The following is a 72,089-nucleotide window of genomic DNA, read 5'->3' on the forward strand; positions in this document are numbered from 1 at the left end:
CAATTCCGCATTTTGATTTCTAATTCTTCATGATCCAATCACCATCATATGAATTGTTGATTCCAGACAAGTTCACTCCCCTTTAATTGCTTATAATCTTCCAAGTTAATTTGCTTTTCTGGCACTTCCATAACACATGTTCCTCAGTTTCCATCTCCTGCTCACAGAAGACACACTCCCTTGCAGGCCCAATATTTAATCTATATAAATAAGCAAAGGTAGGGGTCCAGCCATGAAGCATCCTCCATATGAAAATGTTTAACTCTAGGGAGAGTATTAAGTTTCCAAAGTATTTCCCACCCCTCCCAAGAATTGTCTATCTCAACAGACCCAAGGTTGAGACAATTATAGACCGAGCGAGCTAATGAAGAGGTGGGTCCAGTTGGAGTCCAAACCTAGTAATTACTATTGTCCCTGTTTATATGCAAATTGTTCATGAGGGACCAGTCAAATTTGTCCCCAAATATCAAGCTGCAAACTTCAAAGTTAACTGAATTATTAATCACACAGTCCTTGACAAAGATACCTTCCAATTGCAAACTCATATTTATCAAAGTAGGCTTTGCTGCAATTGGAATATTGAAGAACCAAGGATCACTCAAGAAATCAGTTTGACTTGGATTACACTCCTTGATCCAATAGTTCGATTTGATTTTGGAGGCAGTAGAATATAAATTTCGAGTAAAACAAGTAAAAATCCTGCTAGCTTTGCTATGCCAACTGTGAAAGCCTCCATACTTAAGTTTGAAAATATGCGCCCAAATTCTCTCTTCAGCATTTAAAAGCAAGAAAACATTTTTGGACATTAAAGCAATTTTAGCATTCCTAAGGTTCCTGACACCTACGCCCCCATCAGTTTCAGGTAGTGTAGTAGTGCTCCATCCCATAGTATGGAAGCCACTACAATTGCAACTCCCACCCAATAAAAAATTCCTAGCTCTTTTGGAGATTTGATCAATAACTGAATCAGGAATAGTGACACAAGAGAGTTGATAAGTAGTAATAGGCATCAGCACACTGTTAATCAAGGCAGTATGACCTGCTAAAGAGATAGAATTTTGATTCCAGGCCTTAACACAGTCTTGGGCCTTTCTAATCAAAGGTTGGAAAAAAATTTTGTTAATTCTCTTTGGACCAATCATGCTCCCCAAATACTTGAAGGGAAAAGAACTCACCTTTACACTCAAGATATTTATAACAACTTTACACACTTTTTTATTAGCCCAGTTAGGGAAATGCACAGTAGACTTAGCCACATTAGGTGTTTGACCTGTTAACTCCTTGTAAATAGATAAACAGAGATTGCAAGACTTCGCCATAGACCTCGACCGTCTCGACACAATGATCAAGTCATCAACAAACATAAGGTGATTGAAGTTTGTAGATAATCTATGATCAAAGCCTGGGATCCAGTTATGATTTAAAGCATGATTTAACATAGCAGAGAGATTTTGAGACATCGACAAGAAGAGGTAAGGAGACAAAGGATCTCCTTGTCTTGAACCCTACCACTAGAGAACCAATCAGTAATATGCCCATTGATCAAGATAGCAAAACTCGCACTAGAAATGCAAGCCCTGACCCAATTGATCCAAACTGAAGGGAATTTCATAAGGTACAGAGTTGCAAGAGCAGCTCCCCACTCAACCATATCATAAGCCTTGGCAATATCAATCTTTAATAACATCATAGGGGGCCTACTAGAGTCAGTTTCAATAGAATACACTAACTCTTACATAGCGATAATGTTATCAAAGCAAGATTTCCCAACTAAGAAAGCACATTACTCATGCCCAACTAACTTATGCATTACATGCTTCAAACGAGTGGTTAAAATTTTAGAAATGATTTTGTAAGAAACATCACATAACGAGATAGGACAAAAATCCATCATTGATCTGGGGTTGTCAGTTTTCCAGATAAGCACTATATAAGTTTTGCCCTACGAACTTGGCAGATTGACAGTTTGGAAAAAATGAGAAATGGCTCTAAAAAGAGGCTCTTTGATGAGATTCCAATAAAAGAGGTAAAATTCCACATTTAGATATCCGGACTAGGGCTTTTGCCCTTTGCCATTGATTTGATAGTGGTGAGGATCTCCGTATAAGTGACAGGTTTAATCAAGTAAGAGCTATCCTCGGCTGAGATTGTTTTGTGGTCGGGAGGAAGGGCTTTGGAGAGCCTTTCCAAGGACCAACGTCCTTGAGAAGTCTAAAGGTCATGAAAAAAACAATAAAGCAATTCTCAATTTCAGCTTGACTAGACAGGGTATTCCCAAGATGATCAACAATGATAGATATCTTGTTCTTGTGGTTATGAATATGGGCCATGTTATGAAAGAACTTAGAGTTAAGATCACCTTACATAATCCATAACATGCGAGCTCATTGAGCCCACAGGATATTATTTTACCTGAGCAGGACTGAATGTCTATTATTTAAAGCTGTAAGACATCTATCATTAAGAGAGTTTGGGTTTGCTGAGTTTTCTAGATTTTCAATAAATATGATGTTATGATCCATTTTTTGGATGTCTACTTCAAAGGAGAAAGGCCCGAGGCTCTCCAAGAAATCAATTGAGTTTTGGTAGGAGCAAGAAGGTAAGAAAAATGCATGAAGAGGAGATGTTCTAGGGTCAAAGCGCTAAGATTTTATCACCGAATCATGACAACCCTTATACTCCAACCAATAATTTTCAAACCGAAAAAATTTATTTTTTTAAACCAGAATGAAGATGAGTTTTCAAAATAATAGGAGTATGGTCCGACGAAATGCGCTGCAAATGTAAAACTGAATAAGAAACAAAATGCCCCAACCAATCCATATTGGCTAGGAATCTATTAAGGCATTGTTAGTGTCTTGTGCACCTTCTCTGACCATTACACCAGGTAAAGGTAGGCCTCAAAAAATCAAGATCAAAAAGACAATTTGAAGAAATAAAATCATTGAAAAATTTTGACTTAGTTGCATAGTGAATGAAATTCCCACCTCTGTGCTCCTCTTCAGACCTAATGGCATTGACCAGGGCAACCAGAGAGTAGAGAGTATTGAAAGTTCATTCCATACACAAACTTGAGACGAAACCAACTACGGGTTGTACACTACAGATAAAATCCAACCATCTAAAGAGTTAGAACATATTACCAAATGAATGACGTTCTGGGACATCCCTAGTAGAGTAACCATGCCAATATTCTTTCTCCAGAAAGCAATGATCCCCCAACAAGCCCCGAGACTAAGCGAGGCACAGTCCCAATTCTTTGTCATCTCCCTGCAAAAGCGATGACACCTTTCTTCATTGGCTCTAGTGTCCACTATACACCAGATCTGCGGATTATGCTTGCTTATCAACTCCTTAAGACAATTTTGACAGTTAGCATTCGAAATTCCCCTATAATTCCAACATAAAACACTAGATATTACATAGGTATTCATCATAACAAACTAAGAAAAAAGAGAATCCAACGATGGCAAAATTGCCTAAGAGATTTAAACAGAAGTGTTAGTATGGGCTATTCTGCCCTTTTCTTTGTTCAGGATGCATCCTTAGTCGCTCCCCTTCTCGCCATGGATTCCGCTTTGGCTTCCTTCTGGTACTGAATGAGTGGCATTTCCTCATTTGATTCCACCTTGTCCCTTATCCCTTCGGAGTCACCATCTCCCTTGTCTTCCAGGGATTTAGTTTGAAGGGCTTCCATAATACAATACACCAAGTTGTTATAGATCTACGATTCTACTGTCCCTGAAGCACTGGAGGAGATAACGACCATTCCGAGATGTTTATTTTTAGAGATGAAGAAGTAATCAGAAAGGGTTTTGGGTTTGGAGAAGGAGCCATGATGCCCTTTCCTTTTTTCCAAGGCTTTTCTGACAAGTATCTCCTCAGAATCTTGTTAGAAACACACTCCTTACTTCGTATCTCCATCACTAAGAAGCTGCACAGTGGGTGGCATAGGGATTAGCTCCAGCCCACCATCATTACTCAAAGTTGGCTCCCTTTCATCCCTTATTGGACCTTCCGAAAGATCAAGAACTCTCTCACAGTTGCGAGCACTATGAACAGTCGGATTCCGTTCATCAAGGTGAGCCAATGCAACATCTCGATGTGGTGAGGCGTATCCTCCATGCATAGATCTTTGCACTCCATGAGGCTATCTAGGGTTATCATTATAGGACACTTGTTGACCATAAGACACACTATCTTGCCACATGTCGCCTCGGACCCTTGTACTATTCCTCAGTCTTGGCCCAGGTTCCCGCGTCACCCTCATCCCCAGTGGCGATGGACCACCAACCACGGATATACTGGATGTTGAGTTCTGTTCCTGATCCGCTACTATCGCTTCCTTTGGAATGTCACTGGAAATGGGTTCAGTCTTTCTCCGCTTCAACTCCGATGTCTAGTTGCATGGCTTGCTGACCATGTTGATGATCAACGACCATCCTTCCATCGCCAGCCTCTTCATAAATCAACGCACTCAAAGCATGGAATCCTTCCCCATGACCAACTAGTCCACACTTGAAGCAAAACACCAGCAGCTTCTAATAGAAAATGGTGATCATACTCCTGTTGTCGTCATCGCGAATCCAGAAACCTCTTTTCAAGGGCTCGGCCAGATCGATTTCCATACACATTCATACATATTTTGCTCTAAATAATTTCTCAGTATGGTCATCCACCTTCAAGAGCCTTCTGAACTGTTCCCCAATCAGTTCTAGCACATCCTCACTCTAGTATTCGATTAGTGAGTGATGATGTTATACCCACACCCAGCCTGATGGAGCTTCTCGAAAGCCGACTAGAAGTGATGTTTCCATGGCGTAATCTGATGAACCATTCCAATTATTGTCCATGGCCCCTCCCAGAGAACCGCCTCCACCATTTATTGCTTCTCGCAGTGTATGAGGTAAAATCTATTCGATATATCAGCCATCGAGAATGGTAGGAGCCCGTGCCACATCTCCATCAAGGAACCATGAACCACTTCCAACCGCGGTGCTTTTCCCAAAAAATTTACCAAAAAAGGTATTGCTCATCCTGTTTCTAACTCTTTCTTTCATCTCCTTGTCAATATACACCACATCATTGATCGACTTCTTCAGTTTTTCCAGATTCTCCTTCTAGTTTACAATAGCAGCCTGCGTTGTCAAAGCTTGGGCCTTCTAGTTTTACTAAATTAACCCATGACCGTTTTGTCTTCAAGGTCATAGATGGCCCGCCTCCTTGAGTATCGTCTTCCCCACTGTTTATCACAAGCGCGAGGGGGGACAGGGGGTAACAACCTCTGAAATTCTAGCCACTCCTAAAGCTAGTTTTTTTTTATTTAAGAGGAAGTGGAAACATCACTATCACCAAAGCTTCTCATTTTCAGCAAAAAGCTTCTACTTTTCCCTTGGAGCACATCCCAAGTGGTATGTGTTTTCAAATGCTTTAAGACTTGAAAACAGTGAAGACCCTGTCAACCTTCATTTTTTACAGCAACCTTTGAAATTCTAGCCACTCCGAAAGCTAGTTTTTTTTATTCAAGAGGAGGAAGTGGAAACATCATTATCACCAAAGCTTCTCATTTTCAGCAAAAAACTTTTACTTTTCCCTTGGAGCACATCCCAAGTGGTATGTGTTTTCAAATGCTTTAAGACTTAAAAACAGTAAAGACCCTGTCAACCTTCATTTTTTACAGCAACCTTTGAAATTCTAACCACTCCAAAATGCTAGTTTTTTTTATTCAAGAGGAGGAAGTGGAAACATCACTATCACCAAAGCTTCTCATTTTCGGCAAAAAACTTCTGCTTTTCCTTTGTAGCACATCCCAAGTGGTATGTGTTTTCAAATGCTTTAAGACTTGGAAACAATGAAGACCCTGTCATCCTTCATTTTTTACAGCATGCTTGGTTAATTGAACCTCCAATTCCAACATTTTATGTTTTGCTTGGATGAGGATTTTTAGAGGTATTGTAAGGTAAGGTTTTAAACCAAATCATGCTTGGATATATAGTTATATAGAAGATATGGGTAAATTAAAGGTTTCAAATCCTCCATTAATTTAACCCTCATTTCTCAACCCACTAAAATGGGTTTGAGAGAGTTTTGTAAATTTATGGACCAAAATACACTTATACGTTTGTAATATTTACTATTATGACCTTTACACCCACCATCCACCTCCATTGATTACCAACTCACCACCACCGATCACCACTGCCCATCGGTGATCTACCTTCGGTAACCTCTGACGACCCATAGCCGGCGGTCATTCGTGATTTGTCATCACCGACCATCACCCACTTGGCGACCCATTGCCATTGATGACCTACCAAATTCGACCATTGGTCATCAACAACCTGTCATCACTAATCTCTGATGACTTGTCACAAAAGAAAATTCTTTGTTTTCATTTAAAATTCTTAAAGGTTGTTTTTGTAATATTATATGAAGCCATACCTCTCTTTACCTTCAAACCAAACACTACATTCTGGTACTCTACATTTGTCCCAAACAAAGTATGGTTTAAAACCATATTTTCCTTACTTTACCTTATTCTACCATACTTTATGAAACTCTCTTACAACCCCATCCAAGTAAAGCATTAGTTGTATCATACATTATGCCAGTTTACCACATCAGCATGCCACGTGGATTAAAATCCTCTTTACTTTGAAGATAGTCAACTTATGTAACTAGTTCTTTATGTCAAATAAACAAAAGATAATTTGATTTTTAAATTGTTTAGTTTGATAAGGCAAGAAGGCATGACGTGATATGTCACGTTAGCACGCCGTTAACGGAGTTAGCCTGAGTGACCCAATGAAATGTGAATCTAAAGTTAAGATACCCAACTATATATAATTATTTATAATTAGTTGACTAACATAATAGGAGTGAGCTGTGACTATTTAAAATATTTACCCGGCAGAATATTGGATGTGAGTTCGTTAAAATTTTTTACATTATTTATCTATTTAAATAATATTTTAATATAAAATATGTCATATCAGCACAAAAAACAAAATAAATCAATGACAAACCTCACATCTGTCGTACCACAACACTAGGATTACAACATTTTAAAAAAAAATAAAAAGACTTAAAGATCCTATAAAATAATAAAGGGATTAATACTTGGAAAACAAAAACCTACATCTTTCCTTATTCACTATTTGTTATTGATGTTTTTGTTCTTTTCAATTTGACATTTATTTGAAGTTGTTTATGTTTTATAAAACTGCATTTGGCTTTTGAGATAAGCTCTTAGTTCGGTTGTATTAGCTTTCCAAATGCTTTAGGTTTACATATCTTCCTCTTATTTGGTTTTTTCTGTTTAATTAGATGATGTATATATTGATGTTGTTTGAAATTAGTGTGGTGTCTTCTATTTCGAATATGAAATTCAGTTGGAGTTGTTTAAGTTCTCTAATCTAGATTTGATTTTTGAGATTTTGCTCTACGTTCACTTGGATTTTGTCCATATGTTCAATAGATGTGCATAGCATCAACAATCATGCCATGATATCGAAAACTTCTAATATCTTCGATTATTTTTTAATTTTGGAGTAGCATCCCTAATGAGAACATCCAACCTAATAGATGGAATGGCACAGGCAGGCTCCTTGTAGTTTAACAACCAATGAGCTACATTTGTCATTCAACACTAGACTAATAAGCTCAATGGCCAATCTTGCTTCTTCAAGACTCTATACATAAAGAAAAACTGTAATAATGCATCTTCTGGAATGAGTTTGAACTTCTAAATTGCCATCCCTTCCTAAAATTGGACAAGGAATTTCCCATTACAACTATCAGGCAATAAAAATTGAAGAACAAAAGCCTAATAAAAAATGCAAATAATTTATTTTAATTGACCCATTTGTAATTGAGTGGAGATTCAAATTTATTCTTCAATTATATGGAAAATTATCAAGCTTCCAAAGTATTCCCTAATGTTTTTCTGTCAAGAAAAATCCACTTTTACTAATCGATGCTAATTTATAAAGCATCACTATACAATATTGTTAAGAACCACAATTCCAAGTATATTACCTATATTCTTATTCATAAAAAAGCAAGCTCATAAAACATATTTGAATTGAAGAAAACCTTGGAATTGTGAATATTAAAACTATTTTTCCAAATCAAGGGTTCAAAAATTAACACATCCATGAATGCAGATGCAAATCCTAAAATCAAAAGTTCCATCCTAGATGTATTATGAGACCACATAAAACACTTGAACAACGATATTTGTAGATAAAAAAAAAATCAACTACTTTGTGGCGGCTAAAATTTTACTTCTGTATTGCATTTTTATTTATTAGGTTTATGAAAAAGTTACAGTTTTTTAGTTTAATTGAAGTGGTTTATCTACTTTTTTCAAAAAAAAAAAAAGTTACAGTTAGGAAGTAAATGTTCCAAAGCAGAGGATGATGGTGATGGCCCGAAAATGAAGGCCAGACTGTGAAATCAACAGTCATGCTGCCTCCATGAAGTTTTGGAAGCATGGATTCTTCTAGGGTTGGCCCTACTTCTCTAAGAAAATGCTTTTAGAACAAGACCTTTCCAATATAAGGGCCTATAAAGCATCATGTTAGCATCTTGATTAACACTATATTAATTGGAATTGAGATGTAATTTTATAATTTTTAAAATTTTTAAATGTAGCAAATATTCGTATATTTGATTGATTGTAAAGTTCTTTTCAATCAAAATATTTCGAAATGTTTAATAAAATTTTACTATTATGATCAAATTATTATCATCGTTATTTTATTTGACTATAATTTTTTCTGAGAGAGAAATGTGGACAAGGTATAAAGAGGTGGTTATTTAATTTTAATAATGAAATATTTATTATTATCCACATATATATATATATATATGCATATATTGCTCTTCAATGCAAAAGCCACTACACCAAATTATAGTTACAGAAGCAGATATTGAGAGCCGGTTTTAGAAACTGGCACTAATAAATAGGATTAAAATTGCCTCTATTTTTTTTAATTAAAAACCGCTTTATAGATAAAACTTACCCCAACGGTTTGTACAAACAGGCTCTAAAGTGTAGAGCCGGCTTAATACGAGACGGGTGAAAAAACCAACACTATACTTATAGAGGCGGTTAAAACCGTCTCTATAGGGCTTGACAACCGCCTCAAAAAGCACTCTTTTGGTGTAGTGAGCAAAATAACTACTCGATTTAGAAGGTTTATAAAATTATGTAATTTTACTCTATTATCATAGACAATATTATTTTATGGGTTGGATTATATTTGGGTTTTTTACATTGCCGACAAAACCATTAAAATATATCATAATTCTATATGAAGAATTTGAAAAGATGGAATGAAACCACTAGAGTATGATTAAGAAAGATTAAAAGATTAGAAATTCAATGGAAAATCAGTAATTGAAACTTATAATTCATTAAATCAAATTATGACCTTAATGACAATTTCACATTCAGAAGCACTTCAATGCGCATACATCCAAACAAATATAACAACCCATAAATGTCAACCCAAATATGTAACAATTTCTTTTTCTTGCACAAACCGTTGTGTTTATTATGATTTTTGAGCTTTTAGAGATGATGGCCGTTAAGCAATTCCCCCATTTCAAATATTAAATAACCAAGATGTTTACCCATATACTTTCAAATTTTATATGCATATATTTTGGTATAGTTTTGTTTCATAAAAAATATATATATATATATATATATATATTAAATAAAATAAGAACTTCTGGAAATAAAAATAACATACATGTTTAAAAAAAAAATACCTTCATTAAGAAACACTTAAGCTAAAAAATAAGAGTCACACCAAAAGTAATGAAACAGCTTAGAGAAACAATGTATCTTTTTAACTTTTAATGAGATGGTAGTTGCTTTTTTAAAAAATTCACTTGTATAGTATTTTAATTGAAGTAAAATATAATAGTTATATGAACAATAAATATTTTTTTAAAAAAATATAAATATATTTCACAATTATAAAATTATAATCAATATAAAAGCTTGATGCTGTATAAAAAAAAACTATGTACAATTTAAACATTTAAACGCCTGTAAAAAAAGATTTAGAATAGTTAACCTAAGTGCCCTTTAAAAACACCAACTTGGTTTCATACTAGATCAAATTTCTCATTTTCCTAATGTATGCTTAGGAATATCAGTGGGGTGGGGAATCCCGTTCCCTCAGGGCCCTGCCCACGGGACGAGATTCCCCGAACATCCCGGGCGGGAGCGGGGAAACAATCCTCCAAGCCTAGCGGGCGGGGCGGGGGTGGGGAATGATCTCCGCCTCGCGGGATCCCTCCCGCTGGGAGGGCACGGGATTCTCCGTGCTCCCATGAATTACCCAAAATATATATATATTTTTAATATATTTATTAAAAATTATTTCAACATTAACATAATATTATATCTATATAATCAATAAATATTTATTTATTAATATTTTTAGTTATTATTATGGAACTCACAATTGTTTCATACAACTTATTAACTATTTAAATTTATATATTTCATTAAAACATATTTATTTAATAAAATCTTAAATTATTTTAATAAAATCATTATATAATATATTTACAAAATTAAAATTCAAACTTCTAATTTTTCAAATTTCTAATATTCATAAAAACTAATTATTTATCTTTAAAATAACCCCGATGTTGTAACCCACATGTTATGTTTTGGACGGACGGGGATCCCCGCGGGAGAAAATTTTTCCCCCGCGGAGAATTTTAACAAGGGGAATCCCGCCCCGTGGAGAGTGGGAATGGGGACGGAGATCCCATTCCCCGCCCAGCCCCACTGACATTCCTATGTATGCTTGACGATAGAGTTGCATTGTGTGAAAATATGAGCATTCATATACTTTAAAAAACATAAATTAAGTTCATATGTTCAACGACCCATATCCCAATAGACCCGCAGGTCGTTGGCAATAACTTTTCAATTTTTCAACAGCAAATAAGTCTGGATAGCACCTTCTCTTGTTTAACATTCTACAGTAAATTTTGACTACAAAGGTGCTGATGCATTTGCAATTAAAATGGCAAATGGCCAATGCAATTGCAAGACACATACACCGTTGGAAATGAATGTCATCCGCAGTTTAGCCAGAGGTTAGCCAAAGGTTTCCCCGCTTTGCATTTCGCAATGCAATCTAGTGCTAATTCTCTTATCTGGTTTTCAACGTCCTCCATGGAAAGACCACCATCGATAACCTGAAGAACAGTGATGTAAAGCACACAAAATTTATTCTTTGGCTACAACACAAATTCAGATTTCAAAATTTCGAGCTAAACAATGCCAAGAATATGTTATGCAATATATTTGTATATATTTTGAATATATATATATATATATATATAACTATATATTTTTGCATTGATTGATAAAATTCATGGGTAACGAGTCATTATAATTTCCAAGTGACTCATGTGTCCAAAGGCAACCGACAGAATGTGAATGCAGCATGGATGGTATACTTTTAGCATTAAAGCCAAGGGAACCAATGTTCATTTTGGTCCCTCAATAAAACACAATGTTCGGTATACACGAACACAAAAAGGATTTTTCCAATAAGTTCAACACATAATTTCAACCAATACCAGTAAGTGATTATCAGACAAAATAATTTATTAGGTATAGATGTTATTCAAGAATAAAGCCTTGTTAAGATTTATCTTGTAAATCTAAAGGACGCATCACATATCTATTAGTTTAAGCTTTTCTATTCACAAAAACTCCCAAAGAAACATGAACAGCTTATCTTAACATTATATACTTCACAAGGAAAAAAGGAAAAAATATATATATATATATATTAGATTATCAGCTAGCAAATATTCTATCAAAAAACCCCACTCCATTTTGACAGAGCATCAATGTAGACTTTGTCATTTCTTTAAGGATAACTAACTGATAATGCAATGATACAATTGCAACTTTTTATACAATCAAAACGAAATTCTCCCAAGATTATTTGGACCATTTAACCAATGATAATATCTAGCTAGCAGAGGTATCATAGGCATGCTAATTGCCTTGCTTCCACAGACAAACCAGCCACTCCCATTAAGAAAACAAAGGAATACCTCTATATAGCTAGTCCGGCAAGCTTAAGTTTAGGACACTTGCTTGTTCCTCATTCATGCAATCACCAGTTCAAACAAATGCATTGCCAGGAAAACAGGGTGTACTATGATTCGGACGATGGATGTGGAAGACGGTTAAAAAAAAAATGCATTTCATCGAAAACTAAAATAAAAAGATACCTTCCATGAAACATCTTGAAGTTTTGCATAATGTTGTGCAACTTTCCTCTGGAAGTCAAGGTGCTCATATCTCTCAGTGCCATAGCCTCCTCTTTCAGCTGCTCTCTGAGGGAAAAAAACAACCCTATTAAATTTAGAACAAAGAATAATATGGAAAATCAGTAAACAGAGTTTACATCATCAAGGATCTTAATAGAGTGCCAGAGTAAAAACAATCAATTGATTGAAACTGAACTCTGAAACATAAGTGATAAAAATGTTTACTTTCTTGGTTCAAGTCATGAAACATACAATTTAGACGAAAACAGAAACATAAAATATTGGATATCACCAATTCATTTCGGTATCAAGTTCATATAAACAGTAGAAAGGTGACAATTTACCACTTCTTGTGAAGGCTTTAACAACCTAGCCCTGCTTAATTGGATACACAAACTTGAGTGTATTGTGTCATCAAATCTCTAGATATTTCCATTTCCAATTTTCACTAGTAGCAACTAATACTCATGAGTTTAGTGTGTCATGTGTGAACATCTTTTCTAACATCATAACCCCAAAATTTTGATGCAATATACCAACAAAAAATAGCAAAAGGTTTCTGTACAAGAAACAATTAAGACTTTCATGCATAGTCCTGAAACCTTGAAATCCAAGGTTTCAGGACTAGCTCGTAGTCCTATTGAACTAATACTTGCAAAGTCCTACATGTGGATATTTTTTAACATTATACACTAACATTCTAAATTTGCCTAGTAATATAGAATAAGAAAAGGTTCGTGTACAAGCAAATAGATAAATAAACAAATATAGTCTAGAGATCAAACTAACTCTTTCAAGTAGAGGTTGATCTATTAAACTTATGGGAATCGAATGAGGTACCTCTGGTGATATGCCAAGGAAAATTACTTGATCTGGAGCTATTAATCCCACTTCCGGAGCCTGCAACAGAATATGATCTTGTCTCACGACCATTATAAGACAGATATAGGTAGATAAGTGAGCTAAATTAAATATCACCTTACACCATTCAATATCAAGTCCTTTAGCAGCTGAGAAAGCAACTCCAGAATAAGAATATCGATCAACAACAAGAGAAGTTCCACTTCTTAGTCTGCTTTCCATCAACGATCTAAAAATCAAACGCACCAAAAAATTATTGATACCTTTGCTTCTAAGGTTCTATATACACATGTAATTGCATTTAGATTAAATAGAATTAGAGGCTCTTCAGTTGAAAACCACCAATCAAACTGAAAGTTGACCTAAATCAGCTGAGACTATATAGCTTATGACAAACAAGGCTAAAGCAGTAGCATGACAAGAAATGCTGTGAAACACTGTCCAAACAACATAATATTCCACACCAATCAACTAATTCCATGACATGTCGGACTATGGAAATATATTGTCCATATATGCTCGCAAGCTTGAAATGTGGCCAAAGTTGTATTTGAGTAATTTTACTAGCCACTGAGCAGCAAAATCTTTGCCCTATATGTTATGTTTTTGCTTAAAGATTTAATACTTCATAGATGAAATTGTTGGTTTGCTTGCATTTGTCATGACTGTCTAAGTGTAACGAAAAGATGTAATGAATAACAAAGTTGAAAAAACAACTAAAATTAGTACCATATCTGGGTATGATCCCAGAGAAACATATAAGGCTCATGAATACATCAAAAGAGTGGTAGAGTAACAAAAATTCCCACATTGGTTAATTTAATAAATATAGATCTAAACATAGAAACATAAGTCTCTTACCCTATCAACTTAGGCTTTTGATTTCAATCAGGCTCAAATAATATTTTCGATTTGCATCTAATAACTAGGACCTTGAGCAAAAAACTTTCATTCAACAATACATTTTCTACGGTTAAGAAGCAAGCACCATTTTTTTAACAAAGTACGAAAGCAAAGGTCACAGTTTTGAAGGCTCATACTCTTAATGCTGAAAAACAAAAGTACATGCATTAGATGATTTAAAGGGAAACAGACAAAATTGGCATTCAATAGAACAAAAGCATAAAATTACTACATGATGAAATAGCCAACCTTTTCTCCCAACGGTTTGCACTGAATAGTAGATGGATTGTCCTATCATCCAATTGGGTATCATTGGCAAGATAAGCAGATATCATCTGCCCAACACTAGTGCTTCGGTCGGGAAACCGCCATGCTTCTACTGATATTCCTTCACTCTTCAAGTGTGTGACTAGTTTGGTAGATTGTGAAGTTTTCCCACTACGGTCAAGTCCTTCTAGAACAATAAGAGAACCACGTGAACTAAGACGCTGACTGTTATCCATGTGAATTTCCTGGAAAGGATCCTTGACGGATAACCTTAGATACGAGTTCAGTGACCTAAGAGGACCTGATCCAAAATTTGTAGATGTTAAAACACAAAAAAAAACAAGCAAGAAGGAAATGACTTGTGAGCTAGACATGGTTGAATGTTGGCAATATTGAAAACAAGATACCACAAAAAAATGGGTGAATTTCAAGTTATCTGATCAACATAGCCATAAAATAATGAAAGAGAAAAAATTGTAAGAGCATGACATGATCCAACATCAACCAACAAACAAGGAAAAAGATTCAAATTTATTCGTCAATAGTACGGGAAGTTATCAAGCTTCCAAAGTATTCCCTAATGTTTCTCGGTCAAGAAAAATCCACAGTTACTAATTGATTTTAATTTATAAAGTAGAACTATACAATATTGCTAAGAACCACAACTCCAAGGACAAACTATATTCTCATTCACAAAAAAGCAAGCTCATATAACAAATTTGAATCAAAGAAAACCTTGGAATAGTGAATATCAAAACTGTTCTTCAAACTCAAGGGTTCAAAAATTAACACATCCATCAACGCAGATGAAAATCCTAAAAACAAAAGTTCCATTTTGGATATATTATGAGACCACATCAAGCACTTGAACAATGATATTCGCAGATAGAAAAGATCAACTATTTTGTAGCGGCCAAAATTCTACCTCTGTGTTGCCTTTTCTATTTATTATATTTCTGAAAAAGTTGCAGCTAGGAAGTAAATGTTCCAAAGCTTTTTCCATGACATCTAAATGAAACCTCGGTCAAGTGATTTGTATCTTTTATGAGATTTGAAAATCAATTGCCTAGATACAGATATAAGCTGGTTAAATGTTATGAGATCACCACAAGTTCTACAATTCATGGATGCTTCAAAATCTTAAATGGCTAATGACATCAACATGTTTAAATTATGAATGGTTTAAGTTATTATAACTACAATCAATGGTTTAAGTCATTATAACTACAGTCGGATAGCATTTCATCCCCATACAAAAATCTAACCAGAAATTTGAGCGTTCAGTGAGACAACCCATGAAAAACAGGACAACAAGGCCTACACAGCATTGGCATCAGCAAGTATCAATATGTGGTACATCCTGCAGCACGGAAAAGATTCATGCATGAGAATAGTGGAAAGCTTTGAATTTTACAATCATCTCCATATTATCAATTTTCAATATAGCAAGTACATGGTCATAAGCCCATAAAAAGTTAGTTACCTTGTACACAACAGTTAACATTTTTCATCTAATAACATATTACCATCAAACAAATAATACATATTTATGGCCTACGCCTTACAGATCAAATGATCATGCCCAACACTTGCAAACATCTTAGCTAATATTTAAATCATTTACGGCCATAAAGGCTTTTGATTCATTATTTGCTACCAATATTCAACCAAAGACAATCTTTTAATATCATATTGACTAAAAAAATTACAAAAAGAAAAACAATGGAAATGCAATACAATTTTCAACCAAGCAGGTTGTCGAGTGAGATCTAAACTCTTATCATGCACAAAATGGTACAAAGTGAAAGCTTTAGCATATCAAGCTAGTGCCTTGGTTGCAAACATGACGCATAGCAGTAGATATGAGGATCAAAGAAGGAAAGAGGAAAAGCAATTGAAAACATTGGAAACGGTGATGAATTACTTGAATTAGAGCAAAGCAGAGGGCTCTAATGCGAGACCTAGAAGGCAATGGTGATGGCCGGGAGATGAAGACAAGACCGAGAAATCAACATCCACGCTGTCTCCCCGAAGTTTTGGAAGCAGGGATTCCTCTAGGGTTGGCCCTGCTTCTCTAAGAAAGTGTTTTCAGGCACCCTACTTGAATCATTTAGAGATTATTCTGCATCATCAACATTGATGCGTATTTAAGAGATTATGATTTCATCTTTTTGAAATGATGCTTCACATGATGCAAGTGTAGTTTTATTCATTTGGCAAACAATCTCTTGATATTAGAGTTATTGTACCTCCTGTACAATAGCTTTGTCATTGCCAGATGTACGGTTTTATAGTGTAATAAAAATTTTGTCTTGCACTATGCAGGACTTGGTTAATTTCATCTCCTGATTCTAGGTTCCTTATCTTATTTATGAGCATATTATTACTGTTAGTTTCTTGTGAGGACTTAAAAGGTAGCCTTGTAGAGGATTCCGCTCTATTTAATATTTTAGGTATATATACTTCATCTAGTAGATATCTAAATTATTCTTATTACTTGTCGAATAAATAGTTGTTAAATCTATTTCATTGGGTATATTTTGTAAGAATAATTCTTGGGGTATTACTATCTTTATTCTTACTAGTTCATATTTGTCATCTATTATTATGAACATACAATCATTTATTTTTATTACATCTAGGTCTAACATTGTCATGAAGGCTATAACTTTTTTGTATATTATAGACAACACTTTAGTTCATGCATATGTAGTCACAGGTTTGGAGTCTAACACAAAAAATCTCCTTCTAAAATGGACTCTCTTATCCTTTTATAACTATGGACGGTAAATTGTCTGAGTTCAAACAGTCATCACATGGATTTATAAATTGTTTTTGGAAGTGAAAGTTCAAAAAGCAAGGTAGTAGCTAAATATGAATTTAATTTTCAACATAAAACCTATAACAATGTTTACTTAATTCCTTCAACTCAGACCTACACTTGCAGTCATATTCACTCAATAGAAATAAAGCATAATGTGAATTTCATTACATCATTGACACAAAATAGTGAATATACCTACAATCAGAACTTATGAATGAAATGCTAATCCTCACCTGAAAAAGGTGACGGATCAAGACAATACACACACAGGAACATGCCGGATCCAGCCTATTTTAGCAACAATCAAACATAAAGATACTTTGGACTGGGTCTTCTTAACCAGCAAAATGAGCATCACATAAATGCCGTCAAGAATCAAGATCCATGCAAAAAGACAACCATTAGGCATTAGCACTGCACTAAGAATTACAGAGCCCTTGTACAAGTGATAATCAATAGACTGGTGCACATCATGAACTTGAGATCAAACACAACTTATAAGTCTATCTAACCATCTAGAATATTGATCATACTCTTGACATAGTATCAAGAACCAAATTTCTCAACCTAACTGTCATCCAACTAATTTGCAATCATAAACCAATTCTCGTACCAAAAAATCAATTAAGGAAATCAGTAAAGATCTAACACAAACAACTGGTTTTCCAACAGAAGATGGAAAACCAGGATAGATTACAGCATAAAGCAATTCAAGTAATGCCAATGTTTGCCATCTACAACGAGTCACAAACCAACATCCTCCTGTCTTAATCACTCCAGTTAATTGCCTAAACTAAAACAAAAACTATCAGACACTTTCGCATGATTCTTGTTAAAAAAAAATGTAAGTAATTACAAGATTCCACAGAAGATGAAGACTAGGAGAAATTCCAGCATAAAGCAAAAACCCATGAATGCCAAACTATCTTATCACTCCAGTTAATTCCCCAAACCAAAACGCAATCTTACAGACACATTCACAACAATTCACGGAAATTCTCCATCCAATCGATCCAGAGTCACAAGAAAAACACAACAACAACAAACCATTTCCAAGAATTTCTCACAAACCCCAAAATCCCAACCAAATCAAGCAAAGGAAAAATGGGAAGGTGTAAATTGAAGACCTAAGCGACAATCTTGAAACAAAACGATGAAATTGAACGAAAATTAAAAATCAAATGGAAAAATACGAAAGAACAGAGATCATACCATTAAATTGGAGGCCTTGATGGTGGGAATCAGAGGGCTTGATCCAAGAAAACAGAGGGGAATTGAATCGAAGAGAGGATTGGGCGAGAAGGAGTGTGAAGATGTGTGTGTGTGTGTGTGTGTGTGTGTATGCGCATATGCGCTTTCAGGGCAAGAGAAGAACATAAACACGGGATTTCCAGAGGGATGGGTTTTTCTTGCAACAAAAATTTGAATGTTTAAAGACCAGAGAAATGGAGGGATGGGATTGTGTTGAGATTCGTGTTAAGATTGATGATCGGTGAGGAACACTGTTCTATTAGATGTTATTGATCAGTGATGGTTTTGCAGCCATCGATGGTTTTGTTAGGGTTTTCTCTCTGTTTTTTTTACCAGTTTACCCTTGAATATAATGCGAATTGTATATTTGACCTTTAAAATTTTTAAACAAGAAAAATTCAAATAATTTTTTATAGGGGTTTGTATGCAAAATTGGCAATATAATAATATATCTAGAGTATATATGATTTTAGTTATATTTTTCGTTAATGTTAATTTTAGGATTAACCAACAAAAAAGTTGGAAGAAGGAAGAAGCAACATATTATAAATGATTTAGAGATAGTGACGGAGTCAGAAACTATGGAGTAGAGGCGAATTGCAAAAATCAATTAATAAAATTCTTACATTGTTTAAATTAATTTATAAGTTAATTCAAAGTTTAGATTATAAAAATCAGTTGTTCAACAATAATTTTTTAACAAAACCCTGTTAAAAATATAATTTTATATATTATATAAATTAATTTGTAAAAATCAAAAGCTAAAATATAGATTTTTTAAAATATATTAAATAAAAAAATTATAAAATATCAATAGATTAAAGAATAAATTTTTGTAAATAAATTTTTAAAAAATTATTATAGATCTTTAAATTTTTTTTACTTATTTATTTATTTTCTTATTTTTAAATAATATTTAAATAAAACTATGTCATATAAAAAAAAAACATCAATGACAAACCTAACATTTGTTCGTACCACAATTGCTGGGGTGGAGCTAGGAAATTTTTTTAGAAGGGGCCAAAATTTTTTTTTAAAGGACAAGTATTAATGCCAACGACTAGAGGGGGCACGGGCTGTTTTTTTGCCCAGCCCGGCCCGTTTAAACCCGCCGGGTCAGTGACCCGTAACCGGCCCGCACTGTAGCGGCCCGGTTACGGGTCAAAGTTTTTCGAACCCGTTACTTGGCGGGCCAACCCGCCAGGCTGGGCCCGTCAACCCACCGGTTTTTATATTAATTTAAGTAATTTTAGAATTTTTTAAAAAAAATGGTTGTTTGTAAGAATGGAACCCAACACTTGTTGGCAAACAAAATACAGACCATCCACTTGAGCTATAAAAATTCTACCTATAGGATGTGGAATATATATGTATGTATTAAGATGTAATAAGCAATGGATGATCGGATAAATTACAAGTTCCCATGAGGATTAGAATTGTGTTTAAATTAGACAATAAATAATAGAGTTAAGAAGTCCATAAGTTAGTTATTTTTTCACTAATAACATGATGAGTTAGACCAAAATTTAATAAAAATGAGACCATAGAAAAATCATGATAATTTTTAAATAATTAATTTTATTAAATAATAAATTATATAATATAAATAAAATATTCATCATCAAAACATTTAAAGATTTGAAATCTATCTCTAATCCATTGTTTAATTTCATACATAAAAAAACCTTAATGCTATTGGATTATGTTGATAACATAATAATAAATAAAAATATTATTATTTTTTAAAAAATGTATAAATTTTGCTTGTAAACTTTGATTTAAAGTGGAAGAATTATATGAATTTTGATTTATTTTATATTAAAAAATATCTAAATAATTTAATTTAATTAGGTTTATTAGGAAATAAATTAAATGCAGGTTTTTAATTTATATTTAGTTAGTATAAATTATTTTAATTTGTCTCAACATTTATTAAGATATTTTTAAAATTTATTTAACAAAAATCATTTAATTATTACCTATTTTTTAATTTTTAAAAATAAAAAAATATTTCCACTGTGCTACATGTGACCACTAAGTCACTGACCATCAAACACTCCATTGCCATTAATATGCGTTTTTAAAAAAACTATTAATCTCAACATTTATTAAGATATTTTTAAAATTTATTTCACAAAAATCATTTAATTATTATCTATTTTTAAATTTTTTTAAAAAAATAAAAAATATTTCCATTGTGCTGCATGTGACCACTGAGTAGTCACTGACCATCAAACACTCTATTGACATTAATATGCATTTTTTTAAAAACTATTAATAACTAACACCAACCTTTCTGAACATCTATAAATATAATCACTATTTATTTTTGAAAAAAATATTAAAAAAAACCAACTTGCTCTGATAATGTTAAATGGAGTAACGGCTCATTGAGTCACTGACAACTTAATATTTTTCTATTATTAATTCAAATCATTTTTAATTTCAAGTTTGTTTTCATTCTTCCTCTATATAAGAGGTTCTAATGCACCAATGACTATCTATACAAGCTCATATTTTTTTTAAAGTTTTATCAAACGATTCAAAGTGTCAAGCTGTCCTTCAGAGGCCGGAGAAACAAATCCCATAAAAGAATCTACCCCTAAATCAGACATTTTTAAAGTGCATTTTACAAAAATGTATAATAATCATGGTACTGTAACCCATGCTAAATGTAATTATTGTAATTCCGAATTTAAGCATAGCAAGGGAGGAGGGTATGGCACATTTACTAGACATTTGGAAAAAAAGCATCCCGACAAATTAGGACATCCTCAGACACAATCTCAAATCCAATTTGCAGTAGATGAAGGTACGGGTTCTCACTCTTCTTTATTTACGTTTTCTCAACCAAGATATAGGGATAAAATCGCGGAGACAATTTCTGTGGAGCACTTACCATTCAATTTTGCTGAGCGATGCCAAGTGCAAGAATGCATCAATGAGACATTACAACCGGCATGCAAAAAAGTTTCAAGGAGGACTATTCAAAGAACACTTTTCAAACATTACAAACACGGTAAAGAACAACTTTGTGAGTATTTTCACACTACTACTTCTTCTATTTCTTTATGTTCTGATATATGGACTGATGTATTCCATGAAAATTCTTTTATGGGTATTACAACACATTGGACTGATGACTCGTGGAATATCCAAAAGCGAGTCATTGCTTTTAGGGTATTCAATGAGGCTCATACCGCTAATAACATTTATAGAATGATCCGTGGAATCATCGAAGAATATGACTTAACTTTTAAGATTTTCTCAATTTCGTTTGATAATGCTTCTGCTAATACTGCCTCAATTAGACCTTTAGAAGAATATTTGAGACCTTCATGTGGGGGCAAATATTTTCATATTAGATGTGCTTGTCATGTATTAAACTTATGTGTGCAAACCGGGCTAGAGTCCCTGAAACAATTTGTAGGACCAATTAGAGATGTGGTATCATATATAGGAAGGAACATGACTCTCATGAAACAGTGGTCTCGTTATTGTAGAGCAAATAACATGAGAGCAAAAAAATTCCCGAAAGATGTTAAGACTAGATGGAACTCTACTTATCGACTTCTTAATGCGACATTTCCTTATAAAACATTGTTGACTGCTTTTGTTAATGAAGCTTTGCCTGGTTTTAGTTTATTTGAATATCAATGGAATATTGCTACTAGAGTTATGGATTTACTTTCTGTGTTTAATACATGTACAAATTTATTTTCGCAAGTTTATTTTTCAACTGCACATTTATTCTTATATGGCGTTGTTGATATTGCTGAACAATTGTGGAAGTTTAGATTAGATGCTCAATTAATTATGGGTCTTATGGACATGAAGGCTAAGTGGTTGAGCTATTATAGAGACATACCTCATATTGCTTTAGTTGCATTTGTTTTAGATCCTAGACAGAAATTAGAAGGTTTATCTGCATATTTAGAAGCTTATTATAAGTTCTTAGGGTTCAATGGAGGTCATGATTCTCAATCATGGGCCATGAGTGAGTTAGAGACCCAATGGTATGCATCGGAGTCGGACATCTTTATAGATGTTAGTGCAATTGTGGGTAATGTTAAGTCACAACTCTTTGAATTATATGAGAGCTATTGCTCTCGTTATGGCCATGTAATTCCACAGGTTACAACTGAGGCGATAGGACAATCCAGCAGTAGCGGGGGAGAATCATTTCGGCAAAAGCAAGCAAAGAAGAAGCCTAGGGGTTCACAGTACACTGAGGTCGATCTGTACTTGAACACTACCTTTCGGTTCTCTGAAGATATGAATGTAGATATGACCTTCGACATTCTTCACTGGTGGCAAGGAAATGGAAATCCGTATCCTATTATTTCATTAATTGTAAAGGATATTTTTGCATGCCCTATATCTACAGTAGCGTGCGAGCAGACTTTCAGTGCGAGTGGAAACATGTTGGACACAACACGTTCACAATTGTCGGCGTCAAACATTGAAATTCAAGTTTGCACAGATGATTGGAAGTGTGCACAAATTCGACAACAAGAAGCAGAGATGGGAAGTCCATAAGCTAGTGATTTTTTCTTCACCGATAACATGATGAGCACAACAACGACCCCCGACACTGAGCAAGAGCTAGAAGTTGACGCCGATGAATAGGTAATTGGGTGATAACTCCAGTCTAATGTAAAAGAACTACGTTGGCTTTGATTCCTCTTACACCCAAGAGGATACGTAGGCAACTTAATTTGATTAATCACCAAATTAAGTGCAAGTCATAACATTATAGCTTTTATTTAAATTATTTAAATTATTTAAATATTACTATCATATTTGTATATGTATTTATTTTATTTTTTTATTCATGGAGGTTCATTAATTAAAAAAACATAAAATTAAAAAAAAATTGACAATACAATACATTAGATTCCGATATACACATATGCAAAATATTATTTTCTTATTATATGTAATTACATCTAATTTTTCTATTTTTTTATAGTTTAACAAAAAAAAACAAAGTTCAATTTTCAAGAAGGTAGCTTTAACCTTTTTAGGTTTTGCCATCCCCCAGCCCACCCCACATGCCGCCCATCTAATCCTTTCTCTCATTTGTTTTTTTATATATATATATATATATATAGGCTGCAGCTCATGTTTCTCAAAAAAATGAGATTTCTTTTCCCCATCTTTCTCAATTCTCATGCCCTTCTTTCTTTTTGGTTTTGGTCATGAATCTTTCTTTGGATGGGTTTGGGTGTACGTGGGAGTGATGAACAAGGATGGAGGAAGTGAAGACATAAGATCCAAATCTCATGAAACTCCCTTTTTCTTTTTATTTATTTTTTTATTTATTTTTTTCTCTTTTTATGATGATTTTTTCTCTTTAATGTCTCTCTCATTTTTCTTTATTTTTCAGTTATTTACTTTGTAATAATTTTTTTATGGTTTTTGTGAGGTATATTTTTTGGGCATGAGTTAGTTTGTTCGTTTCTATTTTTGTTTTCTTTATATGAGAGGGGTGTAAATAATGAACATGGATGATGAGATCAACAACAAAGAGAAGAATAAACCAAAGTAAAAACTCACCAAGCTGTTTGTTTTTTTTTCTTGAAAAAGATGAACCTTGAAGTGAAACTCTTCATCTTCATCAATGTTTTTTTAAGCATCTCTCTCTTCTTTTTAGTTATTTTTATTTTTATTATATTATTTTTAGGGATTACATCTCTCATTCTCTTGGTTTTGTTTGTTAATTTTGTAGGTGGTTTAACTTCTTTTTTAAGTAATTTCCCAATGTTTTAATTTTTTTTAAGTTTTCTATATTTTTTATATTTATAAGTTATTCTTTTTAAAATTTTATGATTTAATTTTGAAAAACCGGTAGGCTGACCCGTGAACCGGCGGGTTTTGGCTCCGACTCGCCGGTTTTTTCTTCTTTGTCCGGGCCGGGTCCGGGTCACCGGAAGGTGACCCGTAACCAGCCCGAGGCCCAACCCGGACACTGGTCCCGAAGATCGCTAGCCGGGCCGGTTCCGGGTCGGCCAAAGTCTGACCCGGACCCGCCGGGCCCGGTTACCCGACCCGTGCCCCCCTCTACCAATGACCATTTGGTCTTGTGGGCTCTTTTCTTTCCACCCAGCTTTTAATTAGGATTATGACCGGTTGAAAAGTATGGATCACAAATCAAAATTTAATTTTTTTTTTATATTTCAAATGATTGCGGGTTCATAACTCCTATTAGGGGCAAGCCCCTAATATTAATTACCCCAGACAATGTCATGGGAACCTCCGATTAACAAACAAGTGTGAATGAGAAGTAACTGAGTAAACATAACAATTTTTTATTAATTTCAAAGATGCATGTAAACACATGATCATAGACAAAAGTAAGAAAGCTATTCTCTAAGAGAGCTTAACAAGAGATTTTTTCGAAAGAGCTATTCCTATCATCCTCTTCAAATTTTTTTTGCTTGACTGATGCTCTTAGCTCCTTCACTAAAAGTATGTCGGCCGATCCTTTTGGCTTTGTAGATGTGACTCTCCTTGATTTTTTTATGTGGGTTTGTGTCTTGACACATAGTTTAATTCAAGCTGCGGCCACTCTACATTTATGAGTTACCTACTTGGTCACCTTTTTTTTTATCGCTGAAGACATTGGCTCTTGGTGCTTGTAAAATCTCCAGCTCCTTGACTTGTGAAACTCCTCAAGCTTTTGACTTCTTGGTGTCTTGAAAACTTTAGAGTTGCATTTGTCGTTTATATGATATTTAGATCTTGACTCTTCGATGATTTTGAGTCTTGACCATTGGATTTTTTTTTTAAATCGTGACCCTCAACATGGTTAGGTCATTAACTTGATAATTTTGACTTGCTTTTAAAATGGATCTTAAACTCATTTTTGAAAGAGACCTCGTAATGGGTTTCAAGAAAACTTTTGTCAACTTAACTTTTTCAATGAATGTTGACGAGTTACATTTTTTTCTTTTTTCCTCTTTTTGTGGAAATTTTCATTCATTCATTTTTTTATTTATTATCATTTTTTTATGAAACTTTCATTTTTTACCCTTCCTTTCATTTCAAGAAAAGATTTTTTTTTTCTTTTCACTCCAACAAGAGTCAACTCTTCTCTTTTTTTAATGAGTGTTGACAAGAGATATTTTTTTGTAAACTTTTTCATTTTTCTTTTCTTTTTCTTTTTCTACTTCAAAGAATTTTTTTCCATTCTTCTTTTCATTTCACTTTTTTTACTCCAATGAGAGTCAAAAGACCTCAAAGTGAGCTTGAAGAGAGGGTTTGATTTTTTCTTATAAAAAAATTTCTCGGAATTAGAGAAATCAGGAAAATTTCTCATTACCCCAAGAAAGTTAAACTTCAAGGTAGAAAGAGAGAAATTTCATAGAAAATTTTCTCGTTACCCCAAGAAAGTCAAACTTCAAGGTGGAATGAGAGAAATCATGAAAAATTTCTCGTTACCCCAAGAAAGCCAAGGCTTCAAGGTGGAATGAGAGAAATCATGAAAAATTCCTCGTTACCCTAAGAAAGCCAAGGTTTCAAGGTGGAATAAGAGAAATCATGAAAAATTCCTCGTTATCCCAAGAAAGCCAAGGCTTTAAGGTGGAATGAGAGAAATCATGAAAAATCCCTCGTTACCCTAAGAAAGCCAAGGCTTCCAGGTGGAATGAGAGAAATCATGAAAAATTCCTCGTTACCCTAAGAAAAACCAAGGCTTCAAGGTGGAATGAGAGGAATTTTATGAAAATTTCAAGAGGAAGTCCTGCAAGAAAAAAATTACCAAAATACCCTTACCAAATTCATCCATCATTCATTTTTCATATCTTCTCTTTTTTTCTCTTCCTTCATTTTTCCTTCTTTTTTTCTCATTCTTCATTCATTTTTCATCTTTTCTTCATTTTTTTGCCTTCTCTTTTTTTCACTCATCCTTCATTCATTTTTTTCATCTTTCTTCATATTTTTCCTTCTCTCTCTTTTTAATCCTTCATTTTTTTCATCTCTTCTTTTTTTCTCACAAATAAACTCATCACTCATGAAAAAGTACAAAAAAATGCCCTCGACTTTCTTTAGAATCCCTTTCTTCTTCTTTTTTGCATTCTACCCCCTCATGACATTTTTTTGCATATTATCCCTCCGAATTCCGACAAATTTAAGGATTTATGCAACTAGACCCTCTAACCTCCTTTTTTTACATTGCACCATATTTTGCAAATAAACCATAATTTTAACTTTTTTTATGCCAAATTTCACAAATCGACCCTAATTTTTTCATTTTCACTTTACCTGAGGATTTTTGCTACTAAACCCTCAAAATTTAATGCTTTATACTTCCCCACTTTTATTACAAATAAACCCAAACCTTCTGTACACATTTGTTTTTGCTCTACGTTGATTGCAGACAACCCTAAATGTTCCTATGAGCTCTTCTTTTTCCTTTTTTTCCCCTAAAAACACAATATTTTTCCAAAGAGATTCTATCAAACATCTTTTTTTTTCTTTTTTTTTCCGCCTATTTTTGCCTCCCCACATCTAAAATACGGATGAATTAAATAACTTGGATAGAATGATCAATTACTAACATTTTCTATCAATCCTCACGCATCAAACATGGATGCAACATAAAACCTTATGATCGGGTGAACAATAAAATAAGGAAGGATAGTGGAACATGGGCATGCAGACAGAAAGATGTGCATGTGCAGCATGATGGGTTTAATGGGGTACTAAAATAAGCATGTAGGTCTCTTTATAATGAAATCACCATACATAGAAACCATGCATATATTTTAATGCGATAAAATCATCATGCATGAAGTACGTGCATTTTTTTTAAATCATTATGGGCTTTCGCATAGATAAGCATTCTCATATAGCTTTTTATTAAATAATACCTAAGATATTTTTAAGTTGTCAATGCCGCCTCCCGTCGGCCCGATGATTGTTTCTCGATCTTATTGAGCTTTTCGAACCTATCTGATCTCCTCGTCTATCTGATGTCTTTCCCTTCACTCTTCGTCTTCTTCCCTCGTTTTGTCTCTATTTTCTTTTTCTCCTTCTTCCTTTCTATTCTCTCTCTTTTTTTTTCTTCCAAAATGCTCTCTGTCTTTTTTCTTCTCTTTTTTCGTCTTTTTTCTTTCTGTTCCCCGAAAATCCTCAACACCCCCCGTCATACGAGAGATTTTTTTTTCTTTTTTCAAGTTTTTCAAATTTCAAACTTTTATTTCAAAATCCAGTCTTATCCACTCCTTTTTTTTATATTTTTTTAATTATTATATTCTCACTCGTTTTTTAAAATTTTTAATTATTATTATTTTTTTTCACATCATAATCCGTGACACTTTTTTATTTTGGTCCTCCTATAATTTTTTTATTTGATTCTTTTTTTTTAATTGATTTTTTTTGTAAAGTCTATATAAACAAATGCCCCCCTTGTAACTTCCTAACACACAATAGTTGTGGGAGGAAGGTACGAGCGAGCGACCCAAAGATTTGTAATTTGTTTAAAAAAACTTGAGGTGATTTTTTCCTTCCAACCATCTACTCATCAACTTAAAAATCAATAATGGAGACCACCATACTTAATAAAATCTGATTTAAACTCATGGATTTTTGTAGGAAGTAAAATTAACTCTAAAATTAATCTCCACCGTCCATATTGAAAATGATAACGTTATGAACAAGTACAAATATTTCCAAAAATATCCCAAAATATTTAACCATTCGATCATCAACTTGATTACAAGTAATTTCCATGATGATTATCAATGGATTTCACTGTTGAGTCACGAATTTGTTTTGAAATTTTCCAAACTTAAAATATAATCATAACCGTTCACATGAAACATCATGATGTCTCAAAGATTCAATAAAATTTTAGATTAATCAGAGAAGTTTTCATTGTCTGATTAAACTTTGATCAACTTCGGTCTTTGGAGGACAAATTTTCTGAATCTTAGCTTGATGTTTAAATTTCTTTAAAAATCATCAAAACTTTAAATTTAATTTCAACCGTCCGTATTGACTATTGTCATGTGTTTACGATGTGGTTAAAATTTCATAATGATCAGAGCTGATCTGGATACCCGATGAGCTACTTGATCAAAATAGCTCTTTTATGAAAAACTGCAAATTTTGCCTTCCAACTTCCTTATTTCCTTGATTGTTCCTCCCTTTTTTTTCCTTTTTGATTTTTGGTTTTTTTCTTTCTTTTTCTTTCCTTACTTGATCTTATAGCTTCTTATAAGATTTGCATGTAATCTCTTAGAACGAACTTTACAAGAATCATTTCAAAATTCATGGTATTTTTATTCAATTTGATAAAAAAAAACAACATGATAGAATGTGTGTTTTACCTCGAGAAGCATATATCATGCTTGACCGACTTGCTCAAATAAGAGCACTGGATGTTCCGTCATGAGCAAACACAATTTTTTTTACAATATGCTTTTATTCAAATGGAAAAGAGAAACAAGATAATAGAACTCGTAATTTGCCTCGAGAAGCATATATCATGCTTGACCAACCTGCTCAAACCAGAGCACTGGACATTTCGTCATAGGCAAACACAAAGTTCTTCCCCTTTTTTTTCCTTAATTTTTTTTCTTGTTTTGTTTTATTTTCTTTTTCTTTTTTTTTGGAATTTTTTTTTGGTTTTTTCTTTTTGTTTTTTTTCAGCATTTCCATATCATGCATTACATGTACATCATGGATAATATTTTTTCAAAAAACGCGCATTGATGGGTGGCATAGGTCTCCTTCCATCGGCGTCGACTAGCTGATAAGCTCCACCTTGGTAGACAACCTCTATGATGTACGGGCCTTCCCAATTTGACTTGAACTTGCCCCCAGCATGCTTGTTGGTGATGATCGGTCTTCTTAACACCCATACCATCTCCCCTTTCTCGAAAGTTCGAATGCGAGCCATCTTATTGTAAGCTCGAGCCATCCTTGCTTTATAGACTTCAAGATTCTGTTGGGCTTCTAGCCTTCTTTCATCCAAAGCATCAAGCTCATCCAAACGCAAGCGAACTCTATCTTCATTTGTGAGTTCATTTTGTAAGGCAATTCTTAAAGATGGAATTTGGACTTCAAGTGGAAGAACAACTTCTGTACCAAAAACCAACGAGTATGGTGTTGATTGAGTTGGTGTTCGGTATGTAGTCCGGTATGCCCATAAAACTTCAGGAAGCCTTTCGTGCTAATCCCTTTGACTTTTCAAAAATGCTTTCTTTAACAATTTGGATAATGTTTTATTGAATGCTTCTGCAAGACCATTTGCTCTAGCATTATAGATAGAGGAATACCTCCAATCTATTTTGTGATGCTGAGCAAACCTTCCAACCTTGAAACTTTGGAATGCTCGCCCGTTGTCAGAGATGATCCTTCGAGGTGTTCCAAATTTATATAGCACATGGTCTTTGAATAATTTGATGATATTCTCCGCCTTTACTTCCTTTAAAGGAACGGCTTCCGCCCATCGTGAAAAATAATCAGTGGCAGTTAATATAAAGCGATGCCCTCTTGACGATAGAGGCTCAATAGGGCCTATCACATCAGTCCCCCACATCTCAAAAGGCCATGAAGAGATTGTAGGGTGTAAAGGATTGGGGTGTTGATGAATGAAATCCCCATGGGCTTGGCATAGTTTGCACCGTCTTGCATATTGTAGGCAATCGTTAATCATGCTTGGCCAATAGTACCCAATATGTTTAATCTTCAACCACATCTTTGGTCCCGACTGGTGAGCTCCACAAATACCAGAATGAACCTCATGTATGACTTCTTCAGACTCCTCCTTCGAGAGACATCTTAGCAGGAGTTGATCATATGATCTTCGATAAAGAACATCATTAACAAGGGTAAACCTCATCGCCCTTTTCTTTAACTGCGTAGCTTGAGACTTTTTATCTGGGAGTTCGCTATACTTTAAGTATTTAATGAAAGGCTCTCTCCAATCATCTTCAGCCACTGTCAGAACTTCTTTTTTTCTGAGCTTCTTGTTGTCTAATTTTTCATCAAAGCATGAACTCAATACTCGCCTGTTTCGAATGGTAACTTGGATCTCCTCTTGATCTGGATCAGCAAACTCTTTTGCCAATTTGGCTAAACTATCTGCTTTTCCATTAATCGACCTGGAAACTCTCTCCAGCTTAACATCAGGAATTTGCTTCAACAATTCAATAACTCTCTGATGATACTGAAGGAGTTCTTGCTTATGAGTCTTGAAACTTCCTTCAACTTGATTTATAATGAGTTATGAATCATCATATACATGCAAGCTTTGAACCCCCATATTGACTGCTAGCTCCAATCCAGCAATAAGAGCTTCATATTCTGCTTCATTGTTAGTACATGGCTTCAACAAAGAAAGAGAGTATCTCAGGATCCCACCTTTAGGAGAAATGAAGATAAGTCCAATACCAGCTCTAACTTGGGGAATTTTGGGTCTAATAGCTGGTTGTATCGAAGAAGCTCCATCGAAGTACATCTGCCAACATTGTTTTCCCTCTTTGATTGCCAAGGTCTCTTCATCAGGGAGATCACATCTCAAGGGAGATTCATCGGGCAAAGGATGCGCCGCAAGAAAATCTGCCATTGCTTGACCTTTGATTGCTTTTTGTGGAGTATAAGTTATGTCAAACTCTATGAGTATCAATGCCATTTCGCTAATCTTCCAGTAAGTAGTGGTCTGGTCATCAAGTACTTGAGTGGGTCTATTCTTGAGATAAGAATAACTTTATGTGTGAGCAAATAATGTCGAAGCTTCTTTACTGCAAACATCAAGGAGAGATAGTGCTTCTCTATTGGTGTATATTTGTTTTCAGCACCCACCAACATTCTACTAAGGTAGTATAGGGCATTCTCCTTCATTTTTTCATTTTCTTGGGCTAGTAGAGCTCCAAGGGATCCATCCAAGGTTGTTGTGTATAAGATCAATGGTTTTCTTACAATTGGTGCTGCTAACACTGGGGGACTCAGTAAGTAGCGTTTGATTTCTTCAAAAGCAGTTTGGCATTCATCGGCCCACTTAAAAGGAACATCCTTTTTCACCAGCTTTGAGAATGGCTTACACCTGCCTGAAAGATTGGGAATGAACCTTCGAATGTATGGAAGATGCCCTTGAAAGGACCTCAGCTGCTTCAATGTCTTTAGAGGTGGCATTTCTATGATTGCCTTAATTTTGGAGGGATCAATCTCTATTCCTCGGTGCCTCACGATAAATCCAAGGAAATTTCTAGACAATACCCCAAATGCACATTTCATAGGATTCATCTTCAAGTTATATTTTCTAATGCGATCAAGCACCGTTCTCAAGTCGTTGAGGTGTCGATCTCTTGATTGTGTCTTCACTACCAAATCGTCTACATAGCACTCCACGACCTGGTGAATCAAATCATCAAAAATTTTTGTCATGGCTCTTTGATATGTTGCCCCCGCATTCTTTAGTCCAAACGGCATAACTTTGTAGCAGTAGATGCCTATTATTGTTCGGAACGCAGTATGCTTTTCATCCTCTAGGTCCATCTTGATTTGGTTGTACCCAGAGAAACCATCCATAAAGAAAAAGCATCTCATAAGAGAAAGTGATCTCCATGACAGGTAGTGGAAAATCATCTTTGGGACATGCTTTTTTTAAGTCCCTAAAGTCCACACATATTCTGATTTGCCCATTCTTCTTCTTGACAGACACTATGCTGACAATCCAATTAGGGTACTTTTCCTCCCTTATGAAACCAGCTTCGATTAGTTTCTTGGTTTATTCAATGACACTCTCCTCGAGATCAAACTTCATCTTTCTTGGTGCTTATTTTACTGGTGGAAAATTTGGGTCAATGGCGAGCTTTTGCACTGCTACTTCTGTGTCAAGCCCTGGCATCTCCTTATAGCTCCATGCGAAGCAGTCAATATACTCCACAAGAATGCTTTGAATGGCTTCTTTCTCTTCTTGAGCTAGTTGTGCACTTAAAAAAGTGGGTTTAGGATCGTCCTCACTTCCCAAGTTGATTTCTACCAACTCATCAATTGTAGCTTTCCCTCCATCTTCAAACTCAGGGGGCGCATCCTTCAATTTTATATCTTTCACGAAGTGATCATCTGATACTTCCTCAGCTGGATCTTCATCTCTTGTACCCGACCCTTCAATAGCTGACACCATGCGACATTCACATACTTGCTCATCTTGAAACCCAAGACCCCTCTTGCTCAAGCCTTGGCCTTGCATAGCAATTTTGAAAGGATGCCAAAGCCTTTCAAAGAGAATATGCCTGTCTTGTGAGTGCTTCAAACTAATTCCAGCTTGCTTTGTCAACTTCCTTAGCTTAGGAGGATAGTAGTTTGGAATCCTCAAAGGCCAAGGTTCTTCATCTTCCATCGGTTTGCTCATCAAAATATCTTCATCATCAGATTTATTGGGATCAGACTTATAGAAGAGAATCCCTCTCTCCTCTTGATGGCGAGAAGGCACATAGAAGGTAATGAGTCGCTCTACCGAGTTAACATGCAACTCATTCAGAGCTTTGTAAAGGCCCTCCAATATTCTTGTAACATACAGAGAGCTTTCAACCGGAACTTCATCATCATCTTTTTCTTTTTTAATTGGTAGGAATGAAACTTCTTCTCCCTCAGAACCATCACTTCCAACATGTCGGCTCCTCTTGTGACGACAAGTAATTGAGTGAGTGATTTGTATGTCTTCATGATCATTTTCTTCTTCGGAAGACTCTATGTCACTTCCAAAGTGCGGTTTCAAAGGCAGAAATGAAACCTTCTTCTGAGTGAGCTTGGTAGTTTTAGTAACTTTTATGAGAGCATCATCTTTGGCTGCAGAAAGCTTGCCCCCCTTTTGGTGTATCCACAAAATACCTTGCATCCTCATAGTTGATTTCATGCACACCAAACGGTTGAATCTCCCCATCTATGCGGTATACATCATCATCTTTTATATACTTCAAACATTGGTGCAAAGTGGAAGGAACCACATAATTTTCATGTAGCCATGGTCTTCCCAACAATGCTCTATAGGAAGCATCAGTGTTGATAACATGAAACTTCACATCTGATGTCAGCTTCCCAATTTTAAAAGGGAGAGTAATTGACCCAAGGGCCTTTTGACTATGCTGGTTAAAGCCTTGGACAACAATCTTTTCAGCTGATAGGTGATATGTCTCCAATGCCAGGGCATGCAAAGTCTTTAATGTCATCAGATTTACTGATGAGCCTGGATCAATGAGGATTCGATTAACACTTGTCCCATCACAAGACCCACTAACATACAAGGGTCTATTGTGCTCTCTTGTCCCCAACAACAAGTCCTTCTCTGAGAAATTAATCGCCGGAGAACCAAATGCCTAGAGAGCTTCTGTCATATGAGCTTCAGCAAAATAAGCTTGATATTCTTCTGGGTTTTGCAAGACATGGATCAATGTGTCTCTAAGCTCCTGTGACATCATCAGCGCATCAAAAACACTTAGCTGAGCTGGAATTTTCTTCAAATGGGCAGTGATATTATAGTCTTGTGTCTTCGAAGTAGAAGTCTTGCCTGGCTGCACAATATCTTCATTGACATCAATCACTTTCTTATTCCCTTTATCTTTAGTGCCACGTGCTTGCTCAAGAAGCCTTCGCACGTTATTAATCATTCGAGGCTCCTCCTCCTCATCTTGGTGGATGCACCCATTACCATGCCTTCCTTTGATTGTTAAGGCATAGCAAGTACCTGACATCTCAAAACACTCCTCAGGTAGGTTTATAGCACCCGACTTGAGTACTTTATGTAACCAGCTCTTGAAACCATTACAATCTTCTAGGCCCTATCAGATGATGAAAAGGACAATACTTAGGATGATTTTTCATATTTGTTGTAGCATCCCTTCTCTTCTTTAGAAGCAACACCCCTTCTTCCACCATCTTCTGAAATAATTCTTGCATTTTATCTCTTCTTATGGAAAAGCTCCCATATCTTACATTGCTTATAAGTTGAGATTCTTCTCCTTCCTCCATGTCAGCTCTTCTATCTTCACTATATTGAGGATGTGTCTCCTCTTGACAAAAATAAAGATTCACAGGTTTTATGATCCCAGACTCATTCCAAGGGGCATCACTATTTGGAATATGTGGCTTTCGATGAGTGAGGTCATATGTCACCTCTTTGATGAAGGATGAAATTTCTTCATATGGCATCACCTTTCTATGTATTTTATACTTAGGTGCTCTTCTTGATTTCTCCTTTGGATAATGTTGGTTTGCTTGATAAGATTGTGTTGAAGCTTCCTGCAACCTCGCATTCGCCATTCGAACCCTTTCCTTAAAAGCTTGTTTCTTTTTCTACTTTTTACTCACATATGGTCTCCCACATCGATCATATAACTGCTCAGGTACAAAATCATCCTCATCTGGATAGCATAGCTCAAGTTCATCTTCATCATCAACATCATCCCTTGCTTCTTCTTTATATATGGTAATAACTCGACAAGTCTCAACCATGGGCTCTTTATCTTAAGACTCGTCCAAGTCTGAGAGTAGCTCCTTAACCTCATTAGGGAAATAATCACCTAATGTAATTAGGGCTCTCTCCTTTTGCTGATAATCTTCCAAGGAGTCAATATATTCCTCAATAATTGACTTCTTATGATGGAATTCAGTAAGCCTCACTTGCTTATGTTTCTTTTTCTTGTTCTTGATCTTCTTATTCTTCTTGGCTTTTTGCTTGGGCTTCTCATCGGGTTCTTGAGCTCTCCGCCACTTGATACCAGGGAGCTCTCCCAACTTCTTCAACATTTTTCTTGACTTCTTTGAGATGAAAATTTCCCATAAGCCTTCCGGAACTCCAAGAGGAGCAGGCTCCTTGGGAACTTGAAATTCTCCCTCAGCTTGCATGCCTTCTGATACGCCCGCTGCATCTTGCCCGCACAAAGTTTTTGCTTGCAGTGCAACTGACACATAGTTGGTGTGCTCTGTTGGTTGATCGAACAATACATTTTTAGATAAAGTGATCTTCCCTTCCTGATACTGCCGCTCAATCCAATCTTTAAATACATAGCAGTTCTCAATCGAATTACCCAATATTTTGTGATATGGACAGAAATTTGGGTGATCCTTCTTGTCTGTTTCTTCTGGTCCCTTGCTTTCTGGCAACTGCAAACCGACCTTCAATGCATCTTTGAATATTTTCATCACTTTGTCTCTTCTAAAAGAATACTTTTTGCTCATCCTCTCTTGAAGAGAACTTATAGGCTTGGGTGGTTCACTTCCACTCCCAAGTGATGGTGGTTTTGGCTTATCATAATTTGCTGATGTAGTGCCCTCCTTTACTTTATCAATTGCAAAGGCCACATGCTTAACACCTTCTGGTTTTCTTGTTTTTTCTTTGTCTACTTTGGTGGGTTGCATTGCAGATACTACCCTTGGACTAGTTCTTTCTAATTTTTTGACCTGATAGATTAAGTCTTGGAAGGTATGAATATCGGATGAGCTGAGAGATGGAGCCATCCAATTATCAATATTCCCCACCAATAGCCCCAATGCTTGCATCTGATCAAGTGGCTGCTCACACTTGATGCTCAAGTTGCGCCATCTCATCACATAATCTATGATCTTCTCATCCTTGTTCTGCCTTGTGTTAGCCAAATCAGCTATAGTGATTTTATCAGTAATTCCGATGAACCGGACCCTAAAGGAGTCTTTCATCTGTTGCCATGTCTGAATGGATTCAGATTGTAGATTTGCATACCATTCAAAAGCCACCCCAGTTAAACTAGCGGCAAATTGTCTTAACAACAAAGATGGGTTGTTGCTTGTGTCCCCACATACTGTTATGAAATGAGCTAAATGTTGATCAGGGTTCCTTAAGCCATTAAACTGCTTGAACTTGGGAACATTGTATCCCTTAGAATAAGCCACTTGATCATGAAAGCTTGAGTAGGGTTTGTCACCATCACTTTTTAGTGTAGCACCCTTGGCTTGTTTTAATTGTGCAGCAACTATCTTTTGTACTTCTTCTCGAGAAATCATTGGCTCTGGCACTGCCGACGTTCCAGCTTGCTCATGCAACCCAAGAACTTCTTTTTCATCATCTTCTTCTTCTTGGATAACTTGTACGGATGGTGCTTGCCTATGAACCCTTGAATTATCATGGAGCAAATTCTGGACTTGATCGCTCAAACGAGATATCACACCAGTTAAAAATGCAACAGTCTGCATCATAAATATGTGATCTTTCTCTCATTGATCCAATTGCTTCTTTAATCTTGCAAACACTGGATCTTTGTTTGATGTAAAAATAAGATTGTCATCTTCTTCCTCACTTGAATCATTATTCCTCCTAGGAGGAGTTTCAAACCCAGCTGCTTGGGCAAAAGATTTTGCCCTTTCTTGTGCCCTTTCTTGTAATACTTGATCAAAATCATCTTGTTACATGCCACTTGTACCAACTGTTATCTTCTTTCTCAGCCTAGTGAAGGGACGCTCAGGCTCAGGCGGGTGTTCAGACCCTTCAGTAATTACCCGTACAGTGTGTACTTCAAGGTCTTCCATCTCCTCATCTTGCTTCCTTATCCATTGGAACTTTGAACGCGAATAAAAAGGTGTGGTCTTCTTGTAAGCTTGCTTCTTCGACAGTGCCAACGTATCAAACACGGAAGCTCGTGATTCTGAGAGTAAGTTCCTTTTCCTAAGGTAAAACTCCCTCAGTGTCATCTTTTCAGTTTGCAGCTTCCTGTAGGAAGTATAGTTGTTATAAATCTTCTTAGAAAAAGTACTCTTGGAATTGTAGGACTTTGGTGGCCTGCCCCCTTTCATTATGCTATTTTGTGAAGGCTCCTCCTCACCTCCCTCTTTGTTAATGTTCACGACTCTCTTTGGAAAAGTGAGTCTATTGAAAACAGATGTTCTAACAGTAGAGACATCCTCCTTGATTTCAGCAGGAGGTATAACATTCGACCGTCGTCCCCTTGATGGCAAACATGGGACATGGACTCCAGTTGGTGATGATGGTGGGCTTGGCACAAAATTAACGTACTCCGAGACAGTCCCAAATTTAATTTCAGCTCCAGCAACGCCTGTGTAAATGGACGCATAGGGAAGCTTCACCTGAGTGCCTTCCCCAAGGAAAATGGTGCATGGTGCAGCCGCATTGTTGGTGTTGTTTGTCGGTGCCATTGCGAAATCCAGAAAAGGAAAACGTCACATTAACAACACTAGATGATTCTTCTTATTTTTTTATCTACTTTTTTTTTTAAAAATTTCTCATTCACACTTTGTTTCAAAGATGGGAGGAGAAGTCGGGTCCCACCGGGCGTGCCAGACTTTGTGGGCTCTTTTCTTTACACCCGACCTTTAATTAGGATTATGACTGGTTTAAAAGCATGGATCACAAATCAAAATTTAATTTTTTTTTATATTTCAGATGATTGCGGGTTCATGACTCCTATTAGGGGTAAGCCCCTAATATTAATTACCCCAGACAATGTCATGGGAACCTCCGATTAACAAACAAGTGTGAATGAGAAGTAACTGAGTAAACATAACAATTTTTTATTAATTTCAAAGATGCATGTGAACACATGATCATAGACAAAAGTAAGAAAGCTATTCTCTAAGAGAGCTTAACAAGAGATTTTTTCGAAAGAGCTATTCCTATCATGCTCTTCAAATTTTTTTTGCTTGACTGATGCTCTTAGCTCCTTCACTAAAAGTATGTCGGGCGATCCTTTTGGCTTTGTGGATGTGGCTCTGCTCGATTTTTTTATGTGGGTTTGTGTCTTGACACATAGTTTAATTCAAGTTGCGGCCACTCTACTTTACGAGTTGGCTACTTGGTCACTTTTGTTTCTTTTATCGCTGAAGACATTGGCTCTTGGTGTTTGTAAAATCTCCAGCTCCTTGACTTGTGAAACTCCTCAAGCCTTTGACTTCTTGGTGTCTTGAAAACTTTAGAGTTGCATTTGTCGTTTATATGATATTTAGATCTTGACTCTTCGATGATTTTGAGCCTTGAGCATTGGATTTTTTTTTAAGTCGTGACCCTCAACATGGTTAGGTCATTAACTTGATAATTTTGACTTGCTTTTAAAATGGATCTCAAACTCATTTTTGAAAGAGACCTCGTAATGGGTTTCAAGAAAATCTTTGTCAACTTAACTTTTCCAATGAATGTTGACGAGATACATTTTTTTTTCTTTTTTCTTCTTTTTGTGGAAATTTTCATTCATTCATTTTTTTTATTTATCATCATTTTTTTTATGAAACTTTCATTTTTTACCCTTCCTTTCATTTTAAGATAAGATTTTTTTTTCTTTTCACTCCAACAAGAGTCAACTCTTCTCTTTTTTTAATGAGTGTTGACAAGAGATATTTTTGTAAACTTTTCATTTTTTCTTTCTTTTTCTTTTTTTTTACTTCAAGGAATTTTTTTACATTCTTCTTTTCATTTCACTTTTTTTACTTCAATGAGTGTCAAAAGACCTCAAAGTGAGCTTGAAGAGAGGGTTTGATTTTTTCTTATAAAAAAATTTCTCAGAATTAGAGAAATCAGGAAAATTTCTCGTTACCCCAAGAAAGTCAAGACTTCAAGGTGGAATGAGAGAAATTTCATAGAAATTCTCGTTACCCCAAAAAAGTCAAACTTCAAGGTTGAATGAGAGAAATCATGAAAAATTTCTCGTTACCCCAAGAAAGCCAAGGCTTCAAGGTGGAATGAGAGAAATCATGAAAAATTCCTCGTTACCCTAAGAAAAACCAAGGCTTCAAGGTGGAATGAGAGGAATTTTATGAAAATTTCAAGAGGAAGTCCTGCAAGAAAAATTACCAAAATACCCTTACCAAATTCATCCATCATTCATTTTCATATCTTCTCTTTTTCTCTTCCTTCATTTTTTTCCTTCTTTTTTTTTCTCATTCTTCATTCATTTTTTTCATCTTTCTTCATTTTTTGCCTTCTCTCTTTTTCACTCATCCTTCATTCATTTTTTCATCTTTCTTCATATTTTCCTTCTCTCTTTTTTTTAATCCTTCATTTTTCATCTCTTCTTTTTCTCACAAATAAACTCATCACTCATGAAAAGTACAAAAATGCCCTCAACTTTCTTTAGAATCCCTTTCTTCTTCCTCTTTTTTTTGCATTCTACCCCCTCATGACATTTTTGCATATTATCCCTCTGAATTCCGACAAATTTAAGGATTTATGCAACTAGACCCTCTAACCTCCTTTTTTTTTACATTGCACCATATTTTGCAAATAAACCATAATTTTAACCTTTTTTTATGCCAAATTTCACAAATTGACCCTAATTTTTTCATTTTCACTTTACCTGAGGATTTTTGCTACTAAACCCTCAAAATTTAGTGCTTTATACTTCCCCACTTTTATTACAAATAAACCCAAACCTTCTGTACACATTTTTTTTGCTCTACGTTGATTGCAGACAACCCTAAATGTTCCTATGAGCTCTTCTTTTCCTTTTTCCCTTTTTTTTAAAAACACAATATTTTTCCAAAGAGATTCTATCAAGCATCTTTTTTTTTTTCCGCCTATTTTTGCCTCCCCACATCTAAAATACGGATGAATTAAATAACTTGGATAGAATGATCAATTACTAACATTTTCTATCAATCCTCACGCATCAAACATGGATGCAACATAAAACCTTATAATCGGGTGAACAATAAAATAAGGAAGGATAGTGGAACATGGGCATGCAGACAGAAAGATGTGCATGTGCAGCATGATGGGTTTAATGGGGTACTAAAATAAGCATGTAGGTCTCTTTATAATGAAATCACCATACATAGAAACCATGCATATATTTTAATGCGATAAAATCATCATGCATGAAATACGTGCATTTTTTTTTAAAATCATCATGGGCTTTCGCATAGATAAGCATTCTCATATAGCTTTTTATTAAATAATACCTAAGATATTTTTAAGTTGTCAATGCCGCCTCCCGTCGGCCCGATGATTGTTTCTCGATCTTGTTGAGCTTTTCGAACCTATCTGATCTTCTCGTCTATCCGATGTCTTTCCCTTCACTCTTCGTCTTCTTCCCTCGTTGTCTCTATTTTCTTTTTCTCCTTCCTTTCTATTCTCTCTCTTTATTTTTTCTTCTAAAATGATCTCTGTCTTCTTTCTTCTTTTTTCTTCTCTTTTTTTCGTCTTTTTTCCTTATGTTCCCCGGAAATCCTCAACACCCCCCGTCGTACGAGAGATTTTTTTTTTCTTTTTTCAAATGTTTTTTTTTTCAAATTTCAAACTTTTATTTCAAAATCCAGTTTTATCCACTCCCTTTTTTTTATATTTTTTTATTATTATATTCTCACTCTTTTTTTTAATTTAAATTATATTATTTTTTTCACATCATAATCCGTGACACTTTTTTATTTTGGTCCTCCTATATTTTTTTATTTGATTTTTTTAATTGATTTTTTTTTTGTAAAGTCTATATAAACAGGTCTATTGGCATCAGGTCCCTTGCGTAGGGTGTTTGTCTCGAGTGTCGAGCGTGGCTCCCAGAGTTCGATCCCCATCTCACAAGGTGAGGGCAAGATTCGGTGGTGAGTGCTGCTCCCCACGTGTTCGTCCCTGGGTTCCGGCGGTTGTCACCTTTCTAAAAAAAATATTAATGGTAGATTTTCATAAATATTTTTCTAATATATATATACATATATTAATAATATATATACTAAGTTATAGAAAATCAAGTTGCCAAACAATAAATTTTTACAATTTTTTTTTATTATATAACCAATTTAAAAAATGTAAAAGGCTAAAAATAATTAATAAGGTTTTACAAATATTTTTTAAAAAAAATATACTATGTTTAGATAATATATATTAATTTGTGAAATAACTAACCAAACAATAAATTTTTCAATATATATATATATATATAAATCAATTCGTGAAATATTAAAAAACTAAACAATAAATTTTCACGAATATTTTTTAAAAATATTATAGGTTAGTTGTGTAAATATTACTGTTGATCACCAAATTATAGCCAATTATCAGTTTGGGTACCACATTTTAATTTGTATCAAAATGGTCCCCTCATTTTCAATTTGTTTAAAAAAGATGCTACCCAAAGGATTCCGGTGAATTTATTCTGACGTGGACGCCAGCAATCCAACGTGGTTACTGGATTTCCACATCACCTGTCCAGTGGCATGTGCCACGTGGATTATAATGCCACATGTGCCATCCTAACACCACATCAGCCACCACGTCAGCCCCCTTCTTCTTTTTCTTCTTTCTTCTTTCTCATTTTCATCTATCAAATCTGAGAATCCAAGTCCTGAGAATCCAAATCCTTCTTCTCCTTCTTCTTCCTCACATTCGAGAATCTTGATAATCCAGAGCATGTTGAATTGTGAGTGCTCTATAAGGGTGTGATCCCGAGTATGAAAGCAACTGATTTGTGATACTCCAGAGCTTGTATTCAAAGCTTGGTTTTTCATTAGGTTTCAGATTTATGTATTCATAGCTTGCTTTGATTCAGTGGGAGTTACGAGCAAATAATCACAAATCAAAGTTACTTTGAGCATAAGTCAAACACTACTTACTATATGTTGGGGCTTTCTTCTTAGGGATCTTGATCTCCCAGTCTGGAGCTATAGGGCTTTCTTCCTCCCTATCTATCTTCCCCGGCAGTCGAATGCGATTTCCTTCCTTCCAGCATACACCCGCTCTTGACAGAATGATCACTCACAATTTAGTACCTTCCTCTCCTTGATCTTTCAACGGACTTGCTCTATATTCTCATGATTCTTGAACGTGAGATGAAAAGAAGAGGAAGGATATGGATTCTCAGGATTCTCAGATTTGAAAGAAGAAAGAAGAAGAAGAGGGGGCTGACGTGGTGGCTGATGGCACATGTGGCATTATAATCCACTTGCACATGCCACTGGACAGGTGATGTGGAAATCCGGCAACCACCGGCGTTCACGTCAGAATAAATTCACCGGAATCCTTTGGGTAGCATCTTTTTGAAACAAAATGAAGACGGGGGGACCATTTTGATACAAATTAAAATGTGATACCCAAACTGATAATTGGCTATAATTTGGTAATCAATAGTAATATTTACTCTAGGTTGGTTACTCTTTTATAATAATTTCAAGTCACGTGGTACAGAGCACGTGACCGTACATTCATCTCGTATCCAAACTGAATCCCGGATTTTCTCGGAGCGTTTTTTACCCGATCGATATCAAATCAAATGCCTGCCAATTTCTTGCGCAGAGTTTCTCCATCCCGACATCGATGGTGGCCATCTCCCTCTACCGCGGCAACCTTCACCGTGTCCCCTCCGGTCTCCGCCGCTGGCCCTTCCCTCGTCGCTCCCTCACCCTCAACTCCTTCAAGATCCTCACTCGCAAGCGCGCCCTCGCTCTCTCCCGTCTCTCCTTGCAGATCAAGACCAAGGATGAGGAGAAGGAGGAGCTAGCTCCCAGGGAAGATGACGAGGAGCTTGATCGTGAAGGCGTCGGTGAGAATGGTTGCCATCAGCGCCATCTGGTGCCTGAGAATGATAGTTCTTCTCCGATTGAGATCAAGAAGGAGGTCGCAAGCACGGAGGAGCCTGTTCAAGAACCTCGAGAGGTTGTAGATGTTGGTTCTTTGAATACGGAGGATGTGGTTGCTGGTGGAGATGCCGTGGTTGAAGGGAAAACCGAGGTGATGATTTTATCTTTGATTTCTTGATGCTTAATTGGTTTTTGTTGATTGTTTTATATGGACTTGTTTGCAAGTTTTTGGCTTATTATTATTTTTTTATTTTATTTTTGCTTGTAATTTGATTTCTATAAAAGATTATATAGTTGAGAGATACAACAATCAAGGAGATTCATGGGAGAGGAGTCCAGGAGAGATTTTGGTTAAGTAGGAACTGTATTATTTGCCCGAAGAAATTTCAAAAATTTTAAAATTAAGGTGGCGTATCTTGTGCTATGCCCCTGCCAATTGATTTCTAATAAGAAATTTGTTTGTTGATGATACCTTATTTGAACAACTTGATTTGAAACATGAACAGTGTTGGATGTAATGGTACAAAAGACTTATTGTTAAAGCTGATGAGAAATAATTTTGTTGTAGCATATAGCACTGATTGATGTTCAATTTCTCAAGAAGAGTGGTCCAGTATGATATGATTAGCATTGCAAAAGCCTTGATTGATCCAAAATTTGTGTAAGGGAGATGAATATATTGTATAACTATGCTGTCCTTGTTTTGTAATAGGCTAAAGTCATACTTATTTTGATGTTAATTGTGCTTTAGCTAATATCTTCATGCAAAGAATGAACAACCTTTACTTGTTAGGTTTGAGAATTTTCATGTTTTGCCTATGCTAACTTTGCAATTGTTTGCTTATATTTCCAGTCTACTGAAATTTATTTCTTGCATAAGAAACAAACAATTTGTAAGCTTATTCCCGCTTATAGATTTTGATGGTTAGGGTATGTTTCATTTCTCAGGAAACACAAAAAGTAAATATTGTTGAGGATAAAGAGCACAAGAAAAAAGAGTTGCAAGAGAAGGTGCATGTGTTGAGTGAAAAAAAGCACCTTCTGGTCCAGATGTTGAAGCAGGTAATGTTTTGTAATAGTTTCAAGTGTGATTTTTATGTATATGACATATTTATTTGTTGCAATCTCCTTTTATAAGTTGCTAGATATTTTTGATGAAAATTTCTCGTGTTGTACTGGCATATGCCTTTTAACAATCATCTTAAAGCAACCTGCTTGTCAATACTTTACTAAGCGGAACCTTGATTAAGGCTTCTTGGAATGGAAACAAAAGGATAATAAGAACATTTTCATCTTATAATTTGCTTGTTTATTCGAGTTCTGAATCAGAACATTGCTATGGTTTTTGTAAATATTGGAGTCCTTCATAACTAAGATTGTTTAACTATGTAAAGAACCCATAATCCAATGTATGATGCGTGTAGTGCATTAATTACTAAATTATGTGAGCTGCTCCTTACATGTTGATTTGTAAGCTTCATAGCAAGTGTTAAGGTATTTCTGCAAGAATTGTCTAACACAGCTTAATCTCATAGGATTAGAGATCCAAACTTATGTATATTCATATAAATACTAACTTAACTAGTGCAGAACCACCAGTTAATGCCCTTTTATACATGCTAGTCTAAAAGCATTGTAAACAAACCATATAAATAAGTTCAAATCTCATGTTATATGCAAACTAAACATATTCTTTGTGCTTAATTCATCCCAAAAATTTAAGCTTGTAGGATGAGACACCCATAGTTGTATATTGGTATAACTGCAAAATGAGTCCCTATAATTGACTATAATGCTCATTTTGGTCCTTGTTTTGTCAAATTTTTTTAAATATGATTTCTATATTTAAATGACATCATCCCTGTTGTTGAGTTGGTCTACAAATTGAAATACATGATTTTGTTAATGTATATTTTTTGCTTATGTGGCTGTTGATGTAGTGGGTTGATGTGGCTATGCCACATCAGCTGTCACTGTGTGTGTGCGCGCGCGTGTGTATTTTTTAAGATTTTTTTAGTCGGTGATATGGCAAATTTGATGGTGCATAATGGCATGTCATCGAAAATTTTCAAAAAAAAAAATCTTTTTTTTTTTCACATGTCAGAAAAGGTGAAATTTTGCCACATCATCCTTTAGAATTGTTACATATTGCGAAAGCATACTTATTAAAAGAGACATATTTGATAAGTATGTTAACTAAGCAGCATGGACAATAATGAACAATTTCATCCGAACATTGGAACGTATTAAAAAATACTACTACCAAAATGAACATTATGGCCAAATATAAGGATGAATTGTACAGTTAAACTTAAACATTATATCTATGTTTATTAACTTAATTGATGTGGGACTATTAGTTAGTCTAATAGGCCAAACCTTGGTTAATTCTACTATAAAGATATTTTACCTGAACAAGAATTCTATGTTTTTGGAATCACATACATTATTATGTATTTAAACTCAACTCAGTCTTCTGTTTTGCTTCTTGTTTTGTCAGTTTTGGCTTTGCCAATAATTATATCTCACTAGACTCTTAGCTGCAGATAGATGGAAAAGTTAAGATGATCTTGTCAACATTCTTCTGATAGGTTAATTTTCATTCCCATCATTTAACATGAGATATTGAAACTCTATTTGATAATTTACCATGAAGAACCCTCATTGATGTGGCTCCGTTTACTTTGGGATCTTTTACTTGGAGCATGTGACAAAAGCTAGTAGATAGATTTATACCCATGCCATTAGTTTCAAAACTTGGGTATACTTATTCCTTCCTAATCCCTTCCATCCTTGTATACGCTAAAGTAATGAATTTTTCTGCTCTTATGAATTTTTGTCTTACGAGTTTTATAAGGAAGCTAAATGGTAGCTGTTGTATGTCAGATTCTTAACACCGAAGAGGAAATGAAGCGGCGAAGTGTTCAGCCATCTGGCATTTGGCCTACCACTCCTGTACCTGAACCTGCTGTTGAGATGGGTTCTGCAGGGAGGCTTATCTCTAGGATTAATGCAGATGTAAACTGTAATGGAGATGCTGGTGGAGAATCAGAGATCGCCAAAAACCCTAATGTTCATTCACGCCATTTGATTCCTACACATAGCACATCTCCATCTGCCATGTCTCCTCATAGCAGGACAACAAACATTCTTTTCCAACAAAGTCCTGTAAGTTTTAGTAGATTATGAACTGATATGAGGATTTTATTTTCAATTTATGATCTGATCCTTTTAATTTTGCCTTTTTTCTATAATGGTAGTATGGTGCCCTGAGATCCTCTTTTCTTTTTATTCTAGTTTTCCTTAGATTTTAGTTTAAACAATGATAATGCTGTGTAAGATAACTACATTCTTTGTTGCATGAGCTGTGCTGGCCTATGATACAATTATGATAGGTTAAGTCATAATTGATGAAGTTTCTGATGGCACATGTAATGTTCTCATTTCTCAACTCTGTTAATTACTCTTATACAAATTATAAGTTAAGCTATTCTTATTATAGAAGTGATATTGCTTAAAATTGATATTATGATGATGTGAATCTTGAGCAATTATTTATGGTCACAAAACCTGCTGTTGCATTACAACTTAGCTTGAGTAGCCATTGAAATTATTTATTTATTTCTTTTTTGTTTGAGTTTTGTTATCCTTTTAAGAGAGTGCACTTGTGGTAATAATTGGTTGTTGTGAGATGAATTACTATGTGTCTGAGATTAAGCCCTTGAATTGAAGTTTGTCTTTTTATTTAATTCATCCATAGTGTAACTGTTACTTTTGCCTTCATTTTTATATTTATTGAATACAAAAGAGAGAGTATTGAAGGAAAGATAGAGGATGGGATCAATAAGTCTTTTAGTGTGTTATACTCTAGCAAAGGATTTGTTATGCCGCTATGTCTAGAAGTGTTTTTTATAGGTAAAAGTTTGCGATATTAATAAGGTTCTTGGAAGATTACATTTACCTAGTGGCTTTTGTAAGTTCTTGACCTTGTCGAAGTTCATATTCCTTGTGTACGAATATTCTTTATTAGGTAGTTATAGAATTGCCCCTTTGTGGACTTCCAATAATATTGGAAATATAGAGTGGTTTTTATAAGATTCTTGTAGTATATACATAATGAAGACATTCATGCGCATAAAAATGAATTTCAAGCACTTGTTCACTTTAAATTTTGTGGTCTATATGGTTTATGGCTTTTAGATGGAATATAATTAAATAACTGTTGTGCAAAAAGCATTGCTACTGGATACACAAATTATTAATGTCTAAGTGCCTGTGAAGCATGGATATGGCGTTGAACTCAACGCACTGGTGTCTGGCATGGACACGCTTTAGACACGTTTGGACACCATGTCCAATCGACGAACCTGGCAGGGGAGGACTAAGGAGGTGGAAGAGGAGTAGGGGGAGGGAGAGGAGGAAAAAAGGCATGGTGGTACCGGAGTTGGTGGTGGCCATGATGGAAGGGGCGGCTTGGCGGTCTTGCAAAGGTGCTTCCTTAGGCCGTGTTGGGGGCTGACTGGGAGGCGGAGGAAGGATGGAGGAGAAGGAAGGGTGGAGGAGGAGATGGGAGTGGAGAGCGAGAGATGGGGAAAAGAAAAGAGGAACAGTGATGGGAAAGGAAGCTGATCAAAAAATGGGTCCAAACTCCAAAGATAATGGGTCAATGTAGTGGAGTCCATAATATATTTATTTATTTATGTAGGAATTGTTTAGCTGTGTTTTGCTTAGACAAGACCATAAGACATTAACAATAAATATTTTTTTATAATATATAATATATTTATATATATATTTATTGCCCTGTCCTCCCGTTCCCGTGGCCTGAATTTTCAGAAATTACCGTATCGGCGTGTCTGTATCGTGTCGTGTAGCCGTTTCCGTGTCCATGCTTCATAGCTAAGTACCCACCCAAGTGTTGACAAGTCTTCCTATACCCTAGGAAAAAGTTATGGTACTTACTTTCGAACACAGGGCATTAAGAGAATTCGATGTGTGAACATGATCATCTTTTATGAAATACTATATTTTTTGGTTTATAAAATTATTTGATTATTTAATTATTTAATTTTGTGATTGTTTAATAGTAATAATAATTATTATTTTGACAAATGCGGTGAGTGCAACAGTCAGGGGATGTGTGCACAACTAGGAATTGAACTTTTGCTTATCCCCTCAGTTGGTAGCATGGGGATTAGGCTACATGCCTGCTCCCACATCAGGGATTTTATGCCACCCTGTGCAGTGTGCACAACGAACCCTTCATGTGTTTGGTGACATTTAAACACCTGACCTCTAGCATGAGAGCGAATACTTTATCCATTGGCTAGCCCAATGTTGGTGTTTAATTAAATTTTGTATTTTAATAGATTTTGTAGTTTTTGGGCACCTTTTTAAAATGCCATTTTATTGTAAACCAGAGAAATGGGGACCCCATTTAAGGGAAAGGCTGTGTACCATTTGAAAACCATGGGTGACTCATGACCCTATTTAGACAAGGGCCCATGTGTCCGACCATGTTTTTCCTTTTTTGTCTGCTGTCGGAGATCACAACCAAATGCTGCTGGCCTTGACACTACTGTTCCTTTTGCAACACCTTGCAGCCTTCATCTCATCCCCTACATCCCTCTTTTATGTTGCTGCCTTCACTGTATATGGATCCCACACATCCTGGGTTCAATACATGTTGGAAATGCTGTTTTCCTTGAATATGTCATATTCAGTAGCATGATTAAGATTCTTGGGTTTAAGGTTATCGAAGTCTACCCTTGCTAAAGTATTAGCTTTTGTAAAGTCAATATCATCATTTAAGATGTTTGCAGTTGGTCATGTAGGATTCCACATTGAAGTCATCTAGGTATTACTGTTATAATGTTACCTCAATAAATGATCTAGGGAGGGAGGCTGAGGGACATCTCATATGACCCTCAAAGACTAATTTTTGATGATATTCCTGGTGATTGTTCAGTTTCTAGTCAAATGATCAAAAAGCTGCTGGTCAGATGGTGATTACCATGCATGTTAATTAATGAATGGCTTCACAACAAATGAAAATAAGGCATGAGGTTTTTGTTAAAACATATTCTGTGTTATTTGGGTATATATTTCTCCAGCATATTCTAAATTCCAAATTAGACATCTTCCTCTGCAGGAAGTTTTACAGCCCAACATTTGATGCCAAATGTTGGCCACTCAGTTGCTGGCTTTACCTAGAGTTCTAAATATTGGTTGAGCCTGAGCCATTTCTTATTCAAGCTTGGGTGTGTTCTCTTGATCTAGGCTTGCTCTGGCTTTTTTTTAATTATTGATACCCATAAAAAACAGACATTTGGTCTGTACAAGACTTCCATCATCCTTTACCAAGAAGTTGCAGGGATGTTAACCTGCTAGAATCATGGGTGATCGTTTAACTACATGCACTATATAATAGGGTCCATTGTGATTGGGCCACTCTAATCATTATTGCATCTTCAACCTTAAACTTATAGATAAAGAAACATGTTCATTGAAATCGTATAGTTTCCATTGAAATCTTTGCTGGTTCATTGAAATTTTTTGCATCATGTATTGTTTCTGCATCAATTGTTTAATGTGACTTTTTTTGATATTCTTGGTGTACATTGACTTTTTGCAGACCCCTCACTCTCGGGGAAACATCACCACTGCTATTCATGGTCAAGCCTCATCCAACATGATTGGTAACACTGCGGCTAGTCCGTCCCGGATTATATCTACAGGACATCAAGGTCATGCAGCAGCAGGCCTGCCTCCAGTCTCTGTTCCTGGATCACAATTTGTTGCATCTTCGCCATCTCCGGCCACATCAGGAGGTGCTTCTTCAGTCTTTCGGGATTCCCGTCTGACCAGCCCTTCATGGAATTGTTAGTATCTCATTGTCACCATAATTAGCCTCATTTGGCAATGCCTTGCGTGGCTATGCTCTCTAGTCTTGACCAAATCAATTGAATCCTTTTTTACTCATTTGTTCTAGGGTTTTCAGATTTCATCACCATTATGACCTTTGTGAATTCATCAGTGATACTGTTAATTTTAGGCTGAAGTATATAAGATTTGGCTACTCAATCCAATCATATCTAGTATATGATCTAATTATCTCTAAAGCATTGGTAGTATACCTAGTTTTCTTGTGTATTTAGAAAGCTTTATTTCACTTTTTTTTTTGTTTAGTCTTTGTATTATTTTTGTTTGATTACCGACATAAGCTTAGGAGTGGCACTTCAAAGAGAGTTTATTTTTCTCCTGGAAGCTCAGAAAAAGCTTGGACATTGAAGTAGAAAGCTTCCCATCTTTTCTGTTGTTTTGATTTATGGGAGTGGAAAGAAAGATTGGGTGAGGTTATATGGTTTAAATATAAGCAATTGAGTTATATAATTTACAGGATTTAAAAATATATATTATGTGGGTAATCTAATAACCTTGTGATTGTCATTTTCGGAAATTATCAATTTAATTATTATTATACTCATGATGTGATAATTTTTTTTTTCCCAATATTTTAAAAACTGTTGAGTTTTTCATCAATTCAATGTCAGAATTTTATTTGTTAAGCAAATCTTACATTTGCTCATATCCCTCATTTTTAGTATTCAATGTAATTTATATAATGAATATTTTTTTTATTCATAATTGTGTAATTGTTATTAATTTTTTTGCTTTGCTCATTAATGTTATTCTTTGAACTCATTTAAGATGTTTGAAAACGTTATAATTAAGTCCATAGGGACCATGCATGAGTAAAATTATCATAATGATTTGGGCTATTTCACTTATTAACAATCCACATAATTAATAGGGTTAAAAATCACTGATAGTTTGTATTAACTTCATTGAAATGATCAATATTTGCTCCAAAGATATGATTAATTTCAAGTTTTTAAGTGGGATTATGTATATGTAAAAGAGAAAATTTATATAATGAGCTAATTAGTTAGGGTTGAATTTGTAAATGTAATATAATAAACAGTTTCATTTACGACATTCAAATTACACCAAATCAAACAAAGTATGTGAAGTAAATAAATGGTTATATAAAAAAGGATGTATGTGTAAATGGGCCAAAACGATTTAAAAGTACATGCAATTACACTTAATAATCATTTGCTTTGAATGGCAAACAAATTTAGGAATAATAATTATTTAGTAAAACAATAAATTGACAGTTACTCCTTTTTAACATATAACCTTATTAGCATACAATTATATATAATACTTAATACTTATAAAATGTAATCGGATAGGACTAATTACTTGACCACAATTTCATATGAAGGAAATGTTATTTCAATCTTTAAATGTTGGAAAATGAATTTATATACAAGAGTACATAAATTGTAGATGACCTAACTTTGAGAATTAGGGCCCAAATGCTATTACCAATATAAGTCATAAACTACCTTTAAGTGATAATGCCTTCTTATATAGAGGCCTTAATTAGGTTTTCCAACCAATTTACAATGTCTTTACAAAAGGAAAGATGCTAGTGCAATTGCTGAAACCATGGGAAACTTGATCACATGAGAGGTTGAGCATAACCCAAATTTCTTTGAAGTAAATGAATCAGTTAAATAACACTTACAGTAGTTAATTTATTTTAAAAGTATTACTTAAATAAGAATCTGAACTCAAACCAATTTTACTTGAATTTTACTAAACTTTACAAAAGTATTATATTTTTTATGTGCTAAAATATATCTACTATATTAATATCTCCTTTGTTAATTAGAAAAAAATTGATCTTTGAAAATACATTTTGAAAATAATTTTAAATGAGATTAGTTTGTGTTCAAGCAGTCCAAATGATATTTTAGCACACGCGAAGAGTATAAACGGATTTTATGTTACATAACTTTGTTGAATTTTATAACAAAATAAACAAAAATACAAATAAATAAAGAACTCTATATATATACTTAAAGATTAATAAATCAAACGTAAAACAAGTGACAGATCATATTTAAGATAACCTGATATATTAATAATAATATAAAATATAAAGTGAGAAATAAAAAATATTATTGTTACAAAATACCATTTCCAACAAATATGCCTCTTTAATAACCTTGTAAAAACAAAATTTCTCTTTGATATATATATATATATATAGAGGAAAAGAGCTACAATGTAGCTAATTTATTGATAAACTAAAATAGAAAAGATACAAGAACGAACAAAAAGCAAAAAACAACAAAATTAACTAATAGAAAGGCCAAACTTTTGAACAACTTGCATAAGTCAGTGAGGTTTTCCCATCCCTTGATGGAATAAAGAAAGTTGAATCATTTGAAATACTTTTCCAGCAATGTATGTAGCAAGTCTATTCCAATCCCAAGGGATGAAGACAATTTGAAGATTATCAATATGATCAATTGTCTGGTTAATATCCATGAGGAGTTATGAAAGGCACCAATTGATCTCATTTTCCAGCCCATGAAGAGCTCTTCTTAGCATCCGATCACTCATAAACACTTAATGTGCACATAGCATCCGATCACTCATAAACACTTTCTGTCCACAATTTCACACTTGAGAAATCCAATTCAACGCTCAAGAAGAGCCAAAGGGGCATTTGCTTCCGCAATAGACCCCGCTGGTTTTTGAACCAAACCTACACAAATAATTTCAGCATTAAAATCTAAAGCATAAAAACCAAGACCAGCTTTACCTGTGTTGCCCCGCCAACTTCCTGCAACAAAGATGTTAATATGACTGACTTGAGGCTTGTTAGAATAATATAAGTTTAAACCCTTATAAGCTGCCAGACAAACAGAATATTCTTTAACATGATCCACTACAACACTAGCAATACCATCAAAATCTGGGGTTTTATTGTTGAAAATCAGAGTGCGTCTGCTTTTCCGGATTTAGCAATAAAACTGCAGCAATGATAGATGCCTTAAACTTGGAAGAGGTAGCTTGAGAATAATCCAATCGGGAGCTTGAGGTTAAAAAAATCATGACAGTTCAATTGGACTCCTGTAAGATTAATTAATAACTTTTACCCAGATCAACTGAATTTTGTTGCAATGTTTAAAGAGATGTTCAGCTATTTCCTCCTGAAGTGAAGAAACTTATAGAGGTAGAAGATCTCTCCTTTTTTCATTTATATCTTTTTTTACAAGAATACATCGGTATATATAAAAGAATTTAAACATCTAAATATGAAAACCTCTTAATATGGTTACATCTAAATATGGCTATATGTATCATGCCTCAATATGAATCAATTAATCAATTAAATTGATTGATTATATCCAAAGATACTTTCTCCACTAATGCCGTGGAGGACAACTCACGCCAACAAAGACCATAGAAGACACAATTTTGAAGAAGGCCCAAATTAAGAGCATGCATGATAGCATAAGTTTTAACCTTGTTGTCACACAAAAGCCAGGTAAAAATTTTAACTCTCGGAGAAAAATTAATTTTCCAAATGTTTTTCTAACCCATCCAAGTCTCATCATTATAATGTCTGCTATTAAGGAAAATATATATATATATATATATATATATATTCCTGAGCAGCACATTTATGATTTCCAAGTAAAGGACCACAAGCAATAATAACACAATATAAGATAATTTAATGTTTGTAATAAATGCCACATCCTATAAATGAAAGTAAAATCATTTTTTTTTTTTTAGATGAGACACAAAACCATTAAGGAAACAAAATCCTCCAATTCTGAAAATTGAGCAAGGATACCAACAATCCCTTGTTCATCTTCTCCAAAGAGCACCACCGTCATGTTTCCATCCAAAGTTGGGCATCCAATTCACAATTTCTTCTACACTCTCTTACTCATTCCCTTCATCTTGATCCTCATCCATCTTCACTACATTCCTCAACTACGAACTACATTATCAAAATCATCCAATGAATGCACCGGAAAGTACATCTACATCCAAAACATACCCAGTCAGTACAACACCGATCTTGTTCGTGACTGCGATAAACTCAGTCAATGGACCGATATGTGCATGGCTGTCACAAACACCGGCCTTGGGCCAAACATCTCCAACATCAATAACGGTTGGTACAACACCAACCAATTCACATTAGAAATCATTTTCCACAACCGCATGAAACACTACAAGTGTCTGACTACCAACTCTTCTCAAGCCTCTGCCATCTTCATCCCTTTCTATGCAGGCCTTGATGTTGGAAGACATTTATGGGGTACAGACACTTCAGTACGTGATTCAGATTCAATGGAACTTCTCAAATGGGTGAAATCAAGGCCAGAATGGCAAAGAATGGGAGGGAATGATCACTTCTTGGTTGCAGGTAGGGTTACATGGGATTTCAGAAGAATTATGGTTTCAGGTTGGGGTAACAGCTTCTTGAACCAACCTGAGACTCAAAACATCACAACACTTATCATTGAATCCAGTCCATGGCACACTAATGATATTGCTATCCCATATCCAACTTACTTCCATCCTTCAACCAAGAATGAGATACTCTCATGGCAGGAGAAAGTTAGAAAAATCAGTCGAAAGTATTTGTTTTCATTCGCCGGTGCTCCCCGGTCGGACGTGAGTTCATCAATTCGCCAAAAGATCTTTGAGCAATGCGGATTGTCGAAGAGATGTAAGTTGCTTGATTGTAGGAATGATGGTAATGAGTGTTTCTCTGCAACAAGTATAATGAAGTTGTTCAAGAGTTCCATTTTTTGCTTGCAACCAAAAGGGGATTCTTATACTCGGCGTTCAACATTTGATGCCATGGTTTCTGGTTGCATTCCGGTGTTCTTTGACAGTGAATCAGCTTATTTTCAGTACAAATGGTATTTGCCGAAGAATTATAGTTTGTATTCAGTGTTTGTTCCAGAAGATGTGGTGAATGAAGGGAAGGTGAAGTTAGAGGAATTGTTGAGTGAGTTTAGTGAAGGAGAAGTGATAAGAATGAGAGAAGAAGTGATCAAGATGATACCTAAGTTGATATATGGGGACCCAAGGGTAGAATTGGAAGGTTGGAAAGATGCATTCGATGTGGCGATTGAAAGGGTGATTGAAAGGGTTGGAAAGACAAGAAGTGAGATGAAGAAAGGGGAATTGATAGAAGCCTCAGATGAGAAGGAAAGTTGGAAGTATGGTTTGAGTGTAGATGGAGGGAAATATAAATGGGATGGCTTCTTTCAGAACCATGTTTAATTGTTCATGTGTTTATTTAATTTGTTTAATTCTTGATTAGTGAGTAATACCATTTTGATTAGAAGAGCTCTTGTGCATGCTTTACTTATTTAATTTTTAATTTTAAAATTTTGTTCCTATGGAACTGTATATAAGATATTTGTCGAAACTTGGGAGATATATATGTTTATTGTTTATTGATGCAATGTATATACATAGGTTTAGTGTGATATGAATTGTCTAAGCTAATCCGATATGTGATCATACAGTGTAAACCAAAATCCAATCAATGTCTTTTTTCCTATTTTAACATCCAATTAGGATTAATTGTTATTCATCACAAACCCTCCTGTGAGAGTGTTGAGCTGAGATTGTTAGAGTTATCTTATCTCTATCTATAATCTCTTCCGAATTGTTAAAGGAATATTCTCCATTTATAGGATGGGGTTCTATTGCAAATGGTACTGCAGGTGATGGCATCTTGGCGTCAGGAAGAGTGGTCGCTGGAACAAGGGTGTCACCGGTGCAAAGTGTCACGGACTTGAACTTCTTCCAATGAACCTTGCGGCACATGATCGCTCCTTCCTCGATCAAGTCAGTCTAATTCCTTCCTTTGCCTTGGATTCCTACCAAAGAGATAAAAGGAGCTCAAACTTGCTTAAGGCTAGGAAGAGAACTTACCAAGGAAGCTTGGAGACTTGGAAAAATTTCGTATTCTCTATTGATTCTTAGTATTGGCGAAATTCTTAACAAGGTTCACTATGAAAGGAACAACTTTTCAATTGTTAGACAAGTTTGAGCAGAGGTTTCAAGAGTTAAATTATCAAATGGTGTTAGCACCTATCTTCACACTTTCTTCTCCAAGAGGAGATTTCACTATTTATAGTGATGCTTGCAAGATTGGATTAGGATGTCTCATAATGCAAAATGCCCAATTAGTAGCTTATACCTATAGAAAGTTAAATCATTTTGAGAAGAATTATCTCACCTAAATGATTTGGAGCTTACTGTTGTGATTTTTTGCTTTAAAGGTCTAGACATTATCTTTGTGAAGAACCTTGTAAGGTGTTTACTAATTATAAGAGCTTAAGTATATTTTCACTCAAAAGGAACTGAATTAGAGATAAAGAAGATGGCTAAAGGTAAATAAGTACTATGATTTGACTATCAACCATCACCCTAACAAAGCAAATGTCGTAGTTGGTGCACTTAGAATAAAGTCCTTCGGTAATGTAGCTACTCTGATTATTTCTCATAAGCTTATCTTAGAGGATACGAGAAGCATGGAGCTCTAAATGGTGTTCCAAGGCGCTAATATATCTTTGGCAAACCTAGTGGTAAGATCTACTCTACTGGAAAAAAATCAAAGTGGCACAAAATAGAGAAAATTATATTCAGAAAACTCAGCAAGAAGTGAAAGAGGGTGATCATCAAGTAGAGGTCAAAGTTCATGAGGATCATTTCATAAAATTTGGAGATCAATTCTGTGTGCAAGGCAATCTAATGTTAAACAAGGAGGCTATAGAGGAAGCTTACTTCTCTAGCTACTAAATGCATCTGAGAAGCACTAAATTATACAAGGACTTGAAGAGTATTTTTTGATGGAGTAACATGAAACTGGAGATTGCTCACCACCTTGTGGAGCATTTTCTAAGCTATCAGCAAGTAAAAGAAGAGCATCATAGCTAGTAGGACTTTTGCCGTACCCAAAACCTGGATTGGAGGAGTCAAAGGGTGCACAAAAGGGCTCACACCCGCAGGGTGAGACTCCATGAAACATGCAAGGTCTCAACAACATGTTTTAGAAACCTTACTCTTGATTTGATTAACAACATCATGAGATTAACAGGCCAATAAGCAATTCACTAAAATATTTGAGAAAGATTCAGAATTTAGAAACTTATATTCAAATATCAAAGTATATCACAATACTTATACATGATCGAGTCACCAAAGAAGTATAAAATAAAAGTCAACAGATACCAAATGTCATTATTGCAAACTTATCAGAATACAGGTTTGGTAATTAAAATAATTTAGCAAAAAACACAAATTCTAAAAATAACAATTTTTTTAAAAATACATCTCTCTCACAATTAATATGGTCATTTATTTTACCTCATTGGCACCTGAGTCAAAAATATCAAAGGCCATTTATTTTACCCCAATGGTACCCAAGTCAAAATAAAAAAAAAAACAATTTATTTTACGTTAGTGGAGCCCAAGTTAAAAATTCAAAATATGTTATTGTTTCATTAATGAGATGGCTCAAAACTATAGTCTCAATTTTCAGATGTTTATGTCGACATGGTCAATGTTGATCCTTCCATTGACTAGGTTAGTGCATTGTTTATTTGGGAACTAAATAATACTAGCAAAATAATTTGTGTGCCAAAGTTCAGAAATGTCAATACATTCAAAATTAGTTGTTAATAGTTACAAAATAATAAAGCAAGGATTTCCTTTCTAAATTTAAATAATATAACTGAATTTGTAATCCCAGAATTCCCAAGCCAACATTTGAGCAAAATGAGGCAAATCAATATATAAATATAAGATTTGCATAATCTCGTTTTCCACATAAAATCATCCAATTGTTTTCAAAATAATAACATAAATAAATAAATAAATAAATAAATAGACAAGTGAATAATAAACTTATGAATGAAGGATCACATAATAAAAAGCTGAAATTATATGCTTAAATAACTTATTAGTTCATATGTAGATTATTAACCTGACTAATGCTCAAACAACTCCCAAGCACAAAGCTAGATCAAGCTTTCTCAGGAAGACCTATAATGGGGAGCAATTTCTAGGGATATAAAAAACCCCATCATCCAGCTCAAGCAAAAGAATGTCAAACGGAGGGAAAAAATAAGTTAAACACAAATTCAAATCCACATAAACCCAATCCTAAGAAACTATGGACTCGAGAGTACTGACATAAAAATATACATACTTATGCATGCCTAGAGGTTTCACTCAAAACCAGTCATATTCACGTAAACCCACTATGCTGCCTTTCAGTTCGAGAGTGAAAGAAATTCAAACTTGGTATTGTATAAAGGAATGGGGCAATAGGTAAACTATGAACTAATGCTTGGATAGATAAGAAATAAGGAGGGCAAGGACGTGAGTGACTTTAACTAAATCATGAAGGCAAGATTAACACAAGGTTAAAGATAAGAAAAGAACATTAATGCTTGCACGGGCTTAGAGCTCCATTCAATTTAAACAACTCACATATAAAAGCCTCTTGACACCCACTATTTGAAGAATGTATGGACCTCACATTTTATTTTTCTTTTTATTTTAAGTGGATAAACCACAAATATTATTACAGCAGGCACACAAAGAAACAAACAATAAAAGAAAGCAAAAATACAAGGGTCCACTAGAGGTGGAAACTACAAAAAAACATAAAACATGAAAAACACAACCAAAGCAAGCAAAACAAGGAAAACAACAGACACAAACCTGGGCTAAAAGAGGGACTTCATCTAGAGGCAAAAACCAGAGGAACAAAAAAGTTCTAGGCAACAGTTTGGTCTGGGGCCTGGGTCTCCTGCTCACGCTCATCGCCTGTGGGTGAGCTAGTGAAATGGATAGACCTCCACATTGCCTTAGCTGCTGGCTCTAGCTTCTGTCTCTTGTTGGCTGGAGAAGCTGAAACCCAATAAACAAAAGTTAGGCCAATGTTGAAGATAGTCAAGTGCAAAATAGGAGTTTTGTGATTGAAAATGCAATCATTTCTAGTTAGGCAAACATTCCAGGTAATGGTTCATACTAAAAGATCACAAGAAAACCAGGAAGAAGGTTGGAGATGTCAAAGCTAGAGTTCCCAGAGATCCCTGAGTGAAGAGGGGGCCGTGGGAAACTAAGGACTTGCCCAAAGTGGGACCAGATTGCTGATGCAAAGTTATAGTGAATGAAAAGGTGATCATCTGACTCTATATCTGTATAACGGAGGATGCATGTAGCTATTGGGAGTCTATTACATCTCCGTTTCACGAGGTTTTCTAAAGTGAGAATTTTATTATCCCAAGCTAGCTAATTAAACAGTGAAACTTTCATGGGCATGGGCTCTTAAGGATTCTCGGAGTGACTGAACAACATTACCATCTATCAATTATTAAACTATAAAATGATTTGATAGTAAAAATCCCATTCTAAGTTCTACTCCAAACTTTGCTATCTGGCATGTCTCTCTACAATGAAACTATAGATAGATCCATTATGAATTGGGCCAGTTGTGGGAGTGAGGTTTTAAGGGGATTCAGTAAAGTATTAACTGTCCCCCAAGTATGGTGGGATTGGGCATATTCAATGGGCAATAAGAATATTGGAGCTCGACCTAGTATCCAGTTATCATACCAAAATAATGTGCTTGTGCCATCCCCCAAGGTTGAATGGATATAAATTTTGAAGGTAGAGAGGGCACTTTGAATGCCTTGCCAAAAGAAAGATTTTCTTCAATCATTTCTAGTATGCAGGTTCCACAAATACGTATTCCTGAATTAAATGATGTGGTCTCAGCACCAAGATGGACCATTGAGGGATTTCCACCACCATTTTTCCAAGAGAGCTATATTGAACAGCTCAATATTAAAAATTCTATTCCAACAAACCAATCATCTTTTTGAGTTATCAATATCAGGGCCTTGCCATAGGAAATCACGCAGAATGCGATAAATGGCTTTAATAACCCATGATGGGAGCTTGAACATTAACATCAAGTAGGTTGGCATCGCCATTAGGATGAAATTAACCAGAGTTAGAAGACCTCCTAGTGATAGGAAATTGACTTTTCATATGGATAATCTTTCTTTGATGCAAGCAATAAGTGATCCCCAGTCTTATCATCTAGGCCATAGTCTAGAAATGGGGATTCCTAAGTATGTGATCGGGAGGATTCCGTGTGTGCACTTTAGGATTTCAAGAGAAGAAGGGTATGATTTTTGAAAAGATATAGGATTAATTTTATGATCCTGAGATCTTCATCCCTTCCCAGTGAAACAGCAATAAGGTCATTTGCATATAAGAAATGGCAGATGTTTTTTGCTCCCTTAGTGGAACGCCGACCAGGATTCTAGAATTTAATGAGGCTGATTGGTCAAAATAAGTGATCCCCAGTCTTATCATCTAGGCCTCAATCTAGTGGGAATTCCTAAGTATGTGATTGGGAGGATTCTATATGTGCACTTTAGGGATTTCAAGAGAAGAAGGGTATGGTGGAATGCCCCAATTGGCTGTGTAAAGGCATGATTTATGAAAGTTAATAGAAAGGCCCTACATTCCTTCGAAAAGATATAGGATTAATTTTATGATACTGAGATCTTCATCTCCTCCCAATGAAATAGCAATAAGGTCATCTTCATACAAGAAATGGCAGATGTTTTCATGCTCCCTTAGTGGAACACTGATCAAGATTCTAGAATTTAGAGCATGGTTGAACATTTCACTAAGGGCATCCATGACTAGAGCAAACAGAAGAAGGGAAAGAGGATCTCCTTATTTGAGTCCTCTTTTGTATCTAATATAACCATTAGGGGAACCATTAATCAGAATTGAGGATTTTGAGGAGACAAGAATGTTTTGAATCCATCCCACCCATCAAGGGCTAAAACCTCTAGTAGATAAGAGGAATAGCAAGAAATCCCAATCAACTGTGCCAAAGGCTTTGGCAAAGTCGAACTTGATAATGTTGCCAGCGGATCTATGTTTTTGCAGGTGGAAAATAATTTCTTCCTCTACCACTACATTATCCAAGATATTTCTTCCTTTGATAAATTCAGATTAAGAAATATCTACCAATTTATCAATATAATTACTCAGTCTATTTGTGAGGGTTTTAGAAATGATTTTGAGGGAAGAATTAATGAGGCTGATTGGTCAAAATTTAGAGGTGGAGCTGGGAGGCTCCACTTTTGGAGTTAGCACTATGTTTGCCTAGTTAATTCTTTCAAGGGTATTTGATCCTTCATGGAAGCCATTGCACGTTTTTCAAATGTTTGATTCAATGATTGCCCAAAATTTTTGAAAGAAGAACATTGGGAAACCATCCAGGCCAAGGGCTCTATCTGCCCTCATATCAAAGACAACAGCTTTAATTTCATCCACTGTGAATGGGGTGTCGAGTTGGGAAAGGTCTAGTGGCTTTCTGAGGGAAAAAAAAGAAAGGTGAATAAAATTTGAAGTTAGATTATTATGATCATGTTTCCTGATCGCCGTCATAAGTAATATTATTATGAGAGGTCTATTGGATATAATTATTATTATGATGATCATTTGCTACAACATGGAAGAATTTTGTATTTGCATCTCCTTATGTAAGCTAGTAAAGTGTGAACGTTGCATCTAGTAAGTTTCCTCCTATCGTAACACTGTCTTTAAAGAATTTTTAAGGCTTGTTTCTCAACTTTGCTTTTCCTCAATTAGGAATCTACCCTCTTTAAGAATGTCAATCAAGTCTAAGTCAAGCAAAAACTCTAATTTCCATTCTTTGATAGAACCAAAAGAATTTTTAGCCCAAAGGCATAATCTCTTTTTGAGCTAGATCAAATTTTTGAATATGATGAAAGCACCACAACTTGAAATTTGTGGTTCATTCCACAAAAGTTGAATAAGAGTGTTAAAGTCCTCTATAGAGCATCAGGCCAACTCGAATTTAAAATGTTTAGGGTTTGAAGGAGTGAGTTCCTGCCTCCAGGCGGATAGGAACGTGGTCTTAATTAACTTTAGGAAGTTAATTCTATTAGAGTCGTGGGAGTTGGTTGAGCCAGCTTGGACTGAGTCAAAACCTATCAAGTCTGACCCAAATCAAGTTAACTTGTCCATTGGTCCAAGTGAACTTCCTACCCCTCAAAGGTGGTTCAAACAGGTTTAAATCTTTAGCCAACTCCTAAGCATTGCGAATGCCATCCGAGTTAGGGTTATTAGAGCTTTTATCAAGGATGGAAAAAATCACATTAAAGTCGCTGCATATGATCCAAGACGCGTTGCTAGTGCGAATTTCTATCCAAAAATCCTATTTTAGGTGTCTTTCATTAGGTCCATATACCGAAGTACACATCTAGCTAAACTGATCAACTATGTTTGTGAATTCCATAGTTAAATAGAAGCCCCCCACATGTATCATATTTCCTTTAAACATATTACTTCACCATCCAATTATCATGCCTCCTGAGGTACCCACAGAAGGGGATAAAGAAAAACTCATCTAGTCGAGTCCACCCCAATCAATCTCTAGGTAGATTGGTTGACACTAGAAAATTTAGATTCTTATAGACAACAAATATCCACATGATACAGGTCTAGGAAGTCCTTGACAAAGAATTTCCTGCCTACCTAGGCCCCTAACATTCCAAGAAATAATATTCATGGTGTAAGCAGTCCTAGAAGAAAAGACAGATTGCTTATCCGAGCTTGAGGCTGTAGTTATTTCTAGATGTCTAATAGCTGAGAAACATGCTAATTTATGATTGTTGGAATTATCTAGTAAAATGGCACTAGCTTGACAATATTTATCCAATTGTACATCAGACCAATAAGAAATTAAAAGAGAGGGAGGAGGGTTAGTTTCAGGAGAATGTCATGTGGTAACTTTTTTCCTTTCTACCCTTGGAGGAGCTGCCAAATAGCATGCCTTCTCATTCTGGCGTGAAGATGGCTTCTTGGGTCTTATGTTGCGCTGACTAACTAGTGGCACCTCTTTAGGGGTTAAGGTATTTTGCTACTATTTTGGAAGAGGTGCTGTACTTTCTCTACAAAGTCAAAGCTTGAGTCCTCTTACAGTGACTCAAGTGGGACAGAGCTGTCTAATTTCTTATCCTATTCTCTTGTGAGTAACTCCAGAGCTATTAAAACACCATTAGTGTTAGGGTCCTACTGATCATCAATAATCCAATCATTTCCTTCCTCGGCCTAGTTAAGGGGCTCTGAGAAGATGATACAAGATTTAATGCAGTCTGAGCTATCTTTTGGAATAAAAGACTATATTCCCAGAATGTAGTGCCATTTAAATCCTGGAGGAATAAAATCCCCAGGAGGAGGTGGTTTTGATACATCCCTGTACAAGTCGGCAATATTATCATTATTTTTGTGAGGCAATTCTATTAATGGATCTGACATTTTGCGAAGTGCTTAGTTGGCCTTGAACTAGCATGCTGGGGTTGATTTGGACCAAGCTTGAATTTGGTCTAATCAAATTGATTGCCGCATCTTGAATAATTTGGGGTGGATCTAACTGAGCATTTGAATTTAACTCATTGATCATGGTTGGTATGTCCCTCTCAGGTTTAATTAAATCACCCTTAACATGTTCCACCTAGGGTGTTTTTGAATCACCCTTAGTTTGCTTAACATGCTTTGAGTGTTATTGAATCTCCTTTAATGTGTGATGATCATGCTCTTAAAAAGAAAGATGTCTCATCCCAATAGCATGAAAGCATAAGCTACATGAAACCTCAATGAAAAAACAATATGAAAGCACAATAACTACAACAAGATGTCTCATCCCAAATTTAGCAATTTGTTTAAAGGAGATCATAAGAAATCTACTTCAAAACATAATATTTAAATCTCCCCTCCTGTATAGCTTGGTTCTTTAAATTGGAAATGCTCAATCGGTCAATTCTATATGAGTATGATGAAAAACAAAGATAGATGTTAGCATGAATATTATAAGATATTTATGATAAAGAGAAGATAAATAAAATAATATACTATACCAAATCAAGTGTAGTGGAATCAATATCATCTTCCTCTTCGTAAGTTAAAGTAATACTTGATGAAATTGAATTTGGATCTAAGTAATAAAGTTCGAAACAAAATCAGCTAAGTTATTAATTGAAGTCATAATAAAAAGTTAAAATCATTAAACATACCTTCTAATTGATTCACTAACCAATTTTGGGTACAAGTCAAAGCTTCCACCATACTTGGATGAAGTATACTACAATATGAACTTAACAACTGGCCACCTGTACTAAATGTAGTCAGAAGCCACTGTGGACACAGGAATAGCAAAACTATCTTTAGCTATACTTTACATTGTGGGATACTTGATGCTAGCTATCTTCCACCATTGTAATATGTCAAAATTGGAAGATCTTAGTATAACATCTTCATCCAAATAGAAGTTAAACTCTCTCCTCACATTTGTAATTTTACTTTTCTTCCTATTGGCAAATTCATCATATCCATCTGAAAAGTTTTTTTTTTTACTAAACAGAGGTGGAAGCAATGTTTTTCACAACTCCAATGTTTGAAAACTTGTTTTCATATTCAAAAATCTAGTCGCGACAAACCTTGCCAATTCTTTCTATTTCCATATCACAAACATCTCCATATATATTAGGAAAGTGGTATCCAATGTGCATTTCTTATATTGGATCAAATACTGTGGCTACCCCCATAATGCCATGAACAACATGACAATATTTATCAAATTTTTCTAGTATTTTTGAAGCCATTAATGCAATAGTCATGTTTGAATTAGAAAGCCACTCAGACAATGCCAATTTGATCTCACAAATTTTTGAAAAATAAATATTTGTAGTTGGGTACTTAGAACATGAAAACATCTTAGTTGCCACATAAAATAATTGTAACTTTCCAATGATTAATCTTGCCATTTCCCAATCTTCCTCTATTGGGCAGATCTTGTACATAGGTTCTCTTAACTTTACATGGTTGAGCACATCTTTGTAAAATAAAGCTGTCTCAATCATCAAATATGTTAAGTTCCATCTTGTTTTGAAATCAAGGCATAGTTTTTTTGAAGTTGGAATATGCAATTGTCGAGCTGATTCTTCAAACTTTTCTATTCTTTTTGGAGTAGCTATCCAAAACTGAGTACTTTCTTGAATTCTATGTATGCCATCACCAATAACATCCAACCCATCCTTGACAATTAAATTTAAAATATATGCACAACAATTATGGTAGTTCAACCTTTTTCCTACTTCCTTGCTTTATTTTTGACTCGTTCTTTGTGTGTATCTTTAGTGTGTAAGTTCTCTTGGTTGTCTTTTGGTGTTAGGATCTAAGTTGAGGTCAAGTGTGGGCAAGAAGGATTGGGAGAAAGGCCTAAGGCCTTGTAGCCTCCCTTGGGGGCACAAGGGAGCCCTCAAGGGATCCTAGAAAGCCTTTGAGGGCTCCCTGGCGGCTGCAAGGAAGCGTGCAAGGGCCCCCAACTTAAGGGCTTCTAGGGCTTTAAAAAGTCCATTCTTACTCTTTCTTAGCCCCTTATTCTCATTCTTTTTCTCTCCTTCTCTTCTCCTCTTTATACCTTCTTTTTCCCCTCTTTAATCTTCTCTTATCTTGTTTTTTATTGGAGTTAGAAGCTTCGTTACATGGCTATTGTGACAAATTTAAAAAGTCTTGTTAACAAGTGGTGATGCATTGCTGTTCCACTAACTGTGAGACGTCTTTGTTCTTCAACATTTTACTAGTCATGTCTCAAGAATCTCTCTCTTTTTTTTTCTAACCATCCGTTTATTTAACAATGTGTATACTAATAACGCGCAGCGATGATGACTATGAAGCAATACACTCCTGGTGCTACTCCTAGGTTAGAGTTACTATAGCACCAGGGAATTTTCCTTGTTCTCTTGATTTCTTTGGCTTAGAGTGAAGCTTAAACCTTTAGAAATTCATTAATAGCCTAAGGTTTAGTTTAAGTAAACCTAGAGTTGATTATGGTTGTTTGGTAGATGATCCTAGGGTATCTTGCTTGGTTTTTATATTAATAATTATTGTGTTTTGTTGTGCTTTGGCAAAGAGGTGAAGCTTTGGCTTGAGGCAAAGAGCTAGTCAAGATTTAGCATCACTAGAAGTGAGATCGTCAATTTTGTGAGTGGGAATATTAAGCATGACCTATTAGAAGATTACCAATATTTATATTCTTATGCATTCTATCTTGCTTAAATGAGATTTTGTTGGTTATTATGATTGATTTTGAGATGTTTTTAACTCTAAAATGATTTTAATGTTTGATGCCTTTCTTATACAAATTTGTGTTCAAATGAGAGGATTTTCGGGATGTCACTTAAGGTGCTTATTGTGTAGTAATTTATGTTAAACTCTTTAGAGTTGTGTGTGCATCATTACCTTGTGGAGTGGATAGTGATCCTTGTTTCATTTGAGTATTATGTTGGTTATTGTACTCCATGTGGAGTTATGCTTACTTTGTTTAGTTTATATGGTGGCATCTTACTGCAGTAGGCAGTCTCTGTGGCCAGCCTTGTAGAGGTGTCATGGTAGACCAGCTGATCTTTCTTTGGTCTAGTTCACGTGGGAGTGTAGAGCCCTGATTAGATTTCCTCGAGGAACCAGAGACACCATACGATGAACCGATGGTTCAATGTCAAGGACTTGAGTACTTTGACGGCTCTAAACCTAGCTACGCCCACGGCAAAAGTTTGGAGGAGTTTTGTTTACCATTTTAGGCCGTGTGTGTATTGTGAGTTGGGTATTCTTTTGAGTTGGTGTTTCCTTATTTTCAATTTTGAAGTTTATCTTGTTGTATTTTCTTGTTGTGTCATCTTAAATTTGTGGTGAGTGAGCGAAGCTCGGTTGTCGCTCTTAAGAGGGTGGTCTCCTATGAATTCGATTTGGAATATGTGTTGTGATTATTCATTTTAAAACTCATGTTATTTTTTTTAATCTATTATACTTATATATTTGGAACCTTATCTTTAGTACTTTATGGTTTTTGAAGTTATAAAACCCTAATGAGGTAGAATGCCTTATTAGCTCTATCTTTTTGTTATATTGTATTAAAGTTTGCTATGATATGTAATCATGTTCTAAGCTATATTATCTTATTAGTAAAGTATCATTTTGGGAGATTTATATTATTATTTTGGTATATATCTATTAGAGTTGTGCTAACTTTCCCTCACTGAGCAACGTTAGTTGCTCACCCCTCTTTCTTCTTCCCAGGATATTGCAGGTAGTAGGTGCAGCTGTGTTACAGTGTGCTGAGTATTTTCTACTAATCTATTTTCTATATTTCACTTTTCAGTTCATGTATGTTTATTTTGGTCATACTCATGTTGTTTGACTTATGGATCCACTAGTGTGTAGAGAGCTCTATTGCATGGCTTGTATTTAAACAACTCTTAAACTCTTGGTGTATCAGCTTTGTTGCTGTTGTTAGTGTTGCTTTCTTATACATTTGTGAACCTCTCTATTTTCTGTTTACTAATGTGGTTATTGTTGTTACTACTTCCATGTGTATTATTGTACTTCTATACCTTGTATCATTGTCGATATTGTTGTTTTCAGGTTGTTAGTTAGCCTTGTGGCGTCTCGAGGGTTAAGTGGGCCGGTGTCTCTCCTTGGGATCATCACGACAGTTGTCGCGTCTTGTGGGCCTGTGGGTTAGGGCGTGACAACAATGCATATGAAAGAAATCACCTCCAAGCATAAGTGATTCCGGGTGGAATCTATCAAGCAAAATATTAACATTGTCCATCATTGACTAAACAATTGTCTAAAGTAATAGTAGACAATTTTTTATCAAATCCCCAATCTAAAAGAATTTTCATTAACTCATATGCAATTACTTCTTTTGTGTGTGGTGCAGGGACATAACAAAACCTACATATATATATATATATCACTAAATAACATCTTATGAGAATAATGGTGTTTGACAATAATATAATAAAAATATGTATAAAATAAAAAAAAATTGGTCACTTTATTTGAAATTATACCTCAAGATTTGTTTTTGTAAAGTCCAAGAGTTATCAATGAAGGGAGTAGTGAGAGCTATGAAACACTTTCTTTTGGTGATTTGCAGTCCACATATTAGTTGTAATTGCAATTATACTATTATTTGTCTCAATCATTTTCATTGTTTTCAACTTCTGCTCCTTGTAAATTTTGAGGATATTATTCTTCATTGTGTTTCGGCTAGGCACATTGAACAATGGTTGGAGAAGAGATGAATACCTTCTAAACCCAACATGATCAACTATGGAGACAATGGATACTCATGAATTATTATCATTTGGGAAAGCTCTTTCCTTGCCAAGACTTGGTCCAAAAGCATAATTTACAAGCATTTCTCCATCACCCTTACTTTTCTTTACCACTAGAAGTTATTATTTGATATCCTCGTGTGTTATCTTTGGACATTGCTTCAAGTGAACATGTAAATGAGTGGTTCTATTTTTAGATTTCCACCCATCATTCACTGAATGTGTTGCAAAAGCTTTATCCGTAGTTGGAGTGAAACTTGAAATTGGATTCAGAGTTGAAGATTCACAAACCATACCTATCAGTGAAGGAGTAGGGATTAACTTTGCATTAGTATTTTCAACGGGAGTTGAAGATTGAGATTCACCTTTCATGCTAGATAATTCGATCTACAAAATAAAATATTATGTAAACAAATAAAAATTAGGAGTTAAATATTAAATATAAATTAACCTGCATGAGTATATCTTGAATTCCTGAAATTATCAAATATGCTAACATCTAAAAACTGGTCAAATGAAATGATTAAATAAAGCTGAATTAGAAGAAATTATCAAATAAGGCATACTTAAATAAAGAAAGATTTCATTCTTAGGCAACATATAAAGGATTAAGGAACGATTAAATAAATTTATGACCAATTAGTACAGACAGGATTTAAAATAGGTGTTTACCAAAATTGTCTGCCCCGTTCTTTTTTAACTAGTAAACCCCGTCCTGCCCTATTGATAAGTGCTTGTGTATTAGTAATATGAAGTATTCTTTTCTTACATTGAGCATTACTTTTATCAGATTTTATCGCTTATGCATGTGTATTTGTGTTCTTTTGTGCATGTAGGTTTGTGGAGACAATAGTGGAAGAAAAGAACCAAAAGTAGATTATGGATGCAGTTTTTGATGAAGTCTTGGATTGAACAAATGTGAAGACACAAGTTGTGCTCAAAGACATGTGAGTGTGTGTGAACCTCCATTAAGCTCGAGCAAACATGACAAATTGGAGGGGCACAAAGGCAGTCACACTCATGTGTTTCGACTTGTGAGATACTAGCAAGATCTTCATCCAATGTGATTTTATTGAAGACGCAATGCGATCTACTGCATGTATGTGTGCCCATTCATGTGGCCTTGATGAAAAGTGTGGATTCAAGAGTATTTTGGTGGAGCACTATAGAAGTTTACTGCAGCAAATCATTGCAACAAAATTACTATAGCGGTTACTGTTCACAGCTCGCAGAAATTCAATTCCTGAAAATTCACACAGGCGTGTGGAAATTCCACACGCCCGTGTGGATGCCCAATTCCAGCCTAATTTAAGCAGCGATTTTAGATGTTTTAGGGGATTGTTTTCCCATCTTTTCCCCATCTTTGGAGGTGCTCGTGGCTAGGGTTCGGAGAGGCTTTGGCTAGGTCTTTGGAGTGGTTCTATGGCCTTCGACATCACATTCCTTTCGGAAGATAGTTGTTGGGGGAGCTTTTGTCGGCATAGATTCAGCAAGATGTGCCCTAGGCTTGATGAGGGAACCCTTAGAGAGGACGAGGCAACTCCAGAAGATCATCGGTACGGACTACAAGGGGGTTTTACTTATGGATTGCATGCTTTTACATTCGATTTCATTATTGATTGTATCTTGCTCCATGGAGAGCTAAACCCCTAGTGGGTGCTTGGACTTTCTAAACCCTAGGATGATTTTATTTCATTGATCTTTCATTATGTTTCTTTAATTGATGTTTTTAATTGAGTTCTAACCTTGAATACTTGTTGAATTGATTTTCCCTTAGAGTGATATTAGGGTTGAGAATCTATCTTGGTAATTCTTGTGGATATGTGACACACCATGAGGGTTAGACAAAGCTAGGTTGGAGAGGGTCGAGAGAGATGAGTCGAGAGATAGTGGAACGCCCCTTTTCCCTTCTGATGTGATTTATCCTATCTCAATATTCCAATAGTTCTTTGCGGTCACAATAGTATGAAGTGCTAATAGACAAACTCCACTGGGGCTTAGTTGCGCGAGCAACAGAGTGAAGTGTTGAAATAATCCTTAGTGTTGGGGCTTAATTGTGACTACGGGTCTTTCGCTTGGACCAAAGGGTTAGATCTATATTATGGAATAGGGTTTATCACTTGGAGTCCCCAAATCTTCATGCAAATCCACACAGTGTGAGGTGTCGAGAGGATCCCTTTTCGCTGGGGCATAGTATAAGGGTTAGTCACGGTTGACCTTAGGTTTAGGACTGTGTGTCTTAGGATTTTCACGACTCATTAGACATCAGTTAGGAGACATAATGATTGGTCTTCCTCTTGAAACAGTAGTCCTTTGGTGAGCAATGTCTGGATGCCCCATTTTCTATCAATTGCCTCTCCTACTTTTCTATTTCGTCTTTTACTTCTTTACTTTATTTCTATTCGTATTGATATTGTTCACACCACTCTGGAATCATCTTCACTATAGTTAAATAGCAATACTTGTGTTTCCGAGCACTATCCCATGTGGATACAACTACCCACTCACCAGGGTACTTTATTACTTCGACAACCCATGCACTTGCGGTACGCACACGCAAAGGGGTGTGTCACTTACCCTGCCCTGCTCCGCTCTTGTTCTCCAATTTAAATAAAACCACTCTATTCAAGGCGTATCAGAGCAAAACCCATGAAGGAAGATGGGGGTTGAAATCCCAAGACTCATTCTTCAAGATTTCGTGGAAGTCGAGGTTTTCAATGAAGTTGAGGACTTGTTTTAAGAGCTCTTAGACTTTAAAGGGTTAAGGTGAAATTTAGGAGGGGCTCATAAGGAAGGAGTTCAAGTACTTAGGATGTTCTTGGCAATTTCACTCTTCCTTAAAAGTCCATCCTTGCCTTTTTGTTTCTTCCCATAAGTGGCACATATCCTTATTTTTCTCTGGTTGGTCCCCGGAGCTTGGGATCGTCTAACTTACCATGGAGAAAGTAAGGTTCAACTCAAGGGTTCATGTTGTTATGGTGTAGTAGTCTTGATTGTTTGTTTACTTTAAGGAAATTATGTATGTTGTATGTGAGTTTGATGGATTATTGAATTTGAGAGAGAGAGAGAGAGAGAGAGAGAGAGAGAGAGAGAGAGCTTGGTTGATGGTGAGGGTGAAATATGAGTATATTTGAACATGTGTATTCATGCATGTTTCTAGAGGAGATGATGGTGGATGTATTATAGTTATGCTTGGGAATTCATGTATGGTTAAAGAGGAAGAGTATGATAGTTGGAGAGGTAGAGGTGCAGGTGAATGTGGGGGTGGAGAGTGAAAGAAGATGGAGTTGTTAATGATGATTAGAATGGGTTAATCAGAGTTTAAGATGCGGGTAATGGTAGTTTTGAGAGTGAAGATGGTGTTATGTAGTTGAGTTTGAGCTTGGGTTGTGTAGTTAGGTTTAATGTTGTTGAGTTGGTTTAATCAAGTTGAATTGAATGGGTTTGTCAAGTGGATTGAATGGATTTAAGTTGATTCAGCCAAGTTGAGTTGAGTTGGTTGATTTAAGTTGTTGTTGTTGGTTGGGCTTAAGACTACTTGATTGATGAGTTTGAATTAAGGTAATGGTTGAGTTGATCAATTTGGGCTCCATAGTTGGACTTGACTTATAAGGTTTTTGGCTTTAACCGCTTTTGTTTAAATTTGGTTAATCCAATTGAGTTGGGCTTGAATTGAATAGAGGAGTTGGTTGGGTTGGATGCTTAACTAGTTTAGATAAGCTTGAATGTGACTGAAGGGTTGGATTGAGTTTGGCTCCATTAAGCTGGACAAGCTGGATTGCTCTAGTTCGGGTATGGTTTTAGTTAGTTTGAGCTAAATTGATTAAATTCAATTTTGGATCAATTAAATAAGCCTGGTCCAACTTGGTTCAGGATAATTATATTAGAAATCTAGTTGGTTCAAGTTGATTCGGTTCAATTGGAGTTGGTTTAAGCTAGTTTAGCCCAAATTGAGATGGTTCAACCTTAATTCAATCCTAGTTTTTCATACAACATGCAATCTATGAAAC

General features: G+C 35.4%; 3 protein-coding genes across 5 annotated transcripts; 2 read left to right on the forward strand and 1 right to left on the reverse strand.

Annotated features, from left to right (window-relative positions):
* Positions 1-10,877: 10,877 nt before the first annotated feature.
* On the reverse strand, positions 10,878-18,570 carry LOC120254610 (thymidylate kinase). Of its 3 annotated transcripts, none has more exons than XM_039262689.1 (7): positions 18,392-18,570; positions 15,649-15,715; positions 14,338-14,656; positions 13,303-13,414; positions 13,165-13,224; positions 12,286-12,390; positions 10,878-11,232 (listed from the first exon to the last, which is right to left on the reverse strand). In XM_039262689.1, the coding sequence occupies exons 2-7, from the start codon at positions 15,650-15,652 to the stop codon at positions 11,110-11,112; spliced, it is 723 nt and encodes a 240-aa protein (XP_039118623.1). In that variant the 5' UTR covers positions 15,653-15,715; positions 18,392-18,570; the 3' UTR covers positions 10,878-11,109. The 3 variants fall into 3 exon arrangements, with proteins under 3 accessions (XP_039118623.1, XP_039118624.1, XP_039118625.1); XM_039262690.1 differs by having other exon boundaries at positions 15,621-15,715; positions 18,392-18,567; XM_039262691.1 differs by lacking the exon at positions 15,649-15,715 and having other exon boundaries at positions 18,392-18,568.
* A 24,021-nt stretch (positions 18,571-42,591) lies between these two features.
* LOC120254606 lies at positions 42,592-50,052 on the forward strand. Its single transcript, XM_039262683.1, has 4 exons — positions 42,592-43,082; positions 43,880-43,993; positions 45,818-46,099; positions 49,566-50,052. Exons 1-4 carry the CDS (start codon positions 42,669-42,671, stop codon positions 49,815-49,817), a joined length of 1,062 nt encoding a protein of 353 aa, XP_039118617.1. The 5' UTR covers positions 42,592-42,668; the 3' UTR covers positions 49,818-50,052.
* A 3,643-nt stretch (positions 50,053-53,695) lies between these two features.
* Positions 53,696-55,105, forward strand: LOC120254608 (xyloglucan galactosyltransferase MUR3-like). Its single transcript, XM_039262687.1, has one exon. It carries the CDS (start codon positions 53,696-53,698, stop codon positions 55,103-55,105), a length of 1,410 nt encoding a protein of 469 aa, XP_039118621.1.
* The last annotated feature ends 16,984 nt before the right edge of the window (positions 55,106-72,089 follow it).

This window comes from Dioscorea cayenensis, unplaced genomic scaffold, assembly GCF_009730915.1.
Source record: "Dioscorea cayenensis subsp. rotundata cultivar TDr96_F1 unplaced genomic scaffold, TDr96_F1_v2_PseudoChromosome.rev07_lg8_w22 25.fasta BLBR01000533.1, whole genome shotgun sequence".
Lineage (NCBI taxonomy): Eukaryota > Viridiplantae > Streptophyta > Magnoliopsida > Dioscoreales > Dioscoreaceae > Dioscorea > Dioscorea cayenensis.

Bases quoted from the DNA above. Each gene is read 5' to 3' on its own strand.
- LOC120254610 (XM_039262689.1), bottom strand. The intron at 12,391-13,164 runs GTACCTCATTCG...TTTTTCCCTCAG, and splicing joins TCCTTGGCATATCACCAGAG to AGAGCAGCTGAAAGAGGAGG. The intron at 11,233-12,285 runs GTATCTTTTTAT...ACTGTTCTTCAG, and splicing joins TTCAAGATGTTTCATGGAAG to GTTATCGATGGTGGTCTTTC.
- LOC120254606 (XM_039262683.1), top strand. From the start codon at position 42,669: ATGGTGGCCATCTCCCTCTACCGCGGCAACCTTCACCGTGTCCCCTCC. The intron at 43,083-43,879 runs GTGATGATTTTA...TTCATTTCTCAG, and splicing joins TGGTTGAAGGGAAAACCGAG to GAAACACAAAAAGTAAATAT. The intron at 46,100-49,565 runs GTAAGTTTTAGT...GACTTTTTGCAG, and splicing joins TTCTTTTCCAACAAAGTCCT to ACCCCTCACTCTCGGGGAAA.
- LOC120254608 (XM_039262687.1), top strand. From the start codon at position 53,696: ATGTTTCCATCCAAAGTTGGGCATCCAATTCACAATTTCTTCTACACT.